The sequence below is a fragment of the Phodopus roborovskii genome, unplaced genomic scaffold (assembly GCF_943737965.1).
Source record: "Phodopus roborovskii unplaced genomic scaffold, PHOROB, whole genome shotgun sequence".
NCBI classification, from domain to species: domain Eukaryota; kingdom Metazoa; phylum Chordata; class Mammalia; order Rodentia; family Cricetidae; genus Phodopus; species Phodopus roborovskii.
The window spans coordinates 57,170,622-57,242,710 of record NW_026126480.1 but is presented as its reverse complement, the minus strand read 5'-3'; the positions used below and the strand labels follow the sequence as shown (position 1 = coordinate 57,242,710).

The following is a 72,089-nucleotide window of genomic DNA, read 5'->3' as shown; positions in this document are numbered from 1 at the left end:
GGTTTCAGGGCCAAAGTGTGTTTCTTTCACTGGTTCTCTTTAGCATTTTGGCTCTAATTTTAGGATCAGGGTGTATGTCTTTCACTGGCTCTGATTCTAGGGTGTTTCTTTGGCACTGGTTTCAGGGTGCATTTCTTTAGTTCTTGTTGCAGGGTCAAAGTGTGTTTCTTTGGCTCTGCTCAGGGTGTTTCTTTAGTTGATCCTTTTCCCTACATGATTGTTCCTCATCAAATATTTTATCCCTCAAAAACAAAGCCATGCAATGGACAACATGGAAACAAATTTAAAGAGTACTAGACTGTGGTCCACAAATATTTGTACCACAGAGTGGGATACTGAAGGATGCTAGGATCCTCTAGACCTGAGCTATTGGGTGATTTGAACAAAGTCACCCATGGTAAGGGAGAAATATCAAAAATAGCACCATTATGTTGAGTCATTTGTCTTCACAAAATTTTAAATGAGTCTTTACTGGGTTGAGTCATTGGTATTTGATTTCTCATTAAAAATCTACATCAAATGTCCTGAGAAATCATCCAGGTTAAAGAAAAGATGGTCTCTGCTTTATAGTGACCTGTGCCTCGTGTGGAGAATTATACATAAGAGCAAGGAACCTTTTAAGGAGTCTTGTTTCAGCTGAATACAAGACAGGTCCACTGGGAAGGACTTGGAAAGCAGGGGCAGCCCAGTTTAAGAATTGGACAAAGAGACAATATCACATATCACTGTCATGCCAAGGACAATAAGGAAATGCCCCGGAATATATAAGGGTGACCTAGCTAAGGCTCCTAGCCTGAACCAGTCATCTTCTGTAACCAGGCAGGACTTCCAGTGAAGGGTCTGGGACACCAACCCAGGTGCAATCCCTTCCACCTACAATTTGTCCTGCCTACAAGATGAGCTGGAGTAAAGATGGTGCAGAAATTATGGGAGTGCTCAGCTGGTGACTGACATAGCTGGAGACCCATACCCTGAGAAGAAGCTCCCCCTGAGTTCTGGGACCCAGAAGCAGGATATCCACAGGAACCTAGGATAGATCCAAACAAGATTAACAATAAAGTCAACGATATGATTTCCAATGATAGATTGGTGCTCAGCCCAACTGTCATCGGATGGAAACAGATACAGAGACCCACAGCCAAATTTTAGGTGGAGCTTGAGGAATCTTGTGGAAGAAAGAATGGGGGTGGGGGGATTGTAGGACCCAGTGGTTTCAAGGGTACCACAAGAAAATCCACAGAACCAACTAATCTGGGCTCATAGGGGCTTCACAGAGACTGAACCGACAACCAGGGAGCCTACATACTGATGTGGGCCCTGTGCATATATGTTAAAGTTGTGTAGCTTGATCTTCAAGTGTGACTCCTAGCACTGACAGCATGACTCTGTTGCCTACTTTTAGGACCCCTTTCTTCTGCTGGATTGCCTCATCTGACCTTGGTAAAGAACGTGGTGCTAGGTCTCACAACAGCTTGATATACCATGACTGGCTGATATCCATGGGATGTTGTATCTGAAGAGAAACCGTAGAGGAGGAATGGATGGGGTAGGTGGCAAGAACCTGGAAGAGAGGAGGGAGGGGAAGCTTTGGTTAGTACGTAAAAATAAGGGAGGGGGAAGTACATACAAAAGGACTAATAGGCACTTAATGTGCTTGGCTAAATCAGTTTTGTTTTTGACTTCTGCCCCTGCTTAATGATGGGAAGGAAATGTCACAAACAATTATGACATTAAGTAAAGCATTCATGGGTCATTAAGGATGGGTTTTATCTCTAGCTCACATATACATCATTTTTATACTGGAACTATTTTGTTTTTCTTCTCATTGTATCATCCAAGGAAAGTGGGCACAGAGGATCAGAAGGCAGAGAAGACAGTTTCATGTAGAAAATCCAGCTTAGTTTAGAGACAAAATGGAGAGAATAGGGAAAGAAAATGAAAAATACTGAATAGTTAAAAGATAATTTTAAATTGCTTAGAGAGATGAGAGGCAATCCCATGTTAAATTACCCATGAACTGCTATTTGCTATGTGGATTTCTTGTGACACTATTTCCATCATTAACTCAAGCACAACTTTCCAAGAGCAAAGGTGACTTGGGAGATGACAGAAGACTGTGTACTCATGTTTCTACTTGCACCTGGTGATGCTGGATGGTGTCCTTCATTAGAGTCAAGCAAGGGACTTCACAAGTGATAGATGAGACCCGTCATTTGTGAACATGGTTTATTAAGCAAATGACACAGGAAATAGAGGCATAGATTGAGCTCAACACTACAAAATTGTGTGACATCAATACCTAATCACTCTTATCAATTAATACTCCTAATGCTTTTATCAGTTGGTAGGCCATTAAGAAAAAAAAAAGAAATATATCACTAAGTCTTCATATAAAGCAATAATTTGGTAGGGTTTTTTCTTTGCTTCAGAAAGCAACATTATATAGTAAGTACTTAAAAATGATAGCTGCCCTGGCCTACAAAGGGAGTTCTAGAACAGGCTACAAAGCTACACAGAGAAACTCTGTCTAGAAAGGCCAAAATGAACAAACGATGACAGAACTGATGTGTAGAAATTCTGGAAGGCCCTGCTGATCAGAGGTCACAGTCTATCATGGCTTGGCAGTTCTCTTTGAGCTTGGCTCAATATGGAGGACTCCACCCCCTCCCCAAGCATGAGCCTCATGCTCTCTACCTAACTGATGGGAGATGTCATTCTGTATATGTTTCTCATACTGGTTGATGAATAAAGCACTGTTGGCCAATAGGGAAGCTAGATAGGAAGGACTAGGAGACCAGGAGGAAAGAGGAAGGAGTAAGGAGAGTCAAGATGGAGAGACTGAGGAGACGAGACGCTGGTCCCTTTCCCCGGTAAGAAGACCACGTAAGACCACGTGGAAATACATAGAAATGGGTTAATAATTAAGACAGAGCTAGCTGATAAGAAACTAGTACCTGGCCAATAGAATTATATCTAATACAGAGTCTCTGTGCATTAATTGGGGCTGGCACGGCGTCGGGACAAGACTGGCAGCAGGTGGAAAAACCCTACTCCTTACACCTAACCTTTTTGGACAATGTCTCTAGGTCTGGATGCCTGAGTTATCTCAAGTATGACAATTGACATAGTTCCCTGCAAATGCTCTTCCCCTGCTGCTCATATGATAATTAGGTGACATGGTCTAGCTATTTTGATAGGGCCATGCTGCCACTAATCCAGCTAAATGATAGGAGTGTGTCATTTACTATAATATAATCAGATGATTCCACAGCTACTGTCCCCAATCCTATATGTCCTCTATACTGTGGAATAAAGCTGTAGTATAAATAATAAAAACCCAGAGACAGATACTGGGGTTCAGGCTGAAGATCAGAAAGCAAAGCAGCCAACCACAAAAGAATTCTTACCTCTGCCAAGGCTGGGTCCATCCTGTCCTCAGTGTGACTGCAGTCTGAATACCGCATGCGCTCCTGAGCTCCTGTCTCTATCCCGCTCTAGTGCTGGGGTTAAAGGTGTGTGGCTATCTAGTGTGGTTGCTGTGATTAAGGGTGTGTGCCACTACTGCCTGGCCTCTACTGCTGTGGCTGACTGTGCACTCTGACCTTCAGGCAAGCTTTATCAGATCATAAACAAACCATCACCACATAGAGCTGAGCTGCCTCACTGAAGCCATCTCCTGGAAGGCTATTTCCATCAGTTCACAGGCCGTACAAAGCTCTCCGTCATTGCCTCTGCTCCTTTGTCCTTATGGGTGGGCGGCCAATGGTCTATGAGGAAAAAGGGCACCCACACACAGAAGTACAACTTAATAATTACAAAGACTGTTCGTTTCTTAAGAAAACATGTGCGGGAGGACTTATACAGAGTATGCAGCTGATGGAAATTACCAGTTCCTTAAACACCACACTCAGACAAATGAGTCTCCAGAGTGGAAAGGTGACCGCAGATCAGGCATCTTCATCTTCCAGACTGCTAGAATTGGCCTCACAGTCAAGCCTTGCTCTGGCTTCACTGAACACCTATGGGTTCAATCCTCCTGCCAGTCACTCTCATTTACTGTTCTTCAAGTCTGAGTAAACTGTCATTCCTTCAGAAAGCCTTCCTCCAAGAGATGCGCAGCTCATGGATGGGGCCTTTGTCCCTCTGAATACTTAGAGCACTATAATTCATCTCTCTGTGTCTTTCTGCCTCTCTGTTTCTGTCCCTCTGTCTTTCTGTCTGTCTCTGTCTCTGTGTCCCCCCTCACCGTCTGTCTGTCTGTTGGTCTGTCTGTCTGTTGGTCTGTCTGTCTGTTTCTCCTAGTTGAAGATCTACAGGTAGCCAGTGGCTGCTGAGAGTGGAGAATCGGCCCCTCCAGGGATAATCAGCCCTGGGTACATGTACACATGAACTAAACACAAGCAATGGTAATTACAGAGGAGATCATGAATTGGAGAGGGGAACATGGGAGGAGCTCAGGGGGAGAGGAAGGCGGCATTGAGAATGCAGCACTCAGATATAAAGTTCTTAAATAAACATTATACTGCAAATAACAGTAGAGATCTCAAAAGTTCTATCAGGAAACTTCTAGAAACAATTGTAACATGAAGAAGTGAAAGTCCAGAGACAGATATAGACGTTCATGCATCAAGCTGTGTAAGTATGGTTTTTCCGCCTGCCGCCGCTGGTCTTGTCCTGTTGCCGCGCCAGCCCCAAATAATACACAGAGACTCTGTATTTGATATTATACTGTTGGCCAGGTACTAGTTTCTTATTGGCTAGCTTTGTCTTAAGTATTAACCCATTTCTGCTGATCTATGTATTTTCACATGGCCTTCTCTTGCCGGGGAGGCGGCTGGCGTCCAGATCTCTCCAGACTCTCCATCTTGACTCCTCTTTCCTACTTCCTATTTCCTCCTTGTCTCCTAGTCCCTCCTATCTTCCTTTCCTATTGGCCAACAGTGCTTTATTATTAACCAGTATGAGAAACATATACAGAATGACATCTCCCATCAAAGCTGAAGATCAGAAAAGCAAAGCAGCCAGCCACTAGCTCTCGCCTCTAGCTCAGACTGAAAGGATTAATCCACGAGCTCTTCAAGCTTCAGACTGCTGCCTCTCCTCAGCATGGCTGCAGAGAGTCCCAGCACTATGTCAGAATGCTGTCTGAGGCACTAGGCTCCCGTCTTTTATACCTCTATAGGGCTGGGAATAAGGGTGTGTGATCCCTGGAGCTGAGATCATCTTTGGGTGAGCTGATTCTCTTTAGCACTGCATCAATTTCCAGTAGCTCATTGTGACCTCAAACTCACAGAGATCTGTCTACTTCTACCTCCCAAGTGGTGGGATTAAAGGTGTGTACCACCACTGCCTGATCTCTGTAGCTTGTGGCTGACTATGCTTTCTGAGTCTTCCGGCAAGCTTTAACAAAATATAAATAATATGCCACCACAAGGAATAAATACAGCTGAGTGGCAGTGCAGTAGTTTAACTGGCCCCTGTGATCTCATGGGAGGAATGGCTTTTTGGAGCACCCATGGCCTTTTTGGAAGAAGTGTGTCACTGAGGGGATGGGCCTTGAGGTTTCCTATGCTCAGGGCACCACCCAGTGTGTAAGCAACTTCCCATTGCCATCTATGTAGAACTCTCAGCTACTCCAGCACCACATCTGCCGGCACGCAGCCATGAGCCCCACCAGGGTGATAATAGACTCAACCTTTGAAACTGTAAGCAAGCCCCATCAATTAAATGTTTTCTTTATAGGAGTTGCTGTGATCATGGTGTCTCTTCACACACAACTTAAGCAGGATACTTGCACAAATCATAGGCTTTCTATACACCAACAGCAAGTATACAGAGGAGATCATGGACACACACACTCCTTTTCAAAATGGACTCAAAGAAAATAATATATCTAAACAAATCTAACCAAGGACACCTAAAATTAAAATTTTAAGGCTCTTAAAAGTATTGAGTGCAGTAACCCAGACCCAGAAAGAAAACATGACATATTCTCTCTCAGTGGAGGCTCCTTGCTTCAAATCTTCAGATACGAGCACATAGCCTGTAGTAACTGCAGGAACCAGAGTAAAACATGACCTTATGAGGACATGTGGATTGGAGAGCAATAGAGACGAGAAGAGCATGATACAAGTGATCCCATTTAGGAAATGGGAAGGGAGACTCTTTAAGGAAAGGGAGGGAGGTAAATACAGAAGAAGGAGGATAAAAACAATAAGAATGTGTGAGAGCCCTGATCCTGCTGCTCCTGTCTCCGGTCCCCTTTGAGAGCACCCTTGGAGCTCTGATACACCCCCACCCATCCCAACCTCCAGCCTACCCCCCCCTACCCTGTGCCCTACCCCACCTACGGTCCTGCCGCTCTGGTTGAGCACTGGGACAGAGGGTGGAGCCAACAGTCCACCCTACTTCGGAGACCTCTCGGAGCAACTCCGAACAAAGGAGACCTGACTATCCACGTGGGACCACCTGTAATTTCCACCGGCTTGGTCCCTGACCCCGCCTCCAGTCCTCTGCTGGAGTCCCAGGCCCCCTCCCAGAGATCCGCCTATCTCTGCGGGTCCACTTGGAGTTCCTGCAGGCAAGATCCTTGACCCCCAAATCCGGGCCCCTGCCAAAGAACGAGGTCTCAGCTGGAGAGCGCCAGTTTCCAGTGAGATCCCACTACCCTGCAAAACCTTCTCAAGTTCCAGTCCAGCCCTCGTCCTCTTCTGCCGGCTATTGGCCAGAGAGAAGCCTCCTAGAGAGCTTGGACCACACAGAGATACAGACATTGAATCTTTGATCCACATAAGCCCATCTGGGAAGGACCATAGAGAGAGGGAAGAGACACCACCAACACCTACAGGAAGAAACTATGGGAAGAAGGCAATACAAGAGAACACCTAACAACAGAAAGACAAACATGACACTACCAGAATCTAGGGAATCTACACCAACTAGAATGGAACACAACAACAAAGCAGAGGAAGCAGAAGGGTACGACTTAAAAATCACCATCATAAAATGATAGAGGCCCTCAAAGAAGATATGAGAAAATCCCTTAAAGAAATAGAGGAAAAAACAAACAAAAAAGTGGAAGAAATGAACAAATTCCTTAAGGAAAGTACAGAAAGCCAAGAAAAAACAATTAACCAGGTGAAGGAAACGGTTCAAGATTTGAAAACCGAAATTGAGAAAATAAAGGCAACACAAATGGAAGGAAAGCTGGAAATTGAAAAGCTGGGCAAAAAATCGGAAACCACGGACACAAGCATAACCAATAGAATTCAAGAGATGGAAGAGAGAATCTCAGGCGCAGAAGATAAACTAGAAGAAATAGATTCATCGACCAAAGAAAACCATAAATCCAACAAATCCTTAACACACAATATCCAGGAAATGTGGGACACCATGAAAAGGCCAAACCTAAGAATAATAGGCATAGAGGAAGGTGAGGAAGCCCAGCTCAAAGGTGCTGAAAACATATTCAACAAAATCATCGAGGAAAACTTTCCAAATCTGAAGAAGGACATGCCCATGAAAGTACAAGAAGCATACCGAACCCCAAATAGGCTGGACCAAAGAAAAAGATCCCTCAACATATAATAATCAAAACACCTAGCATACAGAATAAAGAAAAAATATTAAGAGCAGCGAAGGAAAAAGGACAGGTAACATATAAAGGCAGACCTATCAAAATTACACCTGACTTCTCCATGGAAACCCTCAAGGCCAGAAGGTCCTGGATAGATGTTCTAAAAGTATTAAGAGAACACGGATGCCAGCCTAGGCTACTATATCCAGCAAAACTCTCAGTCAATATAGATGGAGAGAACAAGATATTCAATGACAAAACCAGATTTTCCCAATATGTATCTACAAATCCAGCCCTACAGAAAGTATTGGAAGGAAAATTCCAACCCAAGGAAGGTAACTACGCCCACAAAAATGTAGGCAACAGATAATCCAACTACACCAGAAACCTAGGGTGAAGCAGAACAAATATATTCACAATACCACTGCCAACAACAAACCTAAATCAAACAACCATCAACAATCAATGGTCCTTACTCACCCTCAACATTAATGGTCTTAACTCACCTATAAAAAGACACAGATTAACAGAATGGATACGAAGACAGAATCCATCCTTCTGCTGCATACAAGAAACACATCTTAGCTCCAAAGATAGACATTAACTCAGGGTAAAGGGTTGGGAAAAGATTTTCCAATCAAATGGAAATAAGAAGCAAGCAGGCGTAGCTATCCTAATATCTAACAAGCTAGACTTCAAACCAAAACTAGTCAAAAGAGATGAAGACGGTCATTTCATATTCATCTCAGGAGAAATCCATCAACACAAAGTCTCAATTCTGAACATCTATGCCCCTAATACAAAGCCACCCACATTCGTAAAAGAAACACTACTAAAACTCAAAGCTCATATAAAACCTCACACACTTATAGTGGGAGACTTCAATACACCACTCTCAACACTAGACAGGACCATAAATCAGAAACTCAACAAAGAAACAAAAGAATTAACAGAAGTTATGTCTCAACTGGGGCTAACAGACATCTATAGAACATTCCATCCAAAGACAAAAGAATATACCTTCTTCTCTGCTCCCCATGGAACCTTCTCTAAAACCGACCACATACTAGGAGACATAACAAACCTCAACAGATACAAGAGAATAGAAATAGTCCCCTGTATCTTATCGGACCACCATGCTTTAAAATTGGAATTCAACAACAATACAAATAGCAGAAAACCTGCAAACTCATGGAAACTTAACAATGTGCAATTGCACCACTCCTGGGTCAAAGAAGAAATAAAGAAAGAAATTAAAGACTTTCTAATATTCAACGAGAATGAGGATACAACATACCCGAACTTATGGGACACCTTGAAAGCAGTGCTACGAGGGAAGTTCATTGCACTAAGTGCCCATATGAAGAAAACAGAGGATAGTCACATAAATGAATTAACAGCGCAACTGAAAACCTTAGAACAGAGAGAAGCGAATTCACCCCGCAGGAGCAGACACCAGGAAATAATCAACTTGAGGGCTGAAATCAACAAAATAGAAACCAGGAAAACAATACAAAAAATCAATGCAACAAAGAGTTGGTTTTTTGAGAAAATCAACAAGATTGATAAACCTTTATCCAAATTAACGAAAAAGCAGAGACAGAACATGCAAATTAACAAAATCAGAAACGAAATGGGGAACATAACAACAGACACAGAGGAAATCCAGACAATTTTCAGGTCATACTTCGAAAATCTGTATTCCACAAAAATTGAAAATTCAAAGGAAATTGACAAGTTTCTGGATAACTATCACTTACCAAAATTAAATCAAGAACAGACAAACAACTTAAATAGACCTATAACCCGAAATGAAATAGAAGCAGTCATCGAAAGCCTTCCAACGAAAAAAAAAGTCCAGGGCCAGATGGATTCAGTGCAGAATTCTACCAGACATTCAAGGAAGAACTAATACCACTACTCCTCAAACTGTTCCACAAGATAGAAACAGAAGGTTTATTGCCAATCTCTTTTTATTAGGCCACAATAACTTTGGTACCCAAACCTCACAAAGACACAACTAAGAAAGAAAACTACAGACCAATATCCCTGATGAACATCGATGCAAAAATAATAAAATAATGGCAAACCGAATTCAAAAATACATCAGAGAAATCATCCACCATGATCAAGTAGGCTTCATACCTGGATTGCAGGGATGGTTTAACATACGAAAATCTATCAACGTGATCCACCATATAAACAAACTGAAAAAGAAAAACCATATGATTATCTCCCTAGATGCAGAAAAAGCCTTCGATAAAATTCAACACCCTTTCATGATAAAGGTATTAGAGAGGTCAGGGATAACAGGAACATACCTAAACATAATAAGAGCAATATACAGCAAACCAACTGCCAACATCAAACTGAATGGAGAGAAACTTAAGCCAATTCCTCTAAAATCAGGAACAAGACAAGGCTGTCCTCTCTCTCCACATCTCTTCAATATCGTACTAGAAGTTCTAGCTAATGCTATAAGACAACAAAAGGAGATCAAGGGCATCCAAATTGGAAAGGAAGAAGTCAAACTGTCTCTATTTGCAGATGATATGATAGTTTACATAAGCGACCCAATAAACTCTACCAGGGAACTCCTACAGCTGATAAACACCTTCAGCAAACTAGCAGGATACAAGATAAACTCAAAAAAAATCAGTAGCCCTATTTTTTTCAGACGACAAAGAGGCAGAGAAAGAAATCAGAGAAACATCACCCTTTACAATAGCCACAAGCAACATAAAGTATCTTGGTGTAACGCTTACCAAACAAGTAAAAGATCTATATAATAAGAACTTTGTGACTCTAAAGAAAGAAATTAAAGAAGATACCAGAAAATGGAAAGACCTCCCATGCTCTTGGATAGGTAGGATAAACATAGTAAAAATGGCAATCTTACCAAAAGCAATCTACAGATTCAATGCAATCCCCATTAAAATCCCACCACAATTCTTCACCGACCTTGAAAGGATAATAATCAACTTTATATGGAAAAACAAAAGACCCAGGATAGCCAAAACAACCCTATACAATAAAAGAACATCAGGAGGCATCACCATTCCTGACTTTAAGCTCTACTACAGAGCTATAGTTCTGAAAACAGCCTGGTATTGGCATAAAAATAGACAGGTAGACCAATGGAATCGAATTGAAAATCCTGATATTAATCCACGCACCTATGAACACCTGATTTTCGACAAAACAGCTAAAATTATACAATGGGGCAAAGACAGCATCTTCAACAAATGGTGCTGGCACAATTGGATGAGGGTGTGTAGAAGACTGCAGATAGACCCATGTCTGTCGCCATGCACAAAACTCAAGTCCAAATGGATCAAAGACCTCAACATCAATCCAGCCACATTGAACCTCTTAGAAGAGAAAGTAGGAGGTACCCTTGAACAAATTGGTATAGGAGACCGCTTCTTGAACATAACTCCAGGGGCACAGACACTGAAAGAAACAATTAATAAATGGGACCTCTTCAAACTTAGAAGCTTCTGTAAGGCAAAGGACACAGTTGACAAGACCAAACGGCAGCCCACTGACTGGGAAAAGATTTTCACTAATCCTATATCCGACAAAGGGCTGATCTCCAAAATATACAAAGAACTCAAGAAACTAGTCAACAAAACACCAAATAACCCTATTAAAAAATGGGGTACAGAACTGAAGAAAGAATTCTCAATGGAGGAAATCAAAAAGGCTGAAAGACACTTAAGAAAATGCTCCACATCCTTAGCTATCAGGGAAATGCAAATCAAAACAACTTTGAGATACCATCTTACCCCTGCCAGAATGGCTAAAATTAGAAACACCAGTGATGACTTATGTTGGAGAGGATGTGGAGAAAGTGGAACACTCCTCCACTGCTGGTGGGAGTGCAAACTCATACAGCCACTTTGGAGATCAGTATGGCGGTTCCTCAGGAAAATGGGAATTAGTTTACCACAGGACCCGGCAATCCCCCCTCTTAGGCATATACCCAAAGGATTCACATCAATGCAACAAAGACATCTGTTCAACTATGTTCATAGCAGCACTATTTGTAATAGCAAGAACCTGGAAGCAACCTAGATGCCCTTCAATTGAAGAATGGTTAATGAATATGTGGCACATCTACACAATGGAATACTACTCTGCAGAAAAAAATAATGGTATCTTGAAATTCGCAGGCAAGTGGATGGCACTTGAAGAAACCATCCTGAATGAGGTAACCCAGTCACAAAAAGAGGAACACAGTATGTACTCACTCATATATGGATTTTAGACCTAGATCAAATGATCACCAGCCTATAATTAACAGCACCAGAGGAACTAGGATACAAGTTGTATTCTAAGAGATTCATATAAAGTCCCTCACAGAACTGGGAAGGGACAAGTCCCCCAGACCTCAGGTATAGTGGGGGAGGACAGCTAATGGAGAGAGAAGTAGGAGAAAATGAGAGGGAGGAGAGGAAGGCATGTGCGACCAGGAGGATTGAGCCTGGTTAGGAATGGAAAATAGGAAAGAGAGAGAGAGACAGAGACAGAGAGAGAGAACATAAAAGAGGGAGCCAATATTGGTTTGAAGATAAAGTTGAACACAAAGAAAGGTTGAGGGAACTACAAGACTGCTCCCAACTAACAATCTCAGCTTCCGTGGAAAGGCTATCATAAATGCCCTTCCCGGAGAGTGAGATCAACAACTAACTTCTCCATGGAGTCCTCAACTAATGCCTGTTGAAAACAGGAGCAAACACCCATACATAAACACTGAGTCAAACTAGAACCCAGAAGCAGATGGAGAGGACAAGACCATGCGGTATAAGTACATAGAGACAGCTTACCTGAACAAGGAGGAGCTAAGGGCCACTAGACTGATAGCTGGGAAGCCAACAGGGGTCTGACTCGGACCCCCCTGAATATGGGTCTCAGACAGAAGGTCTGAGCAGTCTAAGAGACCTCAGACAGTGGAGCCAGGATGTATCCCTGGTGCACAAAAGGACTTTGCAAACATATCCCCCATGGAGGGGTAACTGCCTTATTCTAGAGACAGGAGAGAAGCCCTAGTCCCTACTTCACAGGACCTGTCAGATCTACATGACCCCAACTGGATGGCATTCCCCTACATATTGTATTGTGGTGGGGGGTTGGGAGGGGGAGGGTGTTTAGAGTGCATGGGAGAGGGTAGAGAGGGCAAAAGGGAGGGAAGGAGGGAGGGAGGACTTGGGGGGAGGGAGGGAGGGAGGGAGAGGGAACTGGGATCGACATGTAAAATAATAAAAAAAAAAAAAAAAAACGCTTTGACTCCAAAATTTAAGTTGAAGAACAAGTTACTGGGGAAAAGTATTTCTATTTTTGCTTCCACAGAAAATGAAAAGATGTGGATTCCTTCCAGACTAATGTGGTTTGATCACACCAGACCGCCTGAAACAGAGTACAAGCTGATCCTACATTCCAAACAGCTGGACAAAACAGCCCTACAGACTACAGCTAGGATATCTGAATCTTCTTCGAATCCCCCAAGACAGCGCCCCTTACCAGCAGGAAGTAGTTTGGAAAGAACGACGCCCAAATTCCCAAATATTGTGTATAAATGTTTGTTTTCATTTAATTGGACTTTGTTATATAAAATTAAATAAAAAATACTCTATATGCATAAAAAAAAAAAGAATGTGTGAGAAAGCCACAAGGAACCATACTCCTAACTATTCAGCTGGAATAAACACCATTACATACATAATTCTGTGTATAAATGTACAGATTGTATATTTTAACATATATACAAACTACAACATACATAGTATTTTATATATATATATGGTATTAATGAACTTTTCTCATCTAGGCTGATAATGCTCCTGCCAAGATTCAAACACCACCTAACAAAACCCCAATACTAGGCATGAAACACCTTCTTTTGAGTTGTTGGCCAGGGCTGTCCAAGAGACTCTCAAATATATAACCTATTGCTGTTGCCATATGTTGACCCTGGAGGTGGAGAGTAAGTACCTATTATTGAAGACACCATGCACTTCACAAAGGGCCCTGAGGCACCTGAGCTAGAAGTGACCGGAATGTCTTCTTGCTGAGGACAGCTTTCAGAAATGGTACCAGAAGGCACCATGCAAGCTTTCAAAGGATGGAGGTAACCAACAGTCCTACTTAGCTATGACACCTATGAACCACATCAATGACAGTCATGGCACAATAACCTGAAAGGTGCAGTAGTGGCATGCATACCTTGGCAGTCACTAACAGCACTGTAGAGGCATTTGAGATCCATTCAACAGGAGGGAAAACATGCCTGGCACTGGAAATCTAGCTAACTACACAATGCTAGTAAACTCATGAATGTTGGAGAAGAATCTACAACCACTAATTTACTAAACCAGCACAATCCCTAACAACAGTCTACACGTTTGTCCTTACACCTATAGATAAGTATAGTCTTCATTCTTCATGATGGAAAATTCTCTTTGAAATAGAGGCCTTTAAAGAAATACTATGTCCAATCAAAATGCAGAGTTGTAAAGGTAAGTTCCAGAAGATACATTTGTAAAACACTCCCAATACCTATGGCTCATGAAACATTGCCTGCCAAAGAGGGACCAGAAAGATTGTAAGAGCCAGGGGGTCAGGGAGTGCTCTGTGAGATAGTGTGTTGTAGAAATGACAGAAGCTACACTCATAGTCTTACCAATGTGACAGCCCAAACATGTGCTGAGCAAGGATGACACCAATGGACATGCCAAAGTGCATGGGGAAAAGAACCCATGAGGCCTCAACCCTACATGAACTATAGGCAACTGAGGAAAACTGGGAGGGGGAGGATAGTCTTTCCCAGGGAAGAGCACACTGAAGTATTTGATTCATTTGGAGTTATTTCTTGTGCAAGGTGATAGATACAGTTTAAAATCATTCTTCTGCGTGTTGACATCCAGTTTTCCCAACACCAGTCGTTGAAGATACTGTCCTTTCTCTAGTGTCCTTATTGGCATCATTGCCAAATATTAAGTGGCTGTAATTATGTACTTTCTTAGAGTTTCTATTGCTACAACAAATACCATGACAAGAGAAACTTGGAGAGGAAAGAGTGCATTTAGCGTTAACTTCCACGGACGGTTCATCATTGAAGGAAATTAGGACAGGAATTCAAATGGGGCAGAGGCCATGGAGGGGGTGCTACATACTAGCTAGCTACTCATAGCCTGCTCAGCCTGCTTTTTATAGAACCCAGGACCACCAACCCAGAGATGCCACCATGCACAATGGGCTGGACCATCCCAATTCAATCACCAAATAAGAAAATGCTCTACAGGTTTTCCTACAGCCCAATCCCATAAAGACATTTTCTCAGCCAAGACTCCCTCCTCTCTGATGACTCTAGCTTATGTCAAGTTGACACAGATCCAAGCAGGACATGTACACTCATATTTGAGTCTTTTGTTTTGTTCCATTGATCTAAATTTCTATTTTGTTTATTTGATTTTGCCAGTATCAAGTTCAGGTTTTTTTTATTTGTTTGTTTGTTTGCTTGTTTGTTTTACTAAAACTGCAATTCAGCTTGAAATCTAGTAGGGTCATCTGCTGAGGATGGGTTTGAATATCTAGTTTCATTTGTAGATCCATGGAAATTGGGGGATTTTTAAAATAGCTGTTGTAAGTTTTTTCTAGAACTTTGTGTGCTTTGATTTGGGTTACATTAAATCTATAAACTACTTTTTGGGAGGATGTATTATTGCCATGTTACTTTTAGCCATCCAAAATTATGGGATGCCTTTCAATCTCCTTGTATCATTCCCAATTCCTTTCTTCAGAGATTTAAAGTTTTCACTGGAGAGGTCTTTTAACTCCTTGGCTAGGTTTATTTATAGATATTTTAGGAATCTTAAAGTAGCTTTAATGTCCATTCCCCTGGTGGCTACTATGTTAGCCCTGGTTATCCCCTGGTGGATACTATGTTAAAGTGTATCTGTTGTGGAATATTAGTTTAACTAGACAAAGGAGTGTTATAAGTGTTTCTGCTGCCTTAGGTAAGGATGCAGAGATATGTTACATTTGTTTCTGATACATTTGTTTAATTATGAAAAGATGAGTTTCTGTTTCATCTTGCCTGCCTAAGGTACCTGGTTGGTCTAATTAAAAGCTGAAAGGGGATCCATGGGACTGACAGGCAGAGGGAATAAGTAGAAGAAATCTAAGAAGAAGAGGAAAGAATGAAGGAGAAAGAAAGGCACATTCCAAGGGGCCAGGCAGCCAGACAGCCCCCAAACGACAGACAGACAGACAGACAGAGAAGAAGCAGGAATAATAGGACAGAAAGAAAAGGTAAAAAAAAGCCCCAAGGCCAAAGGTAGATGAAGAGAAACGGTAAGTTATAAAAGCTAGCAAGAGACAAGCCTTAGGTAAGGTCAAGTACTCACAAACAATAATATGTCTCTGTGCCATGATTTGTGAGCTGGTTGGTGGCTCAAAAAAAAAAAAAAAAAAGTCAGCATTCCAACATGGGGCCTGAATTTCCACAGAGAGCCTGAAAAAAAAGAGGGGAAAAATGATAAGGTTCCTTTAAAAGGCTTTGCCATATATTGAGCTGATGAGGAGCTGGCACACTAAGTAGAAAGAAAAAGCTAAACAAAAACACTTTCCACAAAGTAGGCACCAACTTCCTAGAGCTGGGGAGATTGAATGCGTACCTGCACACACCTCTGGACTGGGCACTCAAGCTGAAGGCTCAGCTCTTATAGACCCAAGGAGGGTGTGAAACCAGCATCAAAGCTGTGGTGGAGGATCCAGAAACAGCTCAGCAGATTAAGGTTTTGCTTGTGCAGACAGAAATGCTAGAGATATGCAGGAAAGCAGTTACACACACACACACACACACACACACACACACACACACACACACACACACACGGTACAGTGTGTTAAAAATGTTAATAGGCTTAAGTAAGAAAAGAAAATGGGAATAGTCATAGAAAAAAGTAAAAGTGTGAAAATAATGGAAAAAGAGTAAGCTATGTAGAGACGGGAAACACACACTGAGTCTGGATCCTGTTTGCTGTTGTGTTAACTTTGAAATTTTGAATCCTGATGAGTGAATGACAACTGCTGAGAGACATTGGATTGAACAGGGACTGCTGAGTTAAACCAGCCTAGATACTGTAGAAATCCTTTAACTTTGAAATGGAAGTCAGAAAGCGTATTGTTTTGGTGAATATGTTATGCTTTTCTCTACGAAGGAAATGAAAGGCTGTAGATTCATTCAAGGTTTTTAGGGATCAGGTTTGACTCTGGGAGAATGCCTGAAAGTGCTGGCTACAGATGTAAAGAAATAGACCTAGAGAACTACAAGGCAGGTGATGTGTATTTACCTACTCAAACATGAAACAAAAAAAAAATCATCTTTGGCCGGCTTGTGTACAATGTACAGTCCATACATGTGCTCATGCATATATGTACGTTACCTTTGAAAGTTTCTGTGTTTTCAGAGCAGGGGACCAGATACCCATGAAAAAGGTGGAGCAGGTGATCCAGCTTCTCTGACAGCCCCTGATGCAGATTCCTCAGAGTTCTGCATGTAGAACAGCTTCAAGGCTGAGATGGTCCTGCCACACAGACTGTTCTAGCCAGGACTTCAAATAAGCCTAGCATTTTCCCATTGCACAAAGACTAGATAACAAATGTTATAACTAGTTTTCCCAGGATTTGACCATTATTTCCATTTTCTCAGGTTCCCTAAAGATGCCTTTGCCCACAGACAACAGGAAGCAATCTAGCGAACACAACACCCTCATTCCTAAGAGGTGGAGTGGGTTTTTTTTTTTTGGTCATTTGGTGGGTTATGGATATTTATCATCATTTAGAGGTATATAGAAATATAAGATAAAAGAAATATCTATCAACATCAAATATTTTACACTAGTATGGATTTTGGTATATTGATACAAATATAAAATTATTTTTGTTATACTGTATGCATGTTTTTATTCTTCTTTTCAGTATTGTACCTATGAAGCTCATTTAAAATGCAATGTATAACTAAGAAATGAAAGTTAGTAGTTAGTCATCTATAACAATCAAACTTGTAGTTCTCTTTAGGTATATTTTAGAGATCATGTAAAGATATATTTTAGATAGATACATGATCTTCAGACACTTCAAAGACCTATAGATATGATATTTAGAATGTTTTGACAACTTAGTGATACTGAGACTCCTTTGCTCCTGGCACTACCAATTTACTTCCTAGAAGACTATGGGCAGTGAAGAAACTCCATATGGAGTTTGCTTTCATTGTGGCAAAGTTAGCCACTGGAGAAGGAAACTGCTCTTGCCTTGACTGCTGACAGTATGCTGTATGAACTGGGCAAGCAGGACACAAAGGGGGAAAATTGCCAAACTTTGCCAGAACTAGGCATGATAATCCTTCAAAATTACTCTTCATAAGAAAGGCCAGATATTCTAGGCTTGTGGGCTGAAGAGTGGAAGCCCCAACATTTCAGAGGTTTTGGAACTGGCTTGGACTGTACTTCCTGTTACTCAACTAACATTATATTATTCAGGGATATTTGATGGAGTTGAAGATAGATAGTTACTGTTTTCCTCAGTTATGATCAAGATAAATTAGATACAAAACTTTGGACTCACCAGTATAGGATAAATGATGAAGTGTTTTCTTTGAAATTTCCAAGCACAAATGGGCTGGCCTAGTGGCCAGGCTGCTAGTAATTTACAGCCTCTGTAACAGGACAGGAACTCTAACAGGGCAGGATCCTGGAGCCAGAAGCTGATGCAATGGCCATGGAGGGGTGTTTCTTACTGACTTGCTTCCCATGGCTTGTTCAATCCACCTTATAGAGCCATGACCATCAGCCCAGGAATGGCACCACCCACCATGGGCTGGGCCCTCTCCCATTGGTGACTAAATGAGAAAATGCCTTACAGCTGGATCTCACTGAGGTATTTCTTCAACTGATGCTCCTTCCTCTGATGACTCTAGATTCTGTTAAGTTGACACCCAAAACCAGCTAGTACTGTTCCATCATCCATTTTTAACTGAGTTATTGATTTTATTAATGTTTAGGGGTTTTTTTGTGTTCTTTGTGTTTGCTAGACACAGATCCCCTGCTTGATAAAATGCTAGCACAGATTTTTCTCTCATCCTGAGGATTATCCATTCATTCCTTTTGGTTAACTCTGCTGGACAGAAGAGCTCTTGGTTTCATGAGATCCTCTTTTGTGATTGTTGGTCTTATTTCCTTTGCCACCAGGGCCTTATTCAGACGGCTGTCACCTGTACTTGGAGGTTGAAACATGCTTCCAGTAGCTTTTCTGACAAGTTTCAGGGTGCTAGGGCTTGTGTTGAGGTTGTTGGTCCATATGGAGTTGAATTTTATGAGTGGTGAAAGATAAGAATCTGACATGATTTTTCTGCATGTTGAAACCCAGTTTGTCCAGCACCATGTGTTGAAGATATCTTTTCTTTCCTGTATGTTTTCTTCCTTATCAGAGTTGGTAAAGTAAGAAATATAAATTTTATTTGTCAATTTCTGAGTGTGTTTGGGGAAAGGGACACTGTTGTCACTGGGAGTGCAAACTGGTACAGGCACTATCAAAATCAGTGTGAACATACTCTGAAAACTAGAAAAGGATCTATCACCTGATCCAGCTGTACCAATCCTGTATACATATCCAAAGAGCTATATATCACAATTGCTTCCAGATACTTGATCATATGTGTTCACTGATGCTCTACTCACAATAGCCAGGAAATAGAGACAACCTAGGTGTCCATCAAATGATGAGTGGTTTATTAAAATATGGGACATTTACACAATGGAATGTTATTTAGCTGTTAAGAAAAATGGTAAATGGCTGGGGCCAGAAACAATCATCCTGAGCGAGGTAACTCAGAACAACAATGACGAATGTCACATTTTCTATCATGTGTGGATCCTGACTTTGAATCTTTAGAAATGTTCATCTCATTTGGAATACATCTAGAAGTAAAAAAAAAAAAATATTATAGGGTCATTGGTGACACATTCAAGGGAGAAGAGATAAAACACAATGGTATAAAGGGGGAAATGGAAATAATGGAACACCAAGGTTTAAATTGGTGTGGAAGGACGTTCCTGTTCTGCCTGGTCCCACAGCCATTTAGTCCCAAATAAATACACAGAGGCTTATATTAATTATAAACTCTTTGGCCAATGGCTCGGTCTTTTTATTGTCTAGCTCTCTCTTAATTATTAATTCATTTCTATTAAACTATGTATTTCCATGTGGGCTTGGCTTCCTGGAGAATGCCCTGCGTCCTGTCTTTCCAGTAGCTACATGGCATCCCCCCTTGACTCACTCACTGCCCCCTCTTTCCAGCATTCTCCTAGTGTGGTAGCCCTGCCTGTACTTCCTGCCTGGATGATGAATAATCAGCGTTTTATTAAGCCAATATGATAAACATATATTCACAGCATTCAGAAGGATTCCCCCATCGAGTTGGGGTGAGGGATTGAAAAGCAGTAAAAAGGAGATAGTAGGGGAGGGTTAACAAACACTGAAGTCCTTCTGAAAAACTCATATGTTAAACTTGTATTATAGAAGTTTTTAAACATGTACATATACATGTGTGAAAAAGAGATTAAATGGAGTTCCTCTATATGGGGTAATAATACTCCAGCTGGATACCATAGGGTAGCAAATGGCCCAGTTCCCGGAATGAGATACCTCTTTTTTATTTGTTGATCAATAGGTTCCCAAAGACCCTCAAACGTTATTGGCTATTGGTATTCCTCTTGGTTACCCTCCAGAACTTGATAGTAAGACCATGCTGACAAAAACAAAACAAAACAAAGCAAAGCAAAGCAAAACAAAACAAAACAAAAAACCCCAAATTCTTTAGTCATAGAAAACTGAGAAATCAAGATGGTGGTCACCTGGGAGTTTCATCTGAAGACCACTGGCTAGTGCTGGAAGGCGCTGTGCATACTACCAAAGGAGAAAGTTAAACATCAGTTTTGCTCAGCTGTGAACCCTAAGTGCTATAGTGAAGACTGTCCTGGCAAGAAAAGCCCACGGGTGCAATCATGGCATTAATGTCATGGGAGAAAGCAACTACTCTCTGTTTGGATTTAATATTCACTTCATAAGATTGAATCTATTCCTCGTACTGTTATCAGGGCCAAGGATCTGGAGCTAGATACGTCTTAAACCTCGGGGGAGAGCATAGTAGCATAATTCTCCCAAACAGCTTTAGAATTAATCCAACATCTAATGACATTACTATAGGTTATAGGTTTGGTGTATACAGATATAGTTCCTATCAGTTAGTGCATCTATCAATGCTGAGCAGATAGGCTGTTCTTTACAGACATAAAGACCCATGGCTGAGCAATGTACAGTGAGTGAGAGACTGTTTAATCTTAATGGGACATCTATATGAAAACTCTCTTCCAAAGACTGAGGAACCACCTAGAAAGAGGAGGAGGAGGAAAGATTGTAAGTACCAGCCAGGGGCAATGGATGGGTACTAAGAAATAGTGTCTTCTGGACACAGCAGAACTGTTGCACATATTAACTCGGAGGGCTTGTCTCAGTATCTGCAGGAGTAGGGCAAGCTCAAGCCAGACAAAATCCCAGAATGGAGAGGAGAGACGGGCACACAGTCTTGTCCCTCGCTGAAGAGCTATGGACAGTTCTTGACTGTTCAGAAAGGGAGAGTCAATTTTCCTTCGCTTTAATCCCTGATAGGTACTATGCACCAGCAGATAGACAGCCCCACACAATTTAGACTTTTGGGTTTAAAAAAATGAGAACAAGAAGTTAGGTGGGTGCAGGTGTGGGTGGATCTGAAGAAGACAGGTGATGGGATGTGAACATAATCTAAATACATTGTGTAAAATTCTCAAAAAATAGGCAATAAAGTGTGCCTGTATTATTTTGGGCTTACATGACCCACAGTAAGAAGACTTGAATTTTAAAAAGAACTTGCACTAAATCACTGGCATTTTTTAAAGCCTGTAGGACTTTTGAAGCTGTAATTTACTTTATTTTTTTAAAGATTTTTATTTATTTATTATGTACATAGTGTTCTACATGCTTGTTTGCCTAAACGCCAGAAGAGAGCACCAGATCTCATTATAGAGGGTTGTGAGCCACCATGTGGTTGCTGGGAATTGAACTCATAACCTTTGGAAGAACAGCCAGTGCTCTTAATCTCTGAGCCATCTCTCCAGCCTGCCGTAATTTATTTTATATTATGATATTAATGTCAGATTTGGGGGAGAAGCAATAAAGGAAAAGTTGTTTTGAAGTGGTAACATGGTGTGTTTATGTGTCAAAGTTGACAAAGAGATTGAATGGCATAGTTAGGCTTCAGCTTGACACAAACTAAAATTTGGAAAAGAGAACTTCAATTAAGTAATTGTCATCAGATTGGCCTGTCTATAAGGCATTTTCATGATTGGAAATTAATGTAGGAGGGGCAGACCAGTGTGGGCAGTGGCACTTTTGGACAAGTAGCTCTGGGTTGCATAACAAACCTGGCTGAGCCTGGGCCAGGGAAAGCAGTAAGCAGCATTCCCTCATGGCTTCTGTTTTGGTTCCCACCTTCAGGTTCATGCTGGAGCTCTTGCCTACCTAATTCCCCTCAGTGATGGACTGCGACCCTACCTCTCACAACTTGTTTTTGGTCAGGATTTTATCACAACAAAATAAAACCAAGCCAGAGCGTCCTCAATACCTTCTTTAAAAGACAAAACTCCTTGTGTTGCTCATACCACTTTCAAATTCAAGTTCCTCCTGCCTGTAGCCTCACATGCAGCTTGAATCACAGGGATGTGTCACCTGGACCAGCTTTCTGAAGGATCTGATGATCACTTATACTCAGCCAGTGTCCAAACATGATCTGATATGATTCCTGAGTTGCTACCATCAAGATATCAAGAAACAGGATTAGAGAGGTCTGGAGATCATCATAGGACGAGCAAAATCTGGGCAGAGCAGAGGAGATGCAGGAGAGAAAGGAAGAGTAGGTACTGGTGAAACTCAGTTCATTCTGGGGACAAGGGACAGGGAGCAATATTCCGTATACACACAAAGTATTGTTGGTGAAAAAACTAGAGGTACCACTGGAAAAAGAAATATCAATGTCACAATTTCATCACCATCTTGGTAGTATTCCCCCACAAAATTTAACTAAACAATACATGTGTTTTCAGAATCTACTTGAACTCACTGAAGCGTTATTTCTCATCCACTCAGAGAATAGACTCTGAGGAACTGGGAGCTCTTGGGTCACCTTCCCAGCTGCAAAAAAATAAAACAAAACCAACAGAAAATTTCAACAAATCCCAAAAGGTCCCTTGATATTTGCTTGTAATGGTTTTCTTCTTAGGGATTTCCTTTCTCGGTGTTACATGGTTCACTTTGTTTTTCCTTAACCAGGGTCCTAAGTGTGAGAAAATTTGTTTCCTGAGTTTTGAGCTTAAGAAGTTCAGAAGAAAGTTTAGAACAGTTGCCTAGTCCTGAGCCCAAATCTACCACAAATAGACTTACATAGCTTGCCAGGAGCTATGACAGGACTAATGAGTCTATTGTTCATCCTAAGAGCAACAAAGTGTTGACTGACTATGAGGAAAGCTAGGCCAGTCTCATGCCATGCTATTTTCTTAGAGCTTTCAGGGCTAATGAATCAGGAACAATTTAGACTCCAGTAGAGAAGAAAATAGGACCCATAGTGTCTGGTGGCTTTTGTACCCAGTAAGAATATCTACCCTCCCCACCCCCACACACACACACTTCAAGCACAAGACAGCTCACAAGACCTGGTTAAGGCCCTCCTTCAAATCACTGAGGGTTGATCCCCTCACCCCCCTCCATCCTGCTGGACTGCAGCCCCAGAGAACAGCCTCATAGGAACATCATTGTTCCTTCAAGTGACCTTTCTCATTTCCCAGGAAACAATTTGTGAAGTTTCAGTTTACTTTTCAGCTTTTGATTATTGCACTTGAGTTCTCTCCTTCTCAGCAGGGACAAGTGGCTTCTGGACAACAGGACGACATTCTCCAGGGCACAGAGCCTCCAAATACTGGCCCTGGGATGAGAGCTTTGCATTTGGACCTTGCCAACACTCATCTTAACCCTGGCATATTATTACATCAAAAGATCAGGAAGATCTGGAAGAAATAAACTCAATGCACTGGAAACAAAAAACAAAATAGATTCCAAGTTAGCTAAGGAAAGAAACACTGAATAAGACAAAGCAAAAAATACAGAGCAGAAGCATAGGAAACTCCAATGGAAAAAAAAAAAAGACATAGTTCTTGAAAACTATGAGTAAACCAGAGGGAATACACATCTACACTCATGTCAGAAAAAATGAAAAAAATATGAAAGTATGAACAAAAAGGGAGCCACTGCCAATTATACCACAGAAAGAAAACACAGAGAATCAGCAAGGATCCTTAGGATTAACATAGTAAAAATGGCCATCCTATCAAAAGCATCTACAGATTCAATGCAGTGCACATCAAAATTCCAACAAAATCCTTTACAAAACTTGAAAGGACAGTTCTCAACTTCATACAAAAAAAAAAAAAAAAAAGAATAAATCCAGGATAGCTAAAATATTCCTAAGCAATAAAAAGAACTACTGGAGGTATCTCCATCCCTGATTTCAAGTTGTACTAAAGAGCTACAGTAATTAGAAAAACCTCATGGTAGTGGCATACAAACAGACAATGGAATCAAACTGAAGATCCAGATGTAAATCCACAAACCTACAGAACTAGATCTTTATAAAGAAGCCAGAAATAAACATTGGAAAAAAAGAAAGCATCTTCAGCCAAAGGTCCTGATCAAATTGGATGTCTGAATGTAGAAGAATGTAAATAGATCCGTATCTATCCCCATGCACAAAATTCAAATCCAAGTGGATAAACACATCAACATAAATCCGGACATACTGAACCTGATAGAAAAGAAAGTGGGGAATAGCTTTGAACACATTTGCACAGGAGGCAACTTCATCAACAGAACACTGATAGCATGGGCAATAAAATCAATAATTAATAAACGAGGGATCATGAAACTGAAAAACTTCTGTAAGGCAAAGGACCCTGTCAATCAGACAAAGAGTCAGGTTACAGAATGGGGAAAAAATTTTACAAACTCCACATTCAATAGAGGCTTATACCCAAAATATGTAAGGAATTCAATAAATATTAAAAGACAAATAATCTAATTAAAATGAGTACATATCTAAACAGAGGAATCTCAAATGGCTGGGAAACATTTAAAGAAATGTTAAACATCCTTACCCATGAGGGAAATGAAAATCAAAACTACTTTGAGATTCTATCTTATAACTGTTAAAATGGCTAAGACCCCCCCCCCCCAGTAACACAAGTGACAACTCATGTTGGTGAGGATATGGAACAAAGGGAATTCTCTCCCATTGCTGTTGGGAATACAAACTTGTACAGCCTCTAAGGAAATCAGCATGGTAGTTCCTCAGAACACTGGGAATCAATTTATATCAAGACTCAGCTATATCACACTTGAGCATTTGCTCAAAGGACTCTCCATCCTATCATGAGAATGCTTGTTCAACTCTGTTCATTGTGGCTTTATTCATGATAGCCAGAAACTGGAAAAAATCTAGATGTCCCTCAAATGAGGAATGGATAAAGAAATGTGGCACATAACACTCAGATGTTTGTTTTTAAAATGACATTGTGAAGTTTGTAGGCAAAAGATAGAACTAGAAAAAAATCATCCTGAGTGAGGCAACCCAGACCCAGAAAGACAAATATGGCATGTGCTCACTTACAAGAGGATATTAGCCATTAAGTACTAGACAATCAAGCTACAATTCAGACTCAGAGGTTAGATAAAGAGGGGGCTATAGAGGAGGAACATGGATCTCCCTGGGAAGGGGAAATAAAATAGATTCTGAGGGTGGACTGGGGGGTAAAGGGGATGGAGCAGGAGTGACCACATGGTAGGTGGATAGAGGGAGAGATTATAGGGGGAGACAGCGGGAATTGGGGGGCACTTGGGGAGGTATGAAAACTTAGTGAGGTAGAAACTTCCTGGGATCTATGATGACCCTACTGAGGACTCCTAGTTATGGATGATGTAAAGTCTGAACTCGCCATCTTTGTAGCCAGGCAAGGCTTCCAGTGATGGGACATGGTTACATTTGGTTGAGTTGTTGGCAGAGGAGTTCCCATGGAGAACCCTAAACAACTCAGGCTGATCCTAGGACAGAAGGTCATTATTTGAAAACTGACAACTAGGCCCCATTGCCTAGGACAGCATCTACACAGTTAATTATACATGGAGAAATGAAGATGGTGTGGGTTTGGAGACTTCACCCCTATATTCTAGTTCTTAAGCAAGAGGAAATGGTAGCACAGAACTTTTGGGAGTGGCCAGCTAATGTTTAGTTTAACTTACAGTCCATGCCACCAGAGGGAGCCCATGCCTCACACTGCCTGGATGGCCAGGAACTAGAGACTGGATAGCCCAGAGACCTAGGATAAAAGAAATAAACATGACTGAGGGGAAAAAAAATCAATGAAATGATTCCTAATGGTATTCTGCTATACTAATAGATTAGTGCCTTGTTCAGTGTCATCAGAGAAACTTCCTCTGGCAACAGATGGGAGCAGGTGCAGAGACCCACAGCCACATATTATTTAGAGAGATTCTAAATTGGAGGTCTCTTCCTGGTCCCTTCCCTGAGAGATCAAGGAACCCCTTGGAGGAAGAAGAAAGATTGTAGGAGTCAGAGGGGATGAAGGACACCTGGAGAACACAGCCCAACAAATCAACTAAGCAGGGCTCCCAGAGACTGAAGCAGAAGCATGGGGCCCGCATGGGTCTGCACCAGATCCTCTGGATATATGTTACGGCTGTTAGCTCGGTATTTTTTGTGGATTTCCTAGCCATGGGAGCGATGTATCTCTGATTCTTTTGCCTGCTCTTGAGACCCTTTTCCTCCTATAGGATTGTGTTGTCCAGACTTAATATGAGGGCTTTTACATTCTCTTATTTTGTTTTATTTTTTTGAATGTCTTCTTTTGGAGGCCTGTTTTCTTTTCTTTCTTTTTTTTTTTTTTCTTTAATTTATTTTACATGTCAACCCCGGTTCCCCGTCCCTTCCTCCCTCTTTTCCTCCCTCCCTCCCTCACTTTTACCCTCTCTGCCCTCTCACACGTACCCTAACCACCCTCCCCTCCCAACCCCCATCCCAATTCCATATGTAGGGGAATGCCACAGGTCATGTGAAGTAGGGACTAGGACTTCTCTCCTGTCTCTAGGTTAAGGCAGTTATCCCTCCATGGGGGATGTGTTCGCAAGGATCTTTTGTGCACCAGGGATACATCCTGGCTCCACTGTCTGAGGTCCCTTAGACTACTCAGTCCTTCTGGCTGAGACCCATATTCAGGGGGGCCTGAGTCAGTCCCATGCTGGCTTCCCAGCTATCAGTCTGGGGGCCCTTTAGCTTGGAGGCCTGTTTTCTGAAAAGAAAATGGAAGAGGAGTTGATCTGGGGAAGAGTAGAGGCAGGAGAAAATGTGGTTGGAATGTATTGTATGAAAGAAGAACCTATTTTCAATATTTAAAAAAAAGGAAAATGACTTCAGTGTTCTACCATAGAAGTATGTTATGTAAGGTCATGATTATATCAGTTGGACTGAGTTACACACATCAGAATATGTTCATATATCAATATACACAGATTACTATATGTAACTTATAGTTTATTTACTTATTAGTAACAATATACAAAGAACTTTGAAGTATGTCAGATGTACAATGCCTTGCCACTGTGCTTTGGGATTATTAACATCAAAATAGTATACACAATTTTTCAGAAGAGAAATTATTTACAAATTCTATCAACAAAAACATTTTAAAAAGAGAAATTAAGCATCTAGTGAGGATAAGTCAAATTATGTTTTACTTTCTAAGTAAATGGTTTAGTTGATTTCCAAATATGGCTAAGTTGTGCCTCTTTTGTTGTGGTTTTGTTTTGGTCTGTTTTTTTCCAGATAGGGTTTCTGTGTGTAGTCCTGGCTGTCCTGGAACTCACTTTGTAGATCAAGGTGGGTTGGCTTCAGAGAGCCACCTGCCTCTGCCTGCAAGTACTGGGATTAAGAGTATGCACCACTTCCACCCAGCTCTGTTTTTGTTTTGTTTTGTTTTGTCCTTCTGTAGATTATAGAGCAGAAGCAGGGGCTTAAGTGAGACCCTATGGATCTGATGGTAACTAGGTATTTGAACCTTAAATATATTACCTTTTCTTCATTCCTTCTTTTTTTTATTCCTTCTTCCTCCCTCCCTCCTCCCTTCCTTCCATGTATCTGTGTGTGCTGCCATGTACCAGTGCAGGGCAGAGGACAACTGTGTCAGTTCTTTCCTTCTAAGGTCTGTGCCTCAGGTATTGAGCTCACGTGGCTGGACTTGGCCACACATGCTTCATGCACTGAGTCACCTCGCTGGCCCCACTCATTACTTTAAAAGAAATTGCATTAGTCACTGCAAGGGTCAACAGTCTTGGAGATATGACAAGAGTATTGCCTGCCATCCCTGCCAGGTTAATTGATTTACTTATTGGGTGCTGGTTTTCATTCATTCATTTATTTATTTATCACTGAACTGTATTCTAGCCTTCAGTCTATCCTCTAGAGATCTTTGGGATGATTTTATTATGGAAATGCACAAAGCAAAAGAAACAGTTCTCTTGAGATGTCTCCTACTGTTGGGTGTTGTGTGGCATTTTGTGTGGCCAACTCTGCTCATGTGTCAGTATCTGAGGTCTTGCAGGAGTCTGGGAGCAGAACAGCCATCACTGCTATCCCACACCTTTTCTTCCAAAGACTCCACTCTCCTTGCACAGAATCTGTGCCTGAATCATCTTTGCAACATGGTTTTAGAGCAGCTGAGACATAAAAACCTGCCCCACACACGTGCAGTAAGTTGGACACATGCAGTTTCTGAACACCATTTGGAAAGCTGAGGCAAGTAGATTCTGGAGATAGAAAATTTCAGACCAGAAGCACAAGTGTCCTGTGGGGTCCCCTCATTGCCTCCTTAAACAGCTTCACCAACAAAACTTTTTTTTGTTATTGTTGTTGGGTTTTTTTGTTTTGTTTTGTTTTTGTTTTTGTTTTTTTTTTTTTTTTTTTTTTTTTTGTTCATCCAGTAACCATTACTCACTCTCCAGAGAATGGCCTCCATCTAGTAAGCAGTAAGCAGGTAAAAACCCAAGTCACAGTCCCTCCACTGTGGGGTGGGGAATTGTTTAGACATGGAAACTGCTTAAGTGGCCTCCAGCCCAGCAGGTGCCAGGGCAGGGACATAAGTCTGGGACACAGAGTAGAGCCCCTCTATATCCTGGTCTGTGATGCAGAGTCCACTTACTTCCTGAGGCCTTTACTTGCCAGGAGGTTGAAGACTCAGCCTTGGACAAGCAGCTGTGAGTACTGGTGAGGGAGGGCTCAGGTGTCCTTTCTGGAGAAGTCAGCTTTGTTCTTGGCAACTTGTTCTGAGGATTGACGGAAAGGACAGCACCATTAGTCATCACAGCAAAGCACACTGCGGATAATCAGAGCTCACACAGTTCCTGACATTCTTGTTTACTTCTGTTGTTTTAATTCTTTAGTATATCAGCCAACTACTCTTTTCTTGTTCCTTGTTCCTTCAACTTGTCCCCTTGTCCTTAACTGATCTCGCCTTTCAGACACAAGATTTTGTCTTGTTAGTCTCTTGATCTCATGTGTCTACCCATGTTCCTTGCCTTACTTGATCTTGGTGAATAGCAACTGTCCTCTGGCCCTGAACTTCTTGCATCAACTCATTGCTGAAATCATTGTGTTGGATATATTTTAAATGTTCAGTCAAGTTGCTATTTTTATTTTCATTGAAATTATGTCTGTTATGACCTAAAACTGGGTATGAACCTCACTTCACACTTTCTTTTTACAAATTTAGAGCAGAAAAAAATAACAAAATTCTGTACTTTTTTTTGTAAATTTTTTCTTGACATAATAAAATTATCTTTTGTGTGTGTGTGTGTGTGTGTACATACACACACACACACACACACACATATATATATATATATATATATATATATATATATATATATATACACACAACTTCTCAGTTTGTATAGTGTTATTTGTATGTATATTTTCAGGGCTGACCATCGGTATTGAACAACCAATGGCTGTGTCCTTCCCTGGGCTCAGTATTTCTTGGTTACCTGTAGTTCTCTGTGTAGGGTTGAGGCCTCGATGGCTTTCCCTTCACCACTTTTATTAAATTGTTCTTTGCCAATTTCAATCATCTATATGATGCATCCTGATTCAGATCACCTCTTGTGCTTCACTCTCCACCCCTATTCTCTACAGAACTGTTTCTCACATTCTTGACTCTTAGTCTTGTTTTGTGATTCACTGAAGTTAACCAGGCTCTCCTACCTGAGTTTGGAGATATCCACTGGATATCTCTTATGCCAGCTGTCACATTCTTTGTGTCCCCTCATCCCAATGTTTCCTGCTGTAAAGAGGGCGCTGTGAGTGTCCTGGTGTGGGATATGCTCTCAACTGTCACTTTTTCTCAGCACTTTGAGCAGTTGTGAGGGCTGAGTTCACCACCATTCCCTACAAGGGAAGGTTCTTCAATCGAGGCTATGGGTAGAATTTGTCTGTGGATATGAACACTATAAATACTTAGAAGGCAATTTGGGGCCGTGTTAGTTTAGCTAAACAACAGTAGTGAGTCCTCCCCTGGCTAAGACCTTGGATTTTGAACAGATTTATAATGCTAGTCATAAATTCCCTCTTGGGAAGGGGAGCCTCAAATCCCATGCCCACCCCGAATTGGAGAGGTTTATGCCAAAAACAATTATTATCTCTTTCTAGAGTTCTCGGGTTTATACATCTTCCCTAATTTAGGAAGGCACCCTCTTCATTCAGAAGCTCTATTCTTCCATTTCTTTGTGAAGATGCAATACTTACGCCTTCCCCATCTCTGTACTCACTATTCCCTTTTTGCTTTGAAAACTTCATCCTTTGCATGTCCCTTCCTTCTCTATCAAGTCTTCCTGTGTTATGTGTTTATGCTGCACCAAGGGCAGACACTTTAGAGCATCCTTAACTTCAGTCATTCCTATAAAAGCTCAATCTCATATCACTCACTCCATTTTATTTGTTTAATGTATGTTTGTTTTCCTTTGCCCCATGTTGACAAAACAGAAATAGGAAGCCCACAGAGAACAACTTAGTAACTGACACATAACAATGTGGTGGCACGTGCACTATCCAAATCCACAAACTGCCTGCCCTCAGCAGTTTAGTGTCTCTACTAAAACAAAACACTTTTTAAATTATTGGAAACAAAATTCTACATGCCAACAAAGATTTTTTTCCCAACAGAGAATTTTTAAGATTAATTTACAAATTCAGATAAAGCAAATTTGTGGAAATTAATTGGTGAAATAATATAAAAAGGCTTTTTGTAGATATCAATGTGTTTTCTCCCAAACTTAAAAGATCTTGGGAGGCAATCCACAGTGAGTGAATTCTACCGTTTATTTATTTCTACCTAGATATTTATTATTACTTGCCAGCCAATTCTCTCTACATGAGCTATTATTAAGTGCTAGGATTAGTCAATCATTACTTCTAGCTGCCATAGTGACTTTCATAATGACTGTTTAAAATGCAGCTACTATAACATTCACTATGGTAATTCTTGAGCAAAATAAATGTAGAAATAACACATGATTAATCTCTACCAAACTGAGGGGAACCCTACTCAGAATGTTACAGATATTCTTGCTTGTCTGTGTTTATTGGGATGTTATTTACAATAACTTAGATATAGGTTCAGCCTAGATGACAGTCAACAGAATTAATGGATACTAAATACATGGTATGCACATATATAATGATCAGCCTTAAAGATTAATGAAAATACAAAATTTACATCAAAAGCAATGAAACAGCAGGAGTTGTTAAGCAAAGTAAGTCAGACTCAGAAAGACAAATCTCATTTTACCTCAAATAAAGAAAATATATTTGCGTGCATGATAAGATTTCATACCTAGAGAGGGTACTTCTGCGTTCACAGCATATGTGTGGACACTACTTGCATGGAGGAATAAAGAACAATAAAGAACAATGATGTGCAAGTATGACAATATCATGGTGAAACCATTCTATTCTACCTCATCTACAATTATGATGATTTAGTTAAAGTAAAAGCAGTAAGCCATAGGAAGAAGAAATATACAAGTAAAGTAGGAGCATTCATCCATCTGTCCAACGAGACACCCATCCTTCAAGGAGCATATGCTAAGGATCATCTCCAGTGATCTGCACCCAGTGCACACTACAAGTAATCTTGGTCTTTGGTTTTTTTTTAACTCAATTTCCAATGATAAAGTCAACATACTAACCTACCAATGAATGGGAGCTATTAGAATGGCAGTGGATGGGAGGCAATAAATACCCACAAAACCTAGTGGGAAATAATGGGTGATTTGTTGAGTGATTGATTGATAAGGTGTAAAATCCTATAAGCAGTACAAAACAGAATTGAAAAAGTACCACTGAAGCTGAAACTAACATAAACCAACGAATCTATCCATTGGAGGATCTGGAAGAGGGTTAGAGGCACTAGGAAGCAGTAGGAATTGACAGGAGTGATTGAAATAGTGATAAACAGAGTTTGGTCCCATTTAAAACAGAAGAAATATGTGTTCAAGAGAGAGAAATGAATCTATTCTTATTTGTGAGTTCATTGTTTAATGAACTCAGGTTTGTTCTGGTATCATCCTTTCTGGAATTCAGAGGGAGCAGAAGATGCCAAGAACAAAGCTCATTTAGGAGGGGACAGAAATGAGCCAAGTGTTTCCCTAGGTGTGTGCTTTCATCTGCTAGTTCACAAACAGAATCCTCCAGTCCAAAGTCAGTAAGGACTCTGACAGTGAAGTGGACCCAGTCTCTTTGTTCAAGACATAATAGGACTCTACCTGGTGCCCAACCCTATGGACATTGTCAGTTAAGAGGGTATTACTCCTTAAGAGGGTTCATATTCATTAAAAACAAAACAAAAGGAAAAATCCACTTCATATTTACAAAACACTACAAGCAAGGGGCCATGTTTTCACTAGCCTCCATGATATCTCTGAACACTTCATGATGATCTTTCTCAGAATAGTCAAATGACAGTGACCTGCCCAATAATAATGTCCCCTTTGAAAATTCAGGAACCATAAACCAGAATAATGATGCTGCTGTCACTCTCTTCACCAAAGACACTTTCTTTAGAATTCCATTAATTTCTGAAACTAGAGCCTTCTACATTCTTGATGTTCCACATCCTGAGACAGATCACCTTGTGGACCAAAGCATGTTGCACTGTTCATTGTTCACAGGCTGATGGATTTATTATTCAGGAGAGAAAGTTTATGACAGGGAAGTGTATTATTTCTATGGAAACTGGCTCATGAAAGAGAGGAGATGCAGTTGGATCAACTTCAAGCATCTTATGGTATTTAACCAATTCTGGAAACAAGAGACATAATGTGGCATGTCTGTTTTCAACATCTAGAAGTCATTGCTACACTCACCAGGAGGAAATATCTGAGACAAATAGTAAGATAGTATATGTGACCTATGCATTTACAGAAAAACCTACAAACAGGAACATTTTGTTGTTTAACCTTTAAGGACTCATAATTGTAAATTACAGGTGTGTTTCTATTGCACAGCATTTGGGGTAAGATAGGCCATATTTCATTCCTATCTATTATTATATGACTCTGGATCCTCTCCTGTGGTTCAGGCATGCTACGAGGTCAACCTCAGATGTCTTAGGAGGAGGTGAATCTTATACATGCCTCTGGAGGAGAACAACCTCATTAATGGAACCTCTTTCAATGTTAAGTCCACTAAAATTCAGAAAAGGCGAGGAATTGGATTACCTCAAGACAGGAATTCTAGCAAAGGCCTCGGCAAACAGACACATTTTTGCTTAGATGTCTGTATCTTGTGTCCCTGGGGTTTTTCCTTTGCTAGGGACTTCTCTTGATCTAGTGTGTTGCTCATTGTTCAATCACTGGTATCACATCCCGGTATCATAGCGCTTCCATGGGAAGAACACGGTCCTCAGCTCTCAAAAGCCACCCTCTCCAGCACGGACCTTCCTCACAGCGTAGGAGGAACCCTCAGGTTTGTCACGTCCTTCTCAAAACAGTGACTCAGACCAAGCTCACCACACTTTGCCCCTTATAAAACTGCAAGTGACTGAACTGATCATGGACATGTGTGCACATGGGGATTAAAAAAATAAAAACAGAGAAAGCTGTGAATGAATTCTCTGGGAGAGAGAGATACTATCTGTTCCTGTCTGAAATGGGGTTGGGTGAGAGAGAACCCATGGCCTCAGTGAGGAGTCTAAAGAGAGTCCAGTGACTGCACCATGGGAAAAGGCCTGTGCCCCTTTATGTTTCTGAGAAGGCTAAAGTGATTAACATACACAGTAGAGTAAAATCCAGGATGATAACACAGGGTAAATAGATACGGATAAACTGTTCTAGAAGGCAGGCAAGGGGAGGAAACTTTAGAAGAAGCAAATACCTCTGAATCAGAACATCAGTGGAGACTTTGCTTTTATTGTTTTCAGGACAGTGTCTCGTTTCTAGTACAGGACACCCCAGCTTAAAATGAAATATACCCTATACTAGCTTCAAACTCATGTAACCCTTAACCTCCTCACTTGGCCCACCGTGTTCTGGGATCACATGTCTAAGCCACTCCAGTAAGCTGTGGGGGGCAGGGTGCAGATGGTTTGTGCTGGGCTGGGTGTAAGAGATGAGGGAATGTCGCCATAGCTTTCTCCTCCCACTGCAGCTGTGTCCTGGCTTTGCCAAGGCCTCCGTCCCCTCCCTCCCTCCTCATGCTATGCCAGGGAGTCACTTTCCTTCGCATACAAGAAGTACAGTGAGCACTAACTGAGAGAGTGGAACTGCCTTTCACGGCATCCCTGCTTTACAAAGAATACACCAATTACAGTTCTTGCTTTAATACTATATCCAAATATAAAGTCGATTTTCACCAACGCATTCAACTTTCAATGAGGAGAGGTCAGATCTGACACTGAAGCCAGATGAGGCATGACTCCCTGGGCACTAACAGCAGTCTTTTCTGTGTTAGATGAGGACTTTGTGGTCCGAAAGAGCGTAGAGATATCGTTTATCATGATATGCTCTAACCTGGATCCAAACAAATAATCAGCTCAGGCCAGAAGCTGCATTTGAAGTACAGCCAGAGCCCAGTGCCAGCCCCTGGCTTCTTCCCCTGGCACCGTCACAGAAACTGAACTTTACCCAACTTTTCTGGGCCAAGCGTGTGTGGTTCAACCTTTAATCCCCTCACAAATTAATTGTTTCTTTGATTTCCTGGGTGCCTACCCTGACGTCCTGTCCACTCAGGCAGGGTGGTGCTCCGACTCTCATGACAACCCCTTACTGTGAGCCATAGGGAAGCACGGGCGTGAGCCCTTTCCCTTACAACATTCAAAGAGGGGAGAAAAGGGAACTGACATCGAGTCTCCCTCTGGCAGAGCAGAGATGTCAGGAGAGATTTACTCCCCACATCCCCCCAGGCCCTGTAGATGCTGTTAGAACTAGATGATGGTTGCTTTGCTCTTGGATTATCAAATGTGTAGAAGCCTGCTATACTTCCTACCTCCATTCCTCAAGCAACATTACTTTCAGTTAAGAACACTTGTGTCTGCCTCTGTTTCCATCAGCTATTACATGAGGGCTCTATGATGGTGGATAAGTTAGTCCTCGATCTCATTATCAGGGAAGGGCATTTATGGTAGCCTTTCCACTGTTGCTCAGATTGTTAATCGGGGTCAGTCTTGTAGGTCTCTGGACATTTCTCTTCAAACCTATAATGGATCCATCTTTTATGTTCTCTCTCTCTCTCTCTCTCTCTCTCTCTCTCTCTCTCTCTCTTTCTCTTTCTCACCCACAACTAAACACTGAGCCAAACTGGAACCCAGATGCAGAGGGACGACAAGACCAGGCTACAGAAAAACCACAGAGACAGCTGGCCTGAACAAGGAGGAGCTGACATCCCCAGACTGACTGACAGCTGGGAATCCAGCATGGGACTGACTCAGACCCCCTGAACATGGGTCTCAGCTAGAAGGCCTGGGCAGTCTAAGGGACCTCAGACCTTGGAGCCATGAGGTATCCCTGGTGCACAAAAGGATTTTGGGAGCACATCCCCCATGGAGCTGGAGCAATACTCCCTTAACCTAGAGACAGGAGAGAAGGCCTAGTCGCTACTCCAAATGCCTTGGCAGATTTAGATGTTCCCTCCAGGAAGGCATCACCCTACATGTGTACTGGGGGGAGGGTGGTGTGGGTACATGGGAAGGTGGGAGAGAGGGAAAGAGAAAGGGAGGAAGGGAGAGAGAGGGAACAGGGAACAATATTTCAAAAAAAAAAAAAAAAAGAATACTTGTGTCAGAGAAATTATGTCAAGTACAGACACCGGTGACAACTGAGGACTAGCAAGGGTATGAATCTTGCACTCAGGCAATCAAGCCCTCAATTTGGTAAGGTGACCGAAGCAGCATGAGCCATTCATCCTCCAGTGTGCAGGGCTCAGGCTCACATCCAGGCCTCTTACCTTGGCTTCTTCTTTGCAGGTCATGACTCTTTCCTTCCTCAAATGTCAACTCTATTCTCTTCATCCATCACAGCCAAGTCCAAATTTTGACCCTCTGGGTTTCTAGATGTCTTAATCAAACTCTCTTGCCTCAGACCAGCTTCCTATAGTCTTTTTGTCATTTATTTTACAAAATACACAGAATTTATTTGCTAGTTTTAGTCAAAACATAAATAATATCTCCCTCTCTCTCCCTGCCTCCCCCCTTTCCTCTCCCAAATCTACTGTGGCTGGAAGCAGTCTTTGTGTAGCACATTATGGTTTGAAGCTCATGATTGCCTACTTCAGCCTTCTTCATCCTTGCACTCCACTTATTCAGTCACTGCTGAGAGCCATTGTCATTTATTACAGAAGTAACAACTACTATTCAGGTATCAGCCCACCAGAATTAACTTCTGATAGAGAAAACGTGTCTTGCAGAGTCTACAAGAAATACAGACACTAGAATATCAGTTGCTATGAATTTGGCTGTTAAAATTAAAAAAAGAGAGACAATATCATATATTACTGTCAATTGACTTTGGATTGGATGACGATGGCCAAGGACAATGAGATAAAAGTATACATACAAGGATATATGCTTGGCTAAAACAATTCCATTTTGGGCTTCTGCTCCTGCTTAATGATGGGAAGGAAATGTCACCAGTGATTATGACATTAAATAAAACATTCGTAGGTCATTAAGAATGGGTTTTATCTCAGGCTCACATACACAGCCTCTCCTTTTTATTCTAGAACCAATTTTGTTTTTATTGTCATTGTATCATTCATGTGTCACTATCCACATATATCCTGTCTTACTATTTGTTTCAAAATCCCTACCTCTCCCACCATTTTGGATACAAGCAGATGTCATTTTTCCTTTAAGCATATTCAACCCTGTTCCCTCTGTCTAGAGGCCACTCCAAAATTTGTTTCACAGTATCATCATCCCCTGATTCAAGACAACATTACCTTCTCCAAATGCTTCCCGGGCTCTGTATAGGATAATATCTTCAAGGCATGATACCATTGGTAAACTGTTGTTCTTCCCACACAAAACTCTCTCTGAAATCTTACATTTTTTGCTAGCATTGTATAGACTCTTAAATTAAAAAGTGACCTACACAAGACCTGGACCAAAGACTTTTTCAAACTGAATGCCCCTTCAATACGTCTTTCACATCAGACAGTGTATATTTTGATGCATGAATGAAAACTCCCAATTGATTTTTTTTCACATGACTACTTCTCTTGGAATAGCCTAGTTCTTTTTATGTGATTTGAATTGGTAGGTGAAATTACCTTTCACACAAATGCATCATTTTACTTTGGTCATTCGATACCATCAATACTTCCTTTCCCTTTCCACTATGAATAGATCCTCCTCAGATTTCATGTCAGGCAAATATGGATAGAGGAATAGATACATAACACACACAAATTGTTATTTTATAGAAAACATGATATTTGGCTGTCTGAGTTCAACTATTTTGTTTAACTAGATAATACCCTGGCCCATTTATTTCCATGAAAGTGACATAATAAAATTCTCCTTTACAGCTGAATGAAACTCCATTGTGTACATATATCACATTTTCTTTGTCTAGTTATCTTCCGATGGACATCTAAGCTGATCCTATAGCTTGGCTGTTTTGACTAATGCTGTATTAACTATGGGTGTGCATGCCATCTGTGGCATTCCATTATATACCCAAGTGATCTAGCTGGACTTCAGAGTAATCCTTTTGTTTTTGTCGTTTTCTAACCAGAAGGACCAGCATACTAATGTCCATAGTTTCAGCACTGGAAAACGCCCACACATTAGTGCTACCTAGGGGATCTGGAAAGATTATTTGCATGCTGTAGCTACGTGAGTTTTGTCTATACTCACTTTACCATGGGTAAAAGGAAATATAGAGAGGTGAGATACTGCTCAAGAAAAAGTCATAACCAGATGGTGTCCCCAGGGTCTGATGTCACAATTGCATGAGCCTCACAGTCATACACCATCATCCCTCCCTCTTTCCCTCCCATAAGCAACAAGGAGCCCTAAGAGTTGACAATGTCCTTTAGTCAGAAGTGACACACTAAACATTTAATACAGAAGGAAAAAAATGTGTTCAGCCATTTTAAATGAAGAATGAACGTTAATTGAATGAAATGACTCTCCGTAAGCCTCTCCAGTAAAGATCAGAAGGCAATACGCTTCTTCTGGAACTCAAAGGAGAGGAGGGTCGACAGAAAAACCTGCTTGCTAAAGGGTGTGTGGTCATGCATGGACCACAGTCACTAGAACCCTCGGAAACAGGTGCAAGAAAAATGAAATTGCTTAAGATTGGAAAATAAAAGTTAAAGAACAAGGAAAAACATAGACAAAGATGACGGAGAAAAGAGAGAAAGAATGAAAGGAGTAGGAAGAAAGTGATGAAGAAGGAGACAAAGAAGATGAAGAGGGGGAAATGGAGGAGAAAGGGGTATGAAGGAGGAAGAGAATATCTTTTTAAAGATCAAACTATAGAGCTGCAATCTCCATTATTTTTGGAAGCACTTGGGGATAGGTCACCAACTGTCATATGCCATACTTTACTTCTCAGAGTCTAGTTCTTAATCATTTGTTTCCTTGTTTTGTACAAACAAATCATGGGCCTCTTTGGCTCTGTTTCGTGTTCTCTCGTGTTGTCTGGTACAATGCCACATTGCTCTCATGACTTGCGTTCTTGTTTCCTGGGTGACACTAAGGTAGCTGCCCAAGAAATAAATAGAGGAACACTGAGGTCTCAACTCCAGAACATTCCCTGAGCTCCGTCTTGTACCAAAGACCAACCCACAAGAGCTGCCTCAACATGAAGTTGGTGATGGTCTTCTTGCTGGCCGCCATCCCCGCTTGCTGCTATGCCAGTGGTGAGTTCTGTGGAAGGGTGGGCTGTTTTTGGACCACACATTGTTTCTGTTCTACAGGAAAAGTCCTAGCACCTGAGCCAGAACATGTCAACAGTGGTGCAAAGTATCTAATGCAATAGACCCAAAACTCAATACTAGTTCAGATAATCACAGAAGTATCACTGATGTGGCTTTGCCCCATTGCTGGGGCTGCATGGCATGTGTCATTACTATGCAGTAGGTCCCATGGTAGTAACAGTTCTCCTGATATCCATGACAGGCCTTTGGATTTGCATATGAGATTATTTTACAGGAAATGGGGAAGATATAAATGACACTGGACCTAAATAGGTTTCCTTAAAATTGTACTTATGAATCTCTTTAACTGTGGAAAGACTTACTTCTTAAACTGCATCATGTGACACTGGGCCACTTCCTAGTCCCACTTGAAGTAATGACAGAAGTGAAGCTTCATCCCTGAGAATGAAGTCTACAAACATGTTACCTGTGCAATACACTTTGTATGGTTTGTATTGTTTATGTTACCTACTTCACTTATCTGAGAGGTTGAAGCAAAATAACAAGAAGGTGGAGTTCTCAGTTAATTTGATAGGAAAATCAGGGTTAGCCTTATGCTTAGGATAAACCTAGTTAGTTTGAACTTACTTCCTGGCCTCCTTCTCTTCCAATGGTTGAACAAATGACATCACATTGAGTACAAGAATTTATGTTGACACAGATGATAGAATTAGTGGTGACAATGGATAATATTTATAAACTATTTTAAAGTATTTCATGGGGTTCACGACACAGAAATGAGATGCATCGTGGCTAGAAGAAAAAGACACAGCTGTTCGATGTATCCCATCAAAACAAAGCTTCTCCATTTTTGTTTGTTTATTGGTTTTTGTTTTGTTTTCAAGACAAGGTTTCTCTGTAGTTTTGTAGAGCAGTCTGGCCTCAAACTCACAGAGATCGCCCTGTCTCTGTGCCCCAAGTGCTGGGAGTAAAGGCATGCACCACCCAGCTAGGTTTCTTGTTTCTTGCCTGTCTTTGCTGACAAAGGTTGTGTGAGGGTTGACTCCCCTTGTTGACTTGTTGGGGTCAAGTTTTCAAGACATGATGGAGTCTTGCAGTCTGCATCCATTTTCTGCATTGGGCCACTACAAGTACTAGAGTTTCTGTTGAAGATGCTTTGTGATGCAGATGCTAGAGTTAATAGAGCAAAGTGGACAATATTCTAGAAGGGATAGGTACAGGATATTTGATCATACTCCATGATGCTCTCAAAATAGTAATATGTCAGGCTTTGACTAATCAAAGACCCAAAATGCTTACCGTGTCCATCACTACGGCCTGTGATCTATTCAGTGTCCTTGTCAGGAAGGTTATATGAGGTTTGGCTTCTTTGTGCTGGGATGTCAGGGGCAGAGTCTGCAGTTTCTAAGCGGAATCTCACAGCCTGCATTTTCTCTCCCAGATTTGGCAGTGCTCCACCACGATGGCTAATCTGTGTCTCTACTTGGACTCAAGGAGACGATTGTCATGAGAGGTAGCCTCTGACGAGTTCTAACCTCCAGTGATGAATGCCATGTTTTTCCAGGTTCTGGCTGCAATGCAATGGACGATGCTATTGCACAGACAGTTGACCCGTCCGTGTCTCTGGAAGAATATCACAATATGATCAAGTCATATACAACTCTTCCTTATGACACACATGCTGTGGATAAGTTCAAGCAATGTTTTCTAGATCAGTCTGAAGAGACTCTGGCCAATGTTAACGTGATGGTGGTAATTATCGACTTTCCTTTTTTGCATTATCCAACTATATGTATTTGCATTATGTAACTATATGTACAGACATATGTATATATAGTTCCACTAATGAAAAACCAGGTTCCAATATCGTGGCTAACAAGGTCAAAGCAAAACTGTCTGTGTACTATTATTGAATGTTATAATTCGATTTAGTGGTGACATTCTGTTCAAGAAAGCCATTGAAAGACACAGTTGATATTCTTGTTCTGAGGATTAAAATAATGAAAGAAAAACACAAAAAAATAAGGAGATCATCCAGAGATCACTCTCTTATCCATTGCTTCCAAGTCACACAATCACGGGTGCACGCACACACACATAAGCAAGGCATGACACAGAGAAATCCCTCAAATTCCTTAGTGAAAGAAAAACACACTGATTCTCAGGAAGCCCTGCTTTGTGTCAGTGATCATGGACCTTTTCATTTCACACCAATAAAGGAAAAGTGGAGATCAGAGTTTTAAATAACATCATGACTAATGGTCTCTTAATAAAAAAGTAAGACTGAAGATATGGCTCAGAGGTTAAGAGCACTGACTGCTCTTCCAGAGGTCCTGAGTTCAATTCCCAGGACCCACATGGTGGCTCACAGCCATCTATAGTGAGATCTGGTGTCCTCTTCTGACCAGCTGGGTACATGTAAGCAGAATAATGTATATGTAATAAATAAAAATAAAACCTTTAATAAATATAATACAATATAAATATAATCTTTTCAAGTATAAAAATGTAGTTGCAAGAATTTATCTAAAGTGTCCCTGTTCCCTTTCAAGCATCCTACATGTGTCAAATCTTAGGAATATGCTCAGATTTAACTAAAATCACAGTAATGCATGAGGCCTAACAGTTCTGGTGGAGGATTCTCTATTTGGTTCTAATATGTCTCATTTTTTTCAGACATTGCAGAATTTTCAAAAGACACTCTCTTTGTCTTAAGCAAGGATTCAATTGTGCAAATATTTAGAGAATAATAGCAGAGCAGTTCATCAAACACCTTCAGCCACAGGTGCTTCTAGCTTTAGATGGACATAGAATGTGTTGCTATGGAAACAGTCAGGGGTTTGGAAATTAGAGGGGAAAGGAAATCAAGGGGAGTCTGAAGAAAAATCCAGAATCCTTTGGCTTTTCTTACTGCTGTTGTTTTCATGACTCCTTGTCTCTTAAATGACAGAACTCATGTACCTAATCAGGTATTTCTCTGGGGCTTTTCTGGGATATTTAATAGTGATTGAACACTTTGTAAAAGAATTTTTTCTTTTCAATATTGGGCTCTCCAGTCAAAGTTCAAAATTTAAGTCACTTCCTCATTTCTTTTTCAGCAAGCCATATACGACAGTCCAGAGTGTGTATAGTCACAACCTTCCACGAGACCTTTGGATCATAAGCCAGCAGCTGATACCACAGATCACAACTTTTCTTCCTTGATTGTATCTTTCTGTCTATAAAGTGCAAGATAATTGTTGGAGTCCCAAAGGCATTTCTTTCTACTTCATTAAATTAATTGCAAATACCAATAATCCTTTTGTGATCTTTTAAAACTGGGGACTTAAGAGGCCTGCTAGCCTCCACTCTAGGACACATACCCACAGCAGCCTCCCGTACAGCCTTAAAGGGAAACTAAGGCAGGAAATTGTCTCTCCCTCGCCATTCATGAGTCCCCTCTCTGGAGAAGTGCTCTGGCTGCTTTCTTACCACTGCCTCTATTCATCATCCAAGACACCACCCTGCTGGGGTCTGAGGCCAGGATGTGATCTCAGCCTTGTGGCCACCAGGACTTTGTGTCTATTAGAACTAGGAAACAAAGACAGTCCTGCGTATGCCACTCAGGTTCAGGGCAGAGATCATATGATCATCGCATATACGGAAAAGGGCTTTGACAACACTCAGAGGGTTTGTTCCTTTCTTTATTTTAGGGTGTGTTTTGTTTTTAAGATACTTCCATTAATGGTGAGTTGTCCTGATGAAGACAGAAATCAATCTGAGACGACAATGACAACCATAATAAATGTTTCTTATGTCAAACCTAATAAAATAAAAACAAGCAGGACCTTACAGGAAAGTAACCTGTCTCCTCTGATAACGAGGAAGGAGGGAAGTGTGTCTGTCTCCTGAGTCTTGTACTGGGGCCTGTGGGGACTGAGTGTCAGAAATGTCTCCCATGGGCTTGTGTATGTGAACGCTTGGTCCCCAGTTTGTGGAGACATTTGTGAAGGCCATGGAAACTTTAGGACAGTGGTCCTTCACCTCCTAATGCTGCAGTCCTAACACAGCTCCTCATGTTGTGGTAGCCCCCAACCATAAAATTATTTTTGTTGCTACTTCATAACTGTAATTTTGCTACTGTTCTGAGTTGTAAATATCTGTTATGCAAGATATCTGATATGCGATCCCTGTGAACGCGGTCATGACGACCCATAGGTTGAGAGCGGCTACTTTAGAAGATGGAGCATTGCTGGAAGAAAGACATCACTCAGAGAGGATTTAAGGTTTTAAAGCCTGGTCCCACATCATAGTTCCCTTCTCTGATTCATGCAGGTGGATGAAAATGTGCTCAGTCAGCTTCCTGTCCCTGCTGCTGTGTCATCCTTGCCTGTCACCATCCCTTCCCTGATGAGATGGACTCCATCACTCTGAACATCAAACCAGATAAACCCATCCTTCCCTAACTACAGTTGCCTGAATGTTCAGCCAGGAAAAACAGCATCAAAGAAGTACACTACAAATAACACAGGAATAAATCAAGTTTTCCCTGTTTGAAAATAATATGTTCCAATAATTAAGACAGCCTCTATGAGAAAACTCATACACCAGGGACACTCTATTAGAAAAGCATCAGAATGTGAAACAGAACACACAAAAACCAGAAGTGTTTCTATACACCAGTAAGGAATACATTGAGAAGGATTTTAGGAATACAATGCCATTCTACATAAATATCTGCCGACGTGCCTGTCCCACATTCATTGCCACTGATGTGATAAAATATCCTGACTGAAAATACAGCCTAAGGGAGACAAGATTTATTGTAACACAGTTCAGAGTTACAACCCATCACTGTGGTGAAGCCACAGCTACAGAGGCTTGGAGCAGTTGGTTCCATCACACCATGCTCAAGGGAAGAAGGTAAGGATTGCCTGCATCCTCACTGCTTCCCTGCTTGTGCTCAGCCTGACTCACTCACACAGTTCAGGGATCTCTGCCTAGGAAAGGGCGCAGCCTCCCACAGACATAGCCATGCACTAACTCAAAAAGGCCTTACCAAAGCTATTCTCCAGGTGAGTGCAGATCTTGTCAATGTGACACTCACCTAAACCAAGAGGTATACGACTTCCACAGCGAAGCCTTTAAAACCTGGTGGAAAGAAAACAATAAGATATTAGACATTAGGAAAAACACAGATCCTCATGAATTATCAAAATAAATATTGTTAAAAATGTCCATATTACTGAAAAAGGCTATGGATTCAGTGAAATTCCTATCAAGATTCCAAAATACAATCTTTAGGGAAATAGGAAAAAACAACAAAACAAAATCCCAAATTTGATTGGAAACACAAAAGCCACTGATTATCGTAAACAATCTATAGCAAAAAGAACAATTCTAAGGGTGTCTTGCATAGAAATGAATACTTCATAGTGGAATGGACTTTCAGTTATTAATAACAAATTTAAGGTCAATTTTGTGATAAGTATATTTCTCCTCTGGTTTAGTTATTGTGTTTGCATAGCTCATTTTAAAATGTAATATATAATTTAGTATAGATTATAGGTAGTCACCTACAATAGTCAACAGTTATAGTTATGTTAGTTAGGATTTCTAGATATTCAGAGATACATTTGAGATGTATAAATATTCTTCAAACTTTTCAAAGACCTACAGAACATGGCATTTAAAATGCTTTAGGGTTTTTCTTAACAGTGAGGCACAACTGCTCCTGGCAACACCAACTACGTCAGAAAGAAGATGAACATCGAAGAAACTCGATATGGAGTTTAGTTCCAATATGGCAAGACTAGCCATTTGGACAAGATACTGCTCTTGTCTGGACTGTTTGACTTTATGCTGTATAAAGTGGACATGCAGGACCCACAGGAAAGTGACTGCTGATTCAAGATGGCCATTGCTACAGGGTTCCTGCTTCATGGAAGAGTCTGCCAGACAGTCTGCAGGACACAGAGAAAAGTGACTGACAAACTGCCACACAGGCGGGACAGTTTGAAATTTCCTGTGTCATGAGCAGTTTTCCCTTCAGCCTAGTCCCAGAGCCGCATCAGCTGTATTAGATATAAAGCTGTTGGCCTGTTACTAGCGTTTCTTATAGGCTAGCTCTGTCTTAAATATTAATCCGTTTCTATTACTCTACGTGTTTCCACATGGTCCACAGAGAGAGTCCCGACTTCTTCTCTCAAGTACCCACATCTTGATTCTCCTCTGCTAAACCTGCCAGTATCCTCCTTGTCTCCTAGTCCTGTCTCTCTTGCCTTGCTATTTGCCAAAAATTCTTTTATTCAGTAACCAATAAGAGAAACATATTTATACAATGAAATCTCCCATCATTTCTGCTTTGCTGAGAAGTCTGACAGGCACACTATGAACTATAGGCTGAAGATGGAACAGTACAGAAGAACTTCAGGTGACTGACCAAGTAGCAAGATGTCTCTGTCATTTCTAGTGTTTATATAGTATCCATCTGTGGTCTTTGAGGGAGTTGAAGACAGATAGTTATGGTTATAGTTTTCATTAGTTAGGATTAAAGATCAGTTACATATAAGACTTTAGATTCACAAAGACAGGATAGATGATGGAATATTTTCTTTGAATCTTGATAAATGTTAGTGAACTAAATATTGTTAACTATAGTTCTTATTTGGTAACTGTTTTGTTATTTATTTTCCTATGTTAAACTTAAAACCTTTCCTTTATTTTAGACAGAAAATGGGAGATGGTGGAAGTGTAGTGGAGAAGAGTCAAGATGTAGGCACTGGAGAGAAGAGGTCTGGACCCTCTCTCCAGTAAGATAAGACCAGTGGAAACACTTTGACTGATAGAAATGGGTTAATATTTAAGACACAGCTAGCAGATAAGAAATGCTAGTAACAGGCCAACAGCTTTATATCTAATACAACTGTCTCTGTGTGTAATTTGGGGCTGACATGGTTTTGGGACCAGACTGGCAGAAAAACTGCTCGTAACAGGTGTCACAATATCTTATTTCCAATTGAACTCCTGAGCTATGGTACTAAAGCCAGCATGGGACTAGTATGAAAAGGCATGTAACCAATGGAATACATTAGAAAAGGCAAAAATAAAATATTCATCTACAACCTCACAATTGTTGTGCCAAAATACATTAGGAAGAAAACATGTAATAAATTGGGGCTCAGAAAATTGCATTAACTAATAATCTGCGTCCCTCCAAAAGAGTCTTTTCAAAATATAACAAAGACTACAACATAAGTCCTGAAATAGAAACTAATAACAGGAAAACAGAGTGGAAATAGTGACCCAGGCACAGGCAAGGACAGCTCAGGAAGTTAAATCAAACTGACAAATAGGATGGCTTGGATAAATTGTCAAAGTGAATATAAAACTGACAGACTGAGAAACACCCCCAGCCACTTCCGCATCTGACCAGACATTGATTTCAAGACACACAGACACCAACAATACATCCTTTGCACCTCTCTCTTTCTGCTAGGATGTCCCCTGGGCCATGCAGGGAATGGAATGGGTGTCATATTGAGGTACACTCCATCATCACGTGTTAGCACTTTGACCAGTTACAGATTCTGTGTTAACCGCTGCCTACTGCCGCAAACAGTTCTCTGATGAAGGCTGAGTACAGTACTATCTGCAGCCTAAGTATGCACATTTAGAAGAGAACTCGACCATATGACCATGTAGAAAAATGACAATAGTAGAGAAAGCCCCATCCAGAAAATAATAATAATAATAATAATAATAATAATAATAATAATGATAATAATAATAATTCCATGAAGAACCAGCTAGACGTTGTTATGTGGGAGTCTCTAGCCAATCTGCTGATTGCACCAGGCTGAACTCAGTAGAATCTGCCAAGGATGCGCTGTTGCATTCTGGGTACAGCATGGCTTTTCAATACACTCTTTCATGATTCTGTTTGTTTTCTTTTTTTAATTCTTTGTGCATTCTGGATATTAATCCTCTGTCAGATGTATGTATGGCTGGCAAAGGGTCTTTAATCTCACTCCAGTCAGAACAGTTAAGATCAACAAACAATTGACAACAACTGCTAGCAATATTGTGGGGGAAAGAAACCCTTGTTCACTGGTGGAAATGCAAACTGGTGCAGCCACTCTGGAAATCAGTATATAGGACCAATTATACCACTTTTGGACCTATGCCCAAAGCGCTCACATATTACTCCACAGACATTTGCTCAGCAATGTGCATAGCTGCCCTATTCACTCATCAGGAAAATGTCCTTCAACAGATGAATGGATTATGAAAATGTGGTACATACACCGTGGAATGTTATTCAAGTAAATGAAAGTGAAAGCATGTATTTTACAGGTAATGACTGAACCGTGAAAAGATTATATTGAGTAAGGTAACCCAGACCCGAAAAACAAATGCTCCCAGAGCTCTGTCATTTGTGCTTCCTACACTCAAATATTTAGATATACATTTGTAGCACAAATAATAAAAACACAGAGAAAGATATTGGGGTTTAAGCTGAAGATCAGAGGAGTAAAGCATCCAGCCACTAGAGATTTCCCACCTCTACCAGAGCTCAGACCGAAGGGATGATCCACTGAACCTTAGATTGCAACTCCAAACTGCCAGGCTCACCACCAAGCCTCAGAATCATAAACTACTATGCTCTCCTCAACATGGCTGGAGATTAATTCCCATATGAGAACCTTTGCTTATTTCTTGTATACCTCTCTACAACTGAGATTAAAGGCACGAACTCTGTACTAATTCATTCTTCCATAGTCCTGGGGGCCCTTGAACTCAGAGAAATCCATCTGCCTCTGTCTCCTGAGTACTGAGATTAAGGGTGTTTGGCAGCTTCTATGGCTGTCTAATGTGGCTGGCTTCAGGCAAGCCTTACTAAATCATAAACAATATATCACCCACAAGGTATGTGTAGCTGCCACCCCTCATCAAAGATGATTCTCTTCACAACAGATGAGACTATCACAGAAACCACAGCTGGACACAATGCAGACATCAACTGATCATGGGGAGCCCAGCCCAAACGGACACTTCCACATAACTCCTTCACCTCAGAAACAATTTGAAAGAGGGAGCAGAAAGACTGTAAGAGTTGGAAGCAAAGGGAATGTGTTGTGAAAAACACTCTCCTAGGAACAGCTGCAAAGGCAAGAACAATGGCAATATCAGTGGACACATTAACAGGGAAGGGAGCTTCCCCCATCTACAGGAACTACAGCCAACTAATGACGGCTGCAAAGGAAGGAGAATTAATTACATTTTCCAGGGATGGGCTCCCTTATTGGTTACCCATTATAAAGTAGTCAGCCCTGAAACCAAACACAGAAACAACAAAAACAGACTCATTCAGGAAAGGAAAGTCAGATCACCTGGGTCTGACTGCTGCCTTCACTAAACTTCCAAACTTTAATGGAATTCGCTTCCTAATGAGACCTAGAATGAAAAATCAGTAACACAATTAGAGCACTCATTATAAAACAACAAATTCTGCTTCCTGACAGTCAATTACACTGTCATTTATTAAACATTTAATATGTGCTATTACTGTATGAGAAGTGATCAAAGAGCTTCATGGAGCTTCAAGGAGCATGAAGAATGAAGTGGCAAGTGATGAAGGAAATGTCAAGGAAAAATAGTAGATGGAGAATCACTGTGACCTGAGGATGCGAAGGCACTCAGAGGTAAGGGCCAGGAAGGCACATCAAGCGTGGACGTGAAGAGATGGAGATGATTTTAACATTTTAACTCAAAATGACTCAGATGAAGCAAAGAGGAGGAAAATGACTGGAAGCAAAAGGCTCCAGCAGGGAACTGTGGGGCTTACACACGATCAGCACCAGGTGCGCAGGGCACACTAAAGGCTCCCATCCTAGTCACGCAGGACCATCTGGGCATCAAGCTAAGGAGGTAAACCCGGAGCCAGGACACTGGGTTTCTCTGAAGCTCTTGGTTCCTGGCAGTACCTGGGCGTTTAATCACAAACACGCTTCACGATTCTCTAAAAATAATAGGGAGCAGCCCACATGGACACAGCACCCACTCCGTGTCAATCCCCACCACAAGGATGTTGCACACTGTAGCTCATTTGCGTCCCACGACTCTGTGCCTTTTGTCGTTCTAAAGGAGCAGAGAGCGTCAGGTCTCACAAAGGTATTATGACTGAGCCCTCCTCACACTTGCTCCTCTGTCTTCAGACAGTGAGGGGAAAGGGCTGCGGACTTGTCAGAGTCTGGAAGCAGGCTCTTCCCAACAGGGTCCTCTCCCAAGTCCTCCTGGCTTTCTGGGAATGCCCAGTAGAGAAGACAATACTTCTGTAGCAGGAGGTTTCTGGCCTCCTGGAGCTTGCTCCCTGTTTTCTCTGAGTGTGTGTTCATCTCCCTCATTTCCTGAGTGTCTCCAAATTCAACCTGTCTGCTCTGTCCTCACAGTCTGCCCTGCAGTCTGGAGAGATGGCTCACACCTGAAATCCCAGCATATGGGAGGCTGAAGCAGGAGGGTTACATGAGCCTGACACAAGCCTCAGCCTTGTGGTATAGGTTGGAAACCTGCTTGGGATACCGAATGGGACCCAGTCTCCAAAAACAAAACAAAACAAAACAAAACAGAAACAAAAGCCACCCACTGACTCTGAGTCAGAGGAAACACTTCCCCTCTCCTCTATCTCCCAGAGTTCTCTTTCCCTTCCTAAGTTCAACTATAGTGTTTCTACAGTTGAATTACAACGATGATTTTTCTTGTCATTAGTCATAGGTATAATATATTTATATTTTGAACTCACTGATTGCAGTAGGTTGTTTGGGCACTGTGTATTGCGTGTCTCTTCAGCCTTTGGGGAAGTATAAAGTTATGCAGGTGTACTCCCAAAATCAAGTCAGTACAAACACTAGAACACTGTGTGAGGAAAGTTCTTTCTCCGTTGCTGTAGGCTCACCATTGAGGCTGAAGCCCTCACTTCTGATAGGAGAGGTTATCCTAGAGAAATCACAGTCTCTCTTAGAGAAATCACAGCAGCCCCCTTCACTCTTCTCAGCCCCAAGTGCCACATGCAGAGTATCAAGGGGAAAGGCAGCCACCGCGGGGAGCACCTTATCAGTGGCGGGTGGGGTGAGGGAGGTGGGTGATGAGCATGGGTCTCTCTGCTAGAGAGGGACATGAGAAGCCTGGAGGCTCCTCCTGTGCCGTGCAGAAGGGATAGGCTGGGGATGGTGGCTCCCAGGAAAGCCAGGGCCTGAGTTCTTCCCTGTGGAAGGGTTTGAGCAGTGATTGATGCTGCAGGGAAGTGGGGTGTGCAGGGAATCCAAACAAAAGCAAAGAAGCCAAAGAAAGAAAGGCACCTAGAGAAGAAAATACATCAGTGGCTTGAATAATAGGCATCTAACCTGCAAAAAGATGTGTCCAAGTGCAGGGGCCTCTCCTGGAATCTGTGCCCTGTGAAAGATTAGCCCACCCCATTCTGGAGTTCAAAAGACCCTAAGAAGAGGGAGCTCTATACATGTGTCTAAAGCTGATCTGGCCTGGCAGGAGAGGGAGAGTCCAGATCTACAGATCAACAGAGAACATGGCAAAGTGTTTGCAGACACTTAAAGATTATTTACTTGCAAAGTAAAGATTATTTACTTGCAAGAAAATTGTAAAACAAAATTTATAAAAGGACATTTAAGTAGGAAAATTTTCTCTTTGGTGTAACTTTTTCTGTAAATACACAAGTCGCTTGATTTGATGTCTTTCATTTTTTTCACATTCCATTAAGTAAGACAAGTACTGTTAATATGACTGTTCCTTAAGTTGTCTGTGAGCCAATGAATACATAAGTCTCATTCTCTGGTCACAACCTTTAGTCTGTCTGAGAACATGAGTTTCTCCAGTGTACTACCCTGAGATTTCCAATTGCACCAGGCTTTGTTCTAGAAGGTGCCCAGGATGTGGGACTTTCCTTGGCCATACCACCCTGAATGACCCCAGTTTCAGCAGAATGTGGAGACATTGAGGAGTGCTAGGATTCTCTACTCTCAGAGCTTATTTTGAAGCCTGGAGACCATCTAGTGCAGGCTGAGGGTACACAGCACTGCTATTCTGCCGTATTTGGTGCCCTGCATCTCTAATATGCCCTTTATGGACCAAGTTATTGTCATTTGAGTCCTCAGAGAAAAAATACCAACAGGAGACATGAAAATTAGAAAGTCCAGTCTCTTTACTCTAGACACCTGCACATCAAGTGTGGTGCCTTTAAAACAAATGGGAAACTTCTAAAGGGGACTCTTGTAGATGACAAGCTGAGTTCATTGAGGTCTGAGGCAGGATAAAATCATCATTAAGGCTCTAGCAGAGACACAATGTTACATTTCACTGTCAGAGTCCTTACCTGACTTTGGACTGAAGGACTCTGGCCATGAACTAGGAGATGAAAGCACACACTTAGGTAAACACAAGGCTCCTTTCTGTCCCCTCCTAGATGAGCTTTGTTCTTGGCATCTTCTGGTCCCTCTGAACGACAGGAAGAAAGATGTCAGGCATAATCCTGACATTAAATAATGAACTCATTATGTGCAATTGAGAATTGGCTTGGGCCAGAGAAAGAGCTTGGCATGTAGTGTGTAAATGAAAACTGCTTTGAGATTCCATCTCATCTCATCGTGGTCAGACGACTATCGTCAAGAGATGAAATGAAAAGAAATTCTGACAAGGATGTGGGGAAAGGGAAACCTTCATTCATTGTTAGCGGAGGATAACTGGTGGAACCCTTATGAAAGTCAGTGTGAAGGCTTCCTCACAGAAATATAAATAAAGCTACCACAAACCTTAGCTATACTTCTCCTGGGCAGATTGACTGGAAGGGTGTTATCCCCTACTACATTGCCCACTCATTGCTGCTCTAGTCATAATAGCTAAGAAAAGGAAAAACCGCAGTTATTCAGAACTAAAGCCTGGATTGTGACAATGTGGTACATATGCTCAATGAACTTTATTTGATGTAAAGAAAAATGAATTTTGAAATTGCAGGTAAATAATTGGACCTGGGGAAAAACTCATACTTTGTGAGGAAACACAGACCCAGAAAGACAATCTCATGTGCTCTTTAATTTGCAAATCTTAGCTTCAAATTGTAGAATGCCTTTAGAAGTCAGGCAACTAGAAAGTGGCCATTGTGAGGGGGCCACTGAAGGGAAGGAGAGGAGCAGAGCACAGGAAGCATGAAGAGAAGGAGGCAGTGGAGGAATGGTTTAAGCAGCGAGGGGTTGGGACTATAGAGAGAAGGAGGGATAGAGCAGAGATAACTAATGCTAAGGATGCTTGAAAAAGCCACATGGAAACTTGCTATTTTAGAAGCTTCCACATGATCATAGAAAATAAGAGTTTAAATGGAGTCTCTCTATATAGGGAATCGATGATTATCAAACAAAAGTACATTGCCAGACTCGGGATCCCACCCTTTGAGTTGCCAGTCAAGGAAGCCTCATAGATCCCCACAATAAAAGACTTGCCATTGCTCTTAGTTGCCCCCAAGAATTAGATAGCAAGAAGCTGTAGCTAAAGACACGACACACTTGAATCACAAGGCATGACCAGTGAAGCTAGTAATGATCTGAGAAATTCCTCCCCACAGGCTAGTGTTATTCACAGTGCCAGTGGGTGCTATGTGGACTGCCGAGTAAGGAAAATCATTAACCATTTTACCCAGCGATGAACCCTGAGAGCTACAACAGTGACTGACCTGGCAGGGTCTCCCATTGGTGCCATGGTGATGTCAGTGCAATGGGAGCAGCCAATGGCTTTCTGATTGACTCAAGGCCCCATATATGGTTTAGAACTCATGCCTGGTACTGTAAACCTGACCAAGAACCTGTGGCTGAAGAGGTCACAGACGCTAGTCAAGAACCTATTTTACTGGTTTGGTTTGTTGTTGTTGTTGTTGTTATTGTTGTGGTTTGGCATTTGCTTTTCGAATGAAAGGTAGTCATATTGCCTTCTCGTTGCTTATCTCCATTCCACAGATTAGTGATACTCTCAGCCCTTTTCAGAGAAGCTTCATTTTGTAGCAAATGACAATTAACACAGACACTCACTGCTGGTCAGAGTTCAGGAAAGTAACTGTGGAGTACTCCTCCATAATTAAAATATTAATGTCATGGCCTCCCCCAACATGGCTTATGGAACATTGTAGAAGATGGGGTGGAGAAAATTTGAGAGCCAGAGGTTAAAGAGGACATTGTAAAACAGTATCTTCTGAACACATAAGAGACGTTGCATGCATGAACTCACAGTGCCTGTGGTTGCCTGCACATGACCTGTACAGGATGAAACCAGTCAAAATTCCAGTATGGATGGGGAGGCTTATGAAGCTGAGGAGTTCTGACAGTTGAAGGGTACTGAGGTGGGCAGTGCCAGTTTTCCTCAACAAGTGACCCTGGTATTTTGTCCATGTGCCAGCAAGTGGTCCTACACACATGCACATAGTACAGCACACATTGGACTCAGTAGCCTATGAAAACAAGAGACAAAGTTGGGGGGAAGGTTTGGGAAGAATTGAGAAGATAATGGATGATAATATGATCAAAATACACTGTATACATGTATGAAATTATCAAAAAACAAATTTTTAAGATATCTAAAAATCTTTTTTTCTTCTTTGTTTTTTCAAGACAAGATTTCTTTGTGTGTAGCCTTGGAGCCTGTCCTGGTACTGGCTCTGTAGACCAGGCTGGCCTTGAACTCCAGATCTGCCTCTGCCTCCCAAGTGCTGGAATTATGGTGTGTGCCACCACTGCCTAGCAGATACCCCAAAATCTTAAGCAAACCAAAATTTAGAAATAAAGATACTAAAGCACCAGGGGCAGTTAAATGGCTCAGCAGGTAAAGGCATTTGCTATGCAGGCCTGGTAAGCTGAGTTGTATTCCTGGAACCCATGCAAAAATAAATGCAATCCAGAGTACACAGAAATGTAATCCAGAGTACCCCTATAGGGAAAACAGACGCACAGAGACAGGATGCTGGTACTGAAGTTTGTATGCCAGACAGTCTGAAGGATGCAGCAGAAACAGGGAACCACCCTACCTCAACCTGATAGAAATCAAGAACTGATCCAGAAAGTTTTCTACTGATCTCTCTACACACACTGTGGCACAAACCACCAACACACACACACACACACACACACACACACACACACACACACACAATCAACTTAAAAACAAAACAAAATCTTTAGGAATGACCTTAGTCATAGAAGAGACAGACATGACATGAGACATCTACAATAAAAACATTACACTAAAGGAAGAACATGAGGGCAGTGGTGGCATACACCTTTAATCCAATCACTCAAGAGGCAGAGCAGGTGGCCTGGTCCAACAAAAAAGAAGAAGAAAGAGGAGGAGAGAGAGAGGGAGAGAGAGAGAGAGTGAAGGGATGGAGGGAAGGAGGGAGGAAGGAAGGAAAGAAGGAAGGAAGGAAGGAAAGAAGGAAGTAGGAACTTGAGAAAAAGAACTTGAAGGTGACACTAACAGATGGAAAGATCTCCTATGACTGTGTATTGACAGAATTACTATCGTATAAATGAATGTTACCAGAGTGGTCTTCAGTCTGAAGACTCAGCATAACTCCAATCAGAGTCCCAGTGATGTTCTTTACAGACTGGGGGGTGGAGGTCTTAAGGAACACAAAAGAAGCATAGGCAGGTGATCATTGGGAGTTTGAGGCCAGCCTGGTCTACACAATGAGACCCTGTCTCAAAACAAACAACCTAGATTGCATCTCTTACCCAGCACAAAAACCATTCAATATGGGTTAAATGCCTTAATATAAGACCTGATAGTATGAAATGCCTGTAGGAAAACAGACAAAACATTTTATGATGCAAAAATAGGTAGTGACTTTCTGAAAAGAACTCCATTGAGAAAAAATAATCCCAAGGACTGACAGAGTTGAATAAAAGTGAAATGCTTTTAATAAGAAACAGTTCCTGGAGTACAGATACAATTTGAAGAATGGGAAAATATTTGTTGATCATAGATTATACAGCTCTACATCCAGGATATATAGAGTTGCAGAAAAAGACACCAACAAAACGAGTGATCCATTCAATAAATGGGACAATGAACTGAAGACAGTCCTGCAAAAATGATATACAAATATCCAATAACTATTTGAAAGCAGGCTCAGCATCCTAAGCCACCAGGGAAATGAAAATCAAAGTTGCTTAGAGATTTCCTCTCCATCTATTCAGAAAGGCCACCATAAAAGAAGCAAATGGCAACAAATGCCAGTGAAGGTGCAGGTAAAAAGACACCATCATACACGGATGATGACAGCGTGAGTACTGTGGAAGTTGGTGTGGAGAGATTAAAAAAGAAACCTACAATATGGCTCAGCTATACCACTGATGAGTATAAGAATAAAATACTCTAAGTCAATGCACCAAAGGCATATTTGTGAGACCATCTGCACCAATGATGTCATTACGAAGTGACCCTGACTACCCATCAGCAGATGACTGGATAAGGAAAACATGCTATACATACATGTGATATTTTGTTCATGTATAAAGTCAATCAAAGTATGCCATTTTCTAGAAAATGGGTGCATCTTGTTAGCTTAAAAAAAAAAGCCACACTCAAAAAGACTAAAGTGCCATGACTTCTCTTTGTAAAGCCTAGATTTCATATAGATAAATAAAACCACAGGCCAGCATTAGCAGGGAGGAGAAGGGGACAATCAGGACAAGATGGACAGTGAAGACAGTCAACGCATATGAAAGACTGAAAGGGTCTTTCTTCATGACACCCGAACTAAGTACAATAAACATATGTCAATTTAAAAATAGTAACAAATGTTCAACAAAGCATGATGGAGATTTTATACAGCAGCGGCCATGGCAGGCACTCTTATACGTCTCCTTCAATATTTATGTTTGTAGCCTTTCATGTGGAAAAGAATAAAATTTATCTCACTATCCAGGGAACCTGGGAGAGTTAAAGGAGACACAGACTGAATGGCATTCCCAAGGGAAGGAAAATATGAACATGAACTTCCCTGAGAAAACCTGGGAACAGCACAACCAGCCTCTGAGGTGGGTGTGTCACTGCACCCAAGCTACAAGGGATGGGCTGAGAAGAGTTTTAGATGAACATCCTCATGATACAAACGGTAATGGGCAGGACCACGGTATGAAGCCAAGACTCTGGATCAAGAGTGCACCCTCTTTCTTCCTCCTTGCCTTCCTTCTCAGGGATGTTGACATTATGGCTCAGATAATGGCCTTGGCTCCATTACCATGCCTTGTGACCTCACGTAGATCCCCAGTTTCCTACGTGAGGTTTTAAGTTTGAGAATTCCCTCCTTCCTACCCTGCTGTAGGACCTGGTAACTTCAGAATGTGACCCATACAATTCTTGTCTATACACTACAGTCATAAAAGAGACGCTTACAAAGTAAGTGTATGATTGACTGTTGAATGCACATGACTTTTAACAAAGGTTCCACTGAACATATGACATGGTTCATCACCATATTCATTTGTAAGTGAAGTAACAGTAAATAAAAACCTAGAAGTAGATATCAGTCCTCGTTCTAAATGTCTGTGTGAATCTCTGGATTGTGACACTACTTGGTTTTCTTACCAACATGAGAATTTAGGGTCTAGTGGTCAAGTATGCATAGAAAGGAAAAGGTTATTGAGCCCCACCATTCAGGGCTCCTGTAGCTCAACCTCCCTCTTCCCCAGAAGGGATACTCAACCTTTTATCCAACCAGACACACTATATTCTGGGACAGAAGCTGGATTTGTAATGAAGGGTACAGTCAGCTAGAGTGACTCATTCTCCTTGGTCCCCTCCGGCAAAGTTTCACACTACTTGGTAAGTGTGGCCAGATGTGTAAGCCTTCACCATGAGACAGCTGCTACACTTCACCAGTTCTCTACAGCAATGTCTCCATTTTGTTAGTCACGTCTGATTCCACAAAGCCAACATACTCCTACTGCTGTCACCCACGTCTGTGACTCTGCATTCTGTGGAGCTATCTGAATAGCTGTATGGAGAAACTCTATGAGTATTTCCTTCCCAAAACGGGTAATCTCATCTGGTGACAGTTTTATTTCCTCCATCTGCCCAAAAGGCACTGAGTTTTGGATGCAAGCATTTCATTGCTGCAGCAATGAAGCATGGCTTCAGGAAAGAGGGATCTGAAGATGTGTTGCAATTTATAAAACTCATCGTTGCAGTTTAAGATTAATTGTCATCATTTTATGGTTATTAAGGATTTCTCCTACTTTCCTTTTCTTCCCCCACTTTATTCTTCCTCCTCTTCTTTTTCTTCTCATTTTCTCTTCTACTGTCAAGTCCAGGCAGCTGCATGATCCTCTCCACTCTGACTTGGTACAAACAGCTCAAAAGAATGAACTACCATAACCATCCTAAGGAAAAGAGAATTCACTCACCATGGACAGCCTTTCAAGATTTTTAAGTTTAAGAGAGAATGTATTAATATCTAACATCCATAGAAATCCCTTTAATTTTTAATTTTTCACAAGTGTTCATATAATCATGGCATTATACATTGAGCACATCTCCCATACTAGAAATATAGTCTCAGTTTTCTATATGTAGACATCCAGTTTTTGCAGCACTATTGTTGAAGATTCTATATTCTTCCCAATGGGAAATTTTGGCATCTTTGTCAGTATATATTTATATGTAAATGTAAAAAAATAATTAAGGAAGAGGTCATGAATTTGAGAGGAATGGGAGGGCACAGGAAAAGTTGGAGGTGTGAGAGGTAGGGATGGGAAGGATGTAAATACAGTATTCATCTAATTCTCAAAAAATTAAATTAGAAAAAAGAGAAAACCTTAAAAAATTTAGGTGGCTGAAGCTACATGTGCTTTCTCTGAGACTTTTGTTCCATTAATCTACAGAAGCAAATTTCAGTCTGGGGTGTGACCTACCCTTTCACAGAGATCACATATCAGATATTTTGCATATCAGATATTTACATTACAACTAATAACTAGCAAAACTACAGTTATGATATAGCAACAAAGTAATTTTATGGTTGGGGTCCTAACAACATGAGAAACTGTCTTAAAGGACTGTAGCATGAGGAAGGTTGAGAACCACTGATCGCTTTACCCAAGTATGCGATTCCTATTACTATGGCTCTGTAGTACAGATTAAGTCAGGTATTGTAGTACTTCCAGCATGCTGTTGGGTTTGTTTGTTTGTTTGTTTGCCAAGGGTTACTTTAGCTATTAGGGAATTTTTGTGATTACAATCCAATTGAAAGATTGTTGTTGTTTTTCTATTTGTGTGGAAATTTTCATCAGAATTCTCACTGGAATTGCATTAAATCTATAGCTTGCTTTCGATAGGATGGCCATTTTTACAACACTGAATCTTCCAATCCATGAACAATGATGGTCTTTCTATGTTCTAGCTTTTTCCTACATTTCATTCTTAATGTCTTAAAGTTTCCATTAAAGAGGTCTCTCATTTCATTGGTTAAGTTTATTCCAAGGTATTATTTTTAAATACTGAATTGTATACTTTAATGGGTGAATTATATATCCCTTGCCTGTAGCTCTTAAAGTTAGAAGTGGGTTCCAATTACTGAAGGGATTCATTAAAAAATAGCTTTCTTAAGTATTTCAAGGTAATATTTCCTTTGAAAGGGAAAAAACAGAGAAAAAGTGAGCATGAAAGGATCAGTATTGGAGAATGAGGAATGACCTAACACAGGTAAAGGACAGTAGAATCATCAAAATGGATGTGACGCTAATTCTACTTTCAACTCTACTGGCGATTGTTCATTTTCTGGTGGTGGATAATTGCATGAAAACATATTTGATAGAGAAAGTGTAAAATCCAGTTTGAAACTCCACAGCTTCAGAATGGCTATCATAACTGCAAGGGCACATGTTGAAATGTATAGACTTTGGGCCTGCTTAATTTCACTATGTGATTTTTTTTTATTTGAAAGTTCTTTCATTTTTTGAGAATATGCTGTGTATGGGATTACTTTTCTAATTTGCTTCTGAATATATTGTTATTATATGAATGCTACTGACTTTTAAGTGTGAGTTTTATATTCTGTTCCTTTGCAATTCTAAGAGTTTTATCAAGTTTATCAGATCTAAGCATTTTCTGGTAGAGTCCTCAGAGTCTTTTATACAGAATCATGTCATCTGCAGATAATGATTCCCTTTCATGCACAAAAATCACCTCCAAATGGATCAAAGAGTTCAACGTAAAACCCAAAACTCTGAGACTGCTGGATGAAAAAGGAAAGGAACATAGTACAGGACACAGGCGTAGGGAAGGTTTTCCAAAGACAACTGTTGTTGCTCCAAACCCTGTCCACATAGACAGCCCTGGTTCAACTAAGCGGCTCCCAAAACAGAGCACTAAGACATGAATGTGGCAGAGGAACTTGTGGGAAGGAGGGAAGACAGAGTGAGAGGGAGACAGGAGAGTGTTGGGGAGGATCAGTCAGAGTGCATTATATAAATCTATGAAATCGACAAAACCCATGTTAATGGGAGTTTTTTTAAGAAGATATAAAATACAGAATTTTGGTATATTCTGTGCTTCAAAGTTTATGTGAAAGTGTGAAATGAGGCCCCTGTCTAATTTAGTTCACAGCATACTTCTTTCAGTGAAAATAAAAATAGTGACATGATTGACGATTTAAAATATATCCAACACAATGATTTCAGCAAAGTGTTTATTGTTTCGAGAAGTTCAAGGCCAGAGGACAGTTGCTACTCTCCAAGGTCAAGTAAGGCAAGGAACGTGGGTGGACACATGAGATCAAGAGACTAACAAGACAAAATCTTGTGTCTGAAAGGCGAGATCAGTTAAGGACAAGGGGACAAGTTGAAGGAACAAGGAACAAGAAAAGAGTAGTTGGCTGATATACTAAAGAATTAAAACAACAGAAGTAAACAAGAATGTCAGGAACTGTGTGAGCTCTGATTATCCGCAGTGTGCTTTGCTGTGATGACTAATGGTGCTGTCCTTTCCGTCAATCCTCAGAACAAGTTGCCAAGAACAAAGCTGACTTCTCCAGAAAGGACACCTGAGCCCTCCCTCACCAGTACTCACAGCTGCTTGTCCAAGGCTGAGTCTTCAACCTCGTGTCAAGTAAAGGCCTCAGGAAGTAAGTGGACTCTGCATCACAGACCAGGATGTAGAGAGGCTCTACTCCGTGTCCCAGACTTATGTCCCTGCCCTGGCACCTGCTGGGCTGGAGGCCACTTAAGCAGTTTCCATGTCTAAACAATTCCCCACCCCACAGTGGAGGGACTGTGACTTGGGTTTTTACCTGCTTACTGCTTACTAGATGGAGGCCATTCTCTGGAGAGTGAGTAATGGTTACTGGATGAACAAAAAAAATCAAAACAAAACAAAACAAAACAAAAAAAACCCAACAACAATAACAAAAAAATGTTTTGTTGGTGAAGCTGTTTAAGGAGGCAATGAGGGGACCCCACAGGACACTTGTGCTTCTGGTCTGAAATTTTCTATCTCCAGAAGCTACTGGCATCAGCTTTCCAAATGGTGTGGAGCAGGTTTTATGTCTCAGCTGCTCTAAAACCATGTTGCAAAGACGATTCAGGCACAGATTCTGTGCAAGGAGAGTGGAGTCTTTGGAAGAAAAGGTGTGGGATAGCAGTGATGGCTGTCCTGCTCCCAGACTCCTGCAAGACCTCAGATACTGACACATGAGCAGAGTTGGCCACACAAAATGCCACACAACACCCAACAGTAGGAGACATCTCGAGAGAACTGTTTCTTTTGTTTTGTGCATTTCCATAATAAAAGCATCCCAAAGGTCTCTAGAAGATAGACTGAGGGCTAGAATACAGTTCAGCGATAAATCAATAAATATATAAATAAACACACACCAGCACCTGATAAATCAATAAACCTGACAGGGATGGCAGGCAATACTCTTGTCATATCTCCAAGACTGTTGACCCTTGCAGTGACTAATGCAATTTCTTTTAAAGTAAATGAGTGGGGCCGGCGAGGTGACTCGGTGCATGAAGCATGTGTGGCCAAGTCCAGCCACGTGAGCTCAATACCTGAGGCACAGACCTTAGAAGGAAAGAACTGACACAGTTGTTCTCTGCCCTGCACTGATACATGGCAGCACACACAGATACTTATAATTTGTAGTTGAGGAAACTTGCTGTAGTGTTTCTAGCACTGATGCTTTTATGAGCTGGTTTGTAACTCGGAGCCATGTTCAGGGGATTTATAAGTTGTAACTGGTTTTTGATAGAGTTTTTTGGTTTTCTACATAAGAGATCATGTCATCTTCAGACACTGACAATATTCTGTCCACTTTCCGGTATGGCTGCCTATGACCTTTCTGTGTATGATTGCTGTGGGTAGGACTCCCACATTTTGAATAAACAGAGGAAGTGGGCATCCTTTGATACAGGATGTCCTTGGCTTATTATAAGTAGTCTTTTATATTGAAATACATTTTGCATGCATAATTCAGTTCATTTTTATAATAAAGGATTGTTAATCTTGAAAAATAATTACTGTCAGGCAGTGATGAGGCAGAGGCAGGAGGATCTCTGTGAGTTCAAGGCCAGCATATTCTACATAGTGAGTTCTCAGACAGCCAGAAATTTTATACAGAGAATCCCTGTCTGAAAAACCCAGAAAAAAAATATTAACCTTACTTCTGTTTTTATGTATGTGTGGACATGCATGTATCTCTGCTGGCATGTGAGAGTCAGAGGACAATCAATGGGAGGCAGCTCTCCCCTTTCACCATGTGGTTCACAGGGATGAATGCTCAGGTCAGTACCCTTGGTAGCAAGCATCTTTATCCACTGAACTATCTTGCCAACCCACAAAAGAGTTGTTGCTAAGTTTTATATGATGTCCTTCCTTCACTTATCAAGAGGATGAAGGGGTTTTTCTTCTTTTTCATTATGATGATGCAAAATAATGTGTATTGATCTGCATATGTTGAGTCATCCTTGCAACACTAATGACAGTAAATAATATGGGCTGTTGGATTTTGTTTGTTGGAATTTTGATGAGTGTTCTTACAAGTATGTTCATCGAGGATTCTAGAGTTTTGTGGGTTTGATGTATGTGTGTGCTTGAGTGCCTTTGTGTGATTTTGGATCACAGAAATGTTGACCTCATAGAATTTTTTAGTAATAATTCCCTACAATGCAGTTTTGAAATAAAATAAGAATATATAATCTTAGTTCTCTAAATGTTTGATAGAATTCAGTAGTAAAGCCATTTTGTTTGGCCTTTCTATTCTTGGAATGGAAATTTTTTCTATATACACAATTCAATCACAAATTGTTGTCTATTAAGGTTTTGAAAATTCTTTATGATTCCATTTGATAGAGTATATGTGCTCAGAAATGGCTCCTGTGTTCTGTCACATTTGTTGGAATGAAGTTGATCATAAGGACCCCTGCCAATCTTTTATTTTCTTTCTGTGGTATAATTGGTAATTTCTCTCTTTTCATTTCATATTTTCTTTCACATTTTTCCATTATTCTATACTAATCTAGATGTGCATTTCTCTAGTTCATAGTTATCAAGAACTGTCTTTGTATCATTGGAGTTTTCCATGCTTTACACTCTATATTTTTTTCTTTGTCTTATTCAGTGTTTCCTTCCTTAATTAACTTGGAATCTATTTTGTTTTTTGCTGCCAGTGCATTGAGTTTATTTCTTCCAGATCTTCCTGATCTTTTGATGTAGTAATATGCCAGGGTTAAGATGAGTGTTGGCAAGGTCCAAATGCAAAGCTCTCATCCCAGGGCCAGTATTTGGAGGCTCTGTGCCCTGGAGAATGTCGTCCTGTTGTCCAGAAGCCACTTGTCCCTGCTGAGAAGGAGAGAACTCAAGTGCAATAATCAAAAGCTGAAAAGTAAACTGAAACTTCACAAATTGCTTCCTGGGGGAATGTGAAAGGTCACCTGAAAGAACAATGATGTTCCCATGAGGCTGTTCTCCAGGGCTCCAGTCCAGCAGGATGAAGGGAGATAAGGGGATCAACCCTCAGTGATGCAAAAGGAGGGCCTTAACCAGGTCTTGTGAGCTGCCATGTGTTTCAGGGGCGGGGCCAGTAAACCTCACCATGTATAAATATCCCTGGTCCCCAGGGGCTCTGGTAAAGTGCATTTGCTCATCCTTTGCCAAGTCTGAAAACAAACCGGGCACCATGAGGCTGTCCCTGTGTGTTCTGTTGGTCATCCTGGCTGTTCATTGCTATGAAGGTGAGTGTCATTTATGATCAATCCTGCCACAGCTCCTGGTAAGTTTGCCTCTTTGAGCAGTTGATAAGTTTATGTGTGGTAAGTTAAGTCAAGAAGGATGATCTAAGATCTCTTCCAGCCTTTTTTCTAGCCCTCATAGAAGCCCAGATACATTCATCTAATCTTTTACTTAGAAGCTTGGTGGGGTGGAGGCCGTTTTGAGCAAAGTTCAGGAAGTGCTTTTCATCAGAGGGATTTTGTTGGTTGTGTTAATTTCAGTTTCTTGTCTTGGTATCTGAAAAGGTGACTTGACAGAGGTCCATTCCATAGTCATTGTTTCCCGAGTATGTGAGTGAAGAAGCAGGTTCCTGTAGCCTCATCACTTTTCTGGTGGTCCTACCAATAACAGGGATAGAAACAGTGCACTCATTTCCACTAAGATGTCCATTTCCTAAAATTAACTAACTTTGCAAACGATCCAATTGTGTGTGAACAGAACATTCCTACATACTCTGTACCTTTAAAATGAACCAAGTTCCGTGGGCAGTTACTCTCTTTTCTTTCTGCATCTCCCTCGGTCTGCCTAACTACCCCTCATGCGATACTCTACAGCATGTCCCTAAGCCCAATGGAACCCGTTTTAGGTCCACATCAGATGCTGTATGGGTACCTCCTAAGGACAGTATTGTTGCCCTTGGAAAAACTGGGTCTGGTCATACATCCTTCATGTCCAAGCTAGGTAAAGCTGAACCTTGAGGAACTTTGGTCTGAGGTCAGACAAGACCACTCTGGAGATGGGGAGGGTGTTGTTTTGTTTTATTTTGTTTTTTAAACAGTCTTGAAGGGAATGTAGAACCTTGATTAGGAAAGCAGATTTCTTCAGTTCTACCAAAACATTCATCCAGATCTTTAGAAACCATAGGTAGGTGTCAGCTTCCACATCACCCTCCCTAAACAAGACTGAGCATCAGTGTGGAAAGGCAACGCTTGCTGTAGTTTCCCAGGCATGCTCTGGTGTGCACAAAAACTGATCAACTCAATCAGGCTGTGGTGGCACAGGCCTATAATCCCAGCACTCAGGAGTCAGAAGCAGGCAGATCTCTGAATTTGGGGCCAGCCTGATCTGCAGATCAAGTTCCAAAACAGACAGAGCTACACAGAGAACCCTGTCTCAAAATAAAAAAATAAAACTCTTATAATGTTAGTTTTCACTTTGAACTGTACTTGATGCCATGCCTAATTTCATCAATTTCAAAACGTCACCTTTCTACACATAAGGAGTCTGCTTGGATTTTACTTTTTCCATCTCTTGTAAAATTCTAATTCTGTTATTCATGTCAAAGTTGGATGACGACACAAAACTTCATTTTTTCAAAATTCAAAGACTCATGAAAATGGTACAACGATGCAGTCAAACCTCCAGCTGTTAATGCTAGACAAAGGAATTTCAGCAAGCCGTAGAAGCTTTAGGAGTAGTGAGTGTGGATTAAAATACAGAAATGTAGAGAGTTAATAATAATCTTTCTTCAGTCCCTAACTGTGTGACCTTGAGGAGGTCACGCTGTCCTGCTACAGAAACAGGAGTGAGCTATAATAATGGTTATCCTGCCCAGTCTGCAGCCTTAAATCAGAGACACTCAGGTGAAATAAATTAATTAAAAATGAAAAGGAATTTTGACCAACTGTATTTTTTCTCCTTATACTTTCCAGCTAATGCTGCAACTGTCTGTAAACCCGTTCTTCGTGAAAGCACTTTGTTCCTAACGATGCCTGAGGAAGTCGTGAGGAAGGAACTTGAGAAATATAATGCACCTCCAGAGGCTGTGGAAGCAAAATTGGAAGTGAAGCGATGTGTAGACAACAATTTGGGCACTCTAGACAAAAAGGGCATATTAGAAGTATTGGTATGTTCATCATGCTTTACATACCCAGGAGGCCACAAATGGAGTTGACCTGACATTTCTGTGGGGAACACATAGAGGGGGGGAGGCACTGGAATTATAGGTCACCAGACGTAGGTTGGTTCAGGAATACACTGCTAACTTGAATTCAGTTATAAACTGTGTCTGCGACCTCCTTCTAGAGGTCCATCCTAGATGCAACACCCTTGTGGCACCCTAAGAAAGACAAAGGGGGCCCTACAAAGTGAGTATTCAGGGATCACCCTATCGTCAATCTACTGGGATCTTTGCTAAAGTTGACATCTACACAATGAAGAGATACCATCTCTCTCGAAGGCTGTGGGGATGTGGGTGGATGAAAATCACACAGACAGGAGGAAGGAAGCTGGAGACAACCTCCTTAAGAGCAAAATGCTGGTAGGGTGCATTTCTCTGCCACCTTTGCTGCCCTGCCAGGAGCCTGCGGACCTTCTGTTTCCAATACTTCTTACCCACTTTTGTCCTGGGTTTCCCCTGGTTATCCCATTGGAATGAAGGTAGAGTTCACAATTCTAAATCATCACAGGAAGTTATACCCGAGGAGCTGTGGCATACTCTGTAACCCTCCCAATCACAGAGCAGTAGGGACTTGAGCCACACTGTTGAGTCCATCCAGAGCATATTTGCCTGGATTGGGAAAGACTGTCCACTAATCGCATCATTTGATGTTATTTCCCTATAGCGATTCAGTGTCCCCCAAGCACACTGTGGGGCCCTCGTAGCAGTCCAAGCAGCACTAGTTTGCTAACATTTCTCCTCTGGAAGCTTCCTGACTCTGCTCACCTTTCTTCACTTGTTTCTGTTTATCTCCAGGGACAAGTCATTATACATTGTAACTTTAAGGAAATTTGAAATATGGCTCCTCCTGGTCTCCATGGCTTCAAACAGATAAACTGACTTTCCCTGCCCAATGTGGAGGTTTCAATGTCTTGCACTAATAAATTACTCTGCTTGCATGTTACCATCTGTCTGTTGTTATCCAAAGTCTTGGGTCTTGCATTAAATAGGTTTTGATAAAAAATTGGATTTTCAGTGTTGGTAATAAGTCACAGAGATAATCTCTATCAATATGATTATCAAGCCTGGGTATCAGGCATCAGGAACAGTGGTGTTTGGTCAAGCATCACCTTGCACTTCCCTATAAGTAAGTTTCTCATGCCTGTAGCCATAAATGAAAATTATCACCTATGATAACAAACACTGACCCTTTGTGTGGCCACTGTACTAAACTGTCTCATTGCTGACCATGTACAATATGACAGTCACTCCCTAAATACTCCAACTCAGCATCTTCCTCATTCAACCCACAGTACCACTTATGGCAAGCTCCATACTCCATGCTTGGTTGTCATAAGCTTCATTTAAGGAGATCCCCTGCGTCCTCCGTTCCTTAAAAAATGCAACACAGTTTATGCAAGCTTGTGTCCTAATCATATTAATTTACAATCTCCTTCCTTATGTCTCTCTATTTCCACAGTTTCTTCCCCAGTAAAGCAGTCATGGTTTTATACCCCATCAGGGCACAAAGAAAAGAGAGGTTTTAGTGATGTCTACTGTTCTAAACTTAGTCCACATCCCCTAGTCTATTGGGTGCTTGCCCTAAAGGACCAGATGAACACCCTTCAGAAAGTTCAGGTTACTAGACTCCCTACCTTTTATGGCTGACCAAGTAAACAAAGAAAAGCAAGAACTCTCCCAAGAGTGTGACACAATCACCAGCAACACACAAAAACAAAAAAACAAAAACTAACAACAACAAAACCAAAGTACTACATGTTCTCTATCACACGAGGAGCTAAAAGGAAAAAACGGTGATGTGGACACAAATGTGACTAGAGTTGGGAAGGCTAAGAGGAAGGATAGGGAAGACTGGATCTGATCAGCATGTCACCATCCTGAGCCACCAACTTGCTGGTAATCTATTGTTCTATCATCAAGTGGTCCTTTCTTTCAAAGATTAAAGTCCCATGCTGCCAGCAATCGATTACCGAAGCATCACACACTGTCAGCAAGCTAAAAGGAGGGACTCCAGGCTGCCTCTGTTAGGTCCTGGTTTCATGTCAACACTCCAGATGATCTCAGAATCCTTCTAATTCCATTATAATAATAAAAGCACACCCACCAGTGCTATGAACCAATGCAACCATGCCCAAATGAGTCCTTCCCAAGACTCACTATCCGGGAAGGGCATTTATGGTAGCCTTTCCACAGATGCTCAAATCGTTAGTTGGCAGCAGTCTTGTAGTTCTCTAGACCTTTCTTTGTGTTCAATTTTATCTTCAAACCAATATTAGCTCCCTCTTTTATGTTCTCTCTCTCTCTCTCTCTCTCTCTCTCTCTCTCTCTCTCTCTCTTCTCTCCTGTCTTCTATTCCTAGCCGGGCTCAATCTTCCTGGTCGCACATGGTTTCCTTTCCTCCCCCTTATTTTCTCCTACTTCTCTCTCCATTCGCTGCCCCCCTCCACTTCCCCTGTGCTCTAGGGGACTTGTCCCTTCCCCCTTCTGTGAGGGACTTTATATGAATCTCTTAGAATACACCTTGTATCCTAGTGGTGTGAATTATAGTCTGGTAATCCTTTGCTCTAAATCTAAAATCCATGTGAGTGAACACATACTATGTTCCTCTTTTTGTGACTGGGCCTTGGAGTAGCCTCTTCTTCAAGAATGCCTACCTATCAGGTCTGCAAATTTACCTCTGGGCACTGATTTTAATTATTCCTGGTCTGCTTGAAAATCTCCCTAGCCTACCAACAGAGGGACTGAATCGAGCAGTCCAATGCCCAGTGTTTAAGAAATAAAGGAAACTCACTCACCATTCATTGAGCACTTGAATGAAAAGAGGAAAGCTAAAAGGGCTCACATTCCCCAGCCTCCCTCTGGCTTCTGGATCCCATGAGGAAAGCCATCCTTCCTCAGAGGAAATGTGCTTACAAATATGTGCTGCTGAATAGGAAATACTGAGGGCAGGGCCCAGCAAGCTGCATGCTTCTCCTAGTAATTCTCATGCCAGGGCCTGAAATCACAGGCTTAGGCTCCAGCTTCTTCACATAACCCTCTCCCCCACACACCCTCTTTTCACTGTGAGGAGAAACCAGGGTCAGGGCTGAGATTCCTCCCAGAAAGACCTAATTACGGTTATAATAAATCATATGTTTTTTAAGACCAAAGTATCTCTAAAATAAGAGAGCTGAATATACTGTTACAAATGCTAGCCCAAATTGAAAATGTTGATCCTGAGACTAACTCCTTTAGCCATTGGCTTCTTGGTGAGAATGTTAGATCTGGACTAAGAACTATGACCACTAACAGCCCCAAATCAACAGTAACTGTAATAAGCAAATATTCTGTTTTTTGATCTCTGATTCATTTCTTTATAGTTAGCCCTGTTCAGGTCACCTCTTGAGCTAATTACTGTTGCCAAGCAAAGGAAGCACCTGGTTGGCTAGGCATGGTTTATGAGCCCAGATCTGTGGGTGTGGACTAAGGCCTAGAACCATTAGAATGAAGATGGAAACACTTTCTTGGTATTCTAGTTACTCTCCTGTTGCTAGGCCAGGGTAGCTGACAGAAACAACCCGAGGGGGGAGAGTTTCAATACATCACGATGGGGACAGTATAGTGGAACCCACGGTGATGGGCATGTATCACGCATGTCCCTTACATCATAGTAGACCCCAGCAAATATCCAGGCTAGACCCAGGGAGTGCTCTATAATCATCAAAGGCCTACTCCTAATTATGTTTCTGCCAGCTAGGCCCTATCTCCTAGAAAGCATGCCAACCCATGACCCTTGGACCATATGTGGCCAAGGACACCTATAAATGTGGCTGGACACAAAATCATAAACTTACTTAAAAGTTCTTGAGGGTTTTGCTGTTCATTTAAAATAGTTTTTACAAGTATTTATTTATTCATTGAGGAGGTGTTAATTTATTGGTGGATGGTTATTTGGACACACATGTCACAGTGCATGTGTGAAGTCAGAGAACTTGCACATCTATAATCCCAGTACTCAGGAAGGGGAGGCAGCAGACTCACGAATTCAAGGCAAGCTTCAGCTACATAGTGAGTTTGAGTCTAGACTGTAATACATGAAACCATCTCAATTTCTTTCTAATTAGAGCAAATTCAAAGTCATCTCTATAGCAAAGCCATTCTTAAGGACTTACAGTCTGACTTTACATCCCTCAGAGAGAATGGGATGAAGCTATCAGTAGCCAAAAACAAAGCGCACAGTGGAATGAGGTGGGCAGGAAACTGAGGTAAAGGCCAGGGCAAGACTAGGCTGTTATGAGTAGTTTTTCCCACGCCGGTCAGGTCCCATCGCCACGCCAGCCCCAAATAATACACAGAGATGCTGTATTTGATATAATGCTGTTGGCCAGTTACTAGTTTCTTATCGGCTAGCTCTGTCTTCAATATTAACCCATTTCTATCAATCTAAGTATTTCCATGTGGTCTTATCTTACCGGAGAGAGGGCTCGGACCTCTGTTCTCTCCATTCTCTCCATGTTGACTCCTCCCTACTACCTCGAATCCTCCTTGCCTCCTAGTCCCGCCTATCTTGCTTTCCTATTGGCCAACAGTGCTTTATTCATTAACCAATATGAGAAACATATTTACAGAATGACATCTCCCATCACTAGGCCTGATGCTCTGGTTTCCAAACTAAAGGCTGGTCCCTTCTCCAGCATCTCGTTTGCATCAGATCTTTCTTCAAGGAGAGATCTTTATTTGTGCAGAAGTAAATTAAACCCACCCCAACAAGGACAAGACAAAGCTACTCAGAGCTTGCTATTGCAAAGTAATCAACCAGTCACTTGCTTTGCAGGTAGGAAAATTCTCTAGGGCATCAAGAAGCCTTGGGTGTGTCCTGTTTGGATGCTGTTGGCCCAAGGAAGCTATGGATAGACTAACTAGGGAGATGGCCCTTTGTGATGGTTAGGAGAAACCAGTACAGTTTGTTTTTGGATTTTTTGTTTTGCTTTGTTGGTGGTGAGATGGAAACAAGAAAAAATATTAGGGAAGTTGACACCTACCCAGTCCTGAGCATAAGGAGCCATTGTTACTGAGGTTGTGGTTTCTTCTTCCAGGTTACAGAACTAATGGTTGAGAATTCTTACATAAGGGCAGCTCCTTGTCCTGGTATACATTTAATCTCTCAGTAACACATAAGCCTGTGCTGCCCCAGCTTGCAAAGTGAAAGTCTATCTCTGACATCAACTCATCTAGCCAATAAATGTAGAAGAAAAATTGATAATGAAGATATTCCTGCAGGGAAAGTGGATGGCACTTGAAGAAACCATCCTGAATGAGGTAACCCAGTCACAAAAAGAGGAACATGGTATGTACTCGCTCATATATGGATTTTAGACCTAGAGCAAAGGATCACCAGCCTATAATTCACACCACCAGAGGAACTAGGATACAAGGTGTATTCTAAGAGATTCATATAAAGTCCCTCACAGAAGGGGGAAGGGACAAGTCCCCCAGAGCACAGGGGAAGTGGAGGGGGCAGCGAATGGAGAGAGAAGTAGGAGAAAGAGAGGGGGAGGAGAGGAAAGCACATGCGACTAGGAAGATTGAGTCAGAGTAGGAATAGAAGACAGGGGAGAGAGATCATAAAAGAGGGAGCCAATATTGGTTTGAAGAGAAAACTGAAACCTAAAGAAAGGTCTAGAGACCTACAAGACTGCTGCCAACTAACAATTTGAGCTTCCATGGAAAGGCTACCATAAATGCCCTTCCCGGATAGTGAGATCAACAACTAACTTCTCCATGGAACCTTCATCTAATACCTGTTGGAAACAGAAGCAAACACCCATACCTAAACACTGAGTCAAACTAGAACCCAGATGAAGACGGAGAGGACAAGACCAGATTACAGAAACACATAGAGACAGCTGACCTGACCAAGGAGGAGCTAACGGGCCCCCAGACTGATAGCTGGGAATCTAGCATGCAATGGACTCAGGCCCCCTGAATATGGGTCTCAGCCAAAAGGACTGAGCAGTCTAAGGGACCTCAGACAGTGGAGCCAGGATGTATTCCTGGTGCACAAAAGGACCTTGCGAACACATCCCCCATGGAGGGATACTGCCTTAACCTAGAGACAGGAGAGAAGTCCTAGTCCCTACTTCACATGACCTGTCAGATCTACATGACCTCACCTGGATGGCATTGCCCTACATGTGGAATTGGGGTGGGGGAATGGGAGGGAGGGTGGTCAGGGTGCATGTGAGGGGGCAGAGAGGGTAAAAGGGAGGGAAGAAGGGAGGGGGAACTGGGATCGACATGTAAAATAATAAATTAAATAATAAAAAACATTATTGTATTAGAAAAAAAAGAAAGAAAATATTCCTGCAGTAAACCTAAAGCTGCCATAGAAGTTATGAAAAACCAAACTCATAATTCAGATAAAAGTGCTTTACATTATAAAGCAGGGAACTCTTTCAGTGTATCACTGCTGCAGTAGCTTGTAGCTGCCGCCTCTGGGTGACCTGTTCTCCCTCCTTTGACTATTAGAAGAACAGAACTAGATTCTAGAATCAGTTTGGTCTTCTTCCGCTGCTGTAACAACTTTAAGGAATGCGGGAAGCAGGGAGAAGACAAATGTCAACAAAATAAAGGCATTGGGAGATGAAGGGATTTAGAACTGGAATCCCAAGGCTTGGAGAAAA

At 41.4% G+C, this 72,089-nt stretch overlaps 2 protein-coding genes across 2 annotated transcripts; both read left to right on the top strand.

Moving 5' to 3' along the window:
- The first annotated feature begins 39,053 nt into the window (after positions 1-39,053).
- On the top strand, positions 39,054-43,257 carry Scgb2a2 (secretoglobin family 2A member 2). The gene is made up of 3 exons (XM_051192154.1): positions 39,054-39,209; positions 40,792-40,979; positions 43,198-43,257. Exons 1-3 carry the CDS (start codon positions 39,152-39,154, stop codon positions 43,255-43,257), a joined length of 306 nt encoding a protein of 101 aa, XP_051048111.1. The 5' UTR covers positions 39,054-39,151.
- A 20,178-nt stretch (positions 43,258-63,435) lies between these two features.
- Positions 63,436-66,131, top strand: LOC127227831 (prostatic steroid-binding protein C1-like). Its single transcript, XM_051192153.1, has 4 exons — positions 63,436-63,490; positions 65,180-65,373; positions 65,553-65,614; positions 66,092-66,131. The coding sequence occupies exons 1-4, from the start codon at positions 63,436-63,438 to the stop codon at positions 66,129-66,131; spliced, it is 351 nt and encodes a 116-aa protein (XP_051048110.1).
- The last annotated feature ends 5,958 nt before the right edge of the window (positions 66,132-72,089 follow it).

Bases quoted from the DNA above. Each gene is read 5' to 3' on its own strand.
- Scgb2a2 (XM_051192154.1), top strand. From the start codon at position 39,152: ATGAAGTTGGTGATGGTCTTCTTGCTGGCCGCCATCCCCGCTTGCTGC. The intron at 39,210-40,791 runs GTGAGTTCTGTG...ATGTTTTTCCAG, and splicing joins CGCTTGCTGCTATGCCAGTG to GTTCTGGCTGCAATGCAATG. The intron at 40,980-43,197 runs GTAATTATCGAC...CTTGGTCCCCAG, and splicing joins CCAATGTTAACGTGATGGTG to TTTGTGGAGACATTTGTGAA.
- LOC127227831 (XM_051192153.1), top strand. From the start codon at position 63,436: ATGAGGCTGTCCCTGTGTGTTCTGTTGGTCATCCTGGCTGTTCATTGC. The intron at 63,491-65,179 runs GTGAGTGTCATT...TATACTTTCCAG, and splicing joins GGCTGTTCATTGCTATGAAG to CTAATGCTGCAACTGTCTGT. The intron at 65,615-66,091 runs GTGAGTATTCAG...ATTTCCCTATAG, and splicing joins GACAAAGGGGGCCCTACAAA to CGATTCAGTGTCCCCCAAGC.